The sequence below is a fragment of the Diceros bicornis genome, chromosome 21, assembly GCF_020826845.1.
Source record: "Diceros bicornis minor isolate mBicDic1 chromosome 21, mDicBic1.mat.cur, whole genome shotgun sequence".
Lineage (NCBI taxonomy): Eukaryota > Metazoa > Chordata > Mammalia > Perissodactyla > Rhinocerotidae > Diceros > Diceros bicornis.
The window spans coordinates 18,823,970-18,896,058 of NC_080760.1; the positions used below are offsets into that span (position 1 = coordinate 18,823,970).

Here is a 72,089-nt window from a genome sequence, read left to right on the forward strand (position 1 = left end):
TCATACAGATTATTTTCATGAAGTATTAACTATGTAACAGGAGAACAGAAAAACCATCTACGCATTTTACAGAGCTAAGAGAATAGCAAGTATTTAATTACAATTACTAGCTTGAATTTAAATGGCTCTAGTTTCATAAGCTAATGTTGCCAGAGTAGAATCCCATAAAATAGTCTTTTAAGATCTTTTTACTTTTCTGTTAATATCAAGATTTATAATACTTATTTCTTGACAATTTAATGATAGATCTATTTCTTTCCAACCAATTTACTTTAAAAAAGTGAAATTATGTTGATGAATAAAGCAGCTTCTTTCTGGAGGATAGGCAGGTATTAGAGATGAAGAAAGGATAGTTTCTAACATTCTTTGTTGAGAAGTTCAGCAAATGCTTCCCTTGGGGCTGAGACCAAAATGGAGAATCATCTTAACGGCTTGCAATATTTATGAATAACTACCACATGACAAATGAATATTCCTGTTCTTATAAAAACACCTGTGCACAAACCATAAGGCAGTGATACATTAGTATTTACATTTATTTCATGTATGCAGTTTACACACTCACTATTGAACAAAATTGGAATGCAAACAAATATACAAATATCATAATAAGCATTATCAAATAAAATAATTGGCACTAGTGTTATAAGCATATTAATAGACCTGGTGAAAAAAAGTGATGGAAGACTGCAGCCCATGTCACTTTTCTTTTTATCAAAAGAAAACGCTCAGTAGCACCATAATGGTAATACTTAAAAGAAACACATAAGATGGAACATTTTAACTGCTATCATTGAGGTTAACCTGTTTTATTTAAGTGATTTATACAGGAAGTTAACAGTACAGGCAGAATTTTGGCCAACTTCTGTTTATGTCAGCTGAACATCTTCCATAAACAAAAGCAAAAGAAAATAAAGCCAGCCATACATGGACCCCTCCCTTAGTACTTGGTACAAACTCTGCACTGTGCTTTGATTTCATGATTGGAGAAGATATGCATGTGTTTAAAAACTGAGGTTATGTAAAGTTATTCACTAAAGCCTGAGTCTGTCTTTGGTAGGCTAATACTTTTTCAGCATTGTCATTATTGATCATCTTTATGTTTATCCTGTATTTTTCTACATAATCCAAGGTGGCTAGAGAGGACATTATGGAAAACAATACAGCAAAATTCTCAAACTAAGCCCTTAAAATCCAGTCTATTCCCAAGGCACCAAGAATCAATGGGGTGCAAACTTCCCCTTAGTGAAAGGTGACTTTTTTGTAATACTTATAAACTAATGGAATTTTATTTTGCAGTTTTATATATCTTATTTGGTGCTGTCAGTATACTTAATTACCTACCTTTACACTATTCTTCTAAGTTGGCATCAACAATATATAAGATTCATAGAGTACCAGATATTTCTATTTCAAAGTTGTGCAAAAACTGCCACAATCTTGCTCAGTCTTAGTCTAAGTATCCAAATGGTAGCAAATGGGCTGCATTAAGCTTTATATATCCACATTGCATATGAAGAAAAAAATGAAATTTATACCCAATTATGGGTATAAATTATGAATAGAAATGTTACAAAGAGTATCATATACTGAGAGTAACCTGTAAGGTTCTTTAAACAGTATCCCTTAGTGGTTTCAATAAAATATCACTAACCACTTATCCCTAAGCCTCAAGTTTTCTTTATAAGACTGCTGTAGAACTGCTTTAGTATTTTATATTGATTATAAGTTAAGCCAAATATCTATCTAAATACATAAGTGTGTGCTTCAAGCAATGTTTTGTGGCAAACACACAAAACATATTCTCTTAAGAATTATTGTGGTTATAATAACGCAGTTTTAAAGCCTTCATTTCATAGTTTGGTAATTAAGATCCACAAGAAACACAATGCTTTGCTGAACATAGAAAATGTATCTGCATTATGATTAGATAACCCGGCATTTGCTGGTAACTTGAAACTTAAAGTAGTCACATGTAGTTCAACCAGCTCCAAACAAGGTTGTTCAGTGGTAATTATTTTGCAGCATTTATAGGTCTAAATTTCAGTCTGAATTGCAACTTTTAATTCCATTGTCTGATGTGAGTGGTTGTTATTTGTTTCTTTTAGTGCATCACCAAAATATAAATCAACATTGGGTTTTATTCCATGGTTACCATGTTCTTCAGCAATATGATTCAACTGTGGAACTTCTGAACATGAAGCAGTTTTGGTAAGCACAGAAATGCTACACTGATGTGGGGAATTTTCCAGACGGTCATTTTCTACCTCAGGAAGAATGTTAACAGTAGCAAAGCGGGCATGATAATCATTGGAACCATGACTACAAGAAGTTTTCATGCTTTCTAGGTCAGAACAACTAAATTCAGAAAAATGACTAGAGTGGGAATCTGCTACAGATGGCATACTGTCACTGAGGGATGGAGCCTCAAATTCACTTGAGTTTGTGCTTTGTTGTTCTAACAACTGTGCATCCATGTCCTCTCTGGTCTCATTTATCTTCATGTTACTCTTTTTTCTCAGTTTACCACTTTTTGATTTCTTTCCTGCTGTTGCTTCTTTGGACCACTTGGTGGCACTGGATTTACCTTCAGGCACGCCACTGGATGAACCAGCAGGATGACTTCGGGTGGCACTGCCATCCTCCACACTACTGCTTCCACTGTTGTGCCTGAATTTGGATGGCTTTGATTCAATATCTACTTGCACCTCCATACTGTTACCTTCTCTGGAACATAAAAGTAACAAATATAAATAAATTTTCTGACTTCCTTTTTATTTTTATTTAGATAACAGCAAAGGGGGAGGGGTTTCTGTGTGAAAAATTCAAGGACTATATAAAAGCTATCAAAACAAATTAATGCAGGATACGTTCTACTAAAAAAAAACCTGCTTGAAATAAGAGGACTGTCTTTATAATAATTAAATTAAAATTTAAAAAAGTAAAATAAAAAAAGCAGCTAGATTCGTTGCTTATGCTATTTCAGGTACCTACCTCCTCCATTTTTTTTTTTCAGAACAGCTTTCTTGAGATATAATTTACATATCATAAAATTCACCTGTTTAAAGTGCACAATTCAATGGTTTTCAGTATATTCCCAGAGTTGTGCAACCATCATCACTACCTAACTTCAGAACATTTTCATCGTCCCCAAAAGAAACCCATACCCATTAGCAGTCAGTTTCCATTCTTCCTTCCCCCAAGTCCCTGGAAACTACTAATCTACTTTCTGTCTCTATGGATTTGCCTATCCTGGACAACTCACTATTTTCTTTTCCAGAGAACCTAATAGTTGGTAACCATTATTCATGATAATTTTGCCTAATGATAGGGATGATTCTTTTAAAATTAATTTAAAAAATACTTCTGACTTTATAACAGTTCTTTCCTTACTTGTCCAATGGGATGTAGGAATTCAGAATGGATCCCGCCATTGCTTTGGTGCTGGCATTATCACTAACTGTTCCCAAGCTGACTGTGCCAGATTCTCCACTTAGACTGTACCGTTCTTTCTGTACATCTGCTTGTACTTCCAACCTTAAAGAGGAGGGTATCAGACAAAAGCCATAATTACGCATAATATCAGCACTACTACAGTATGTATCTTTAAATAATTCGGTTAAGAGCCCTAGTAACAAGAAGCTATTTTAGAAACAACTATAAACATTATTTTTTTTTAGTTTCCTTTTATTTGATTATTCAAATTCTACTGCAGCACACTGAACAGTACCAGCCATCCAAATAAAATGGGAAAAATTAGCTGTCTGCCAAGTCAAGTAGTAACAGAATAACACAAAAAGGACAGAAGTGATTTTAACTTAAATGTGCTCCATTATTCTCACTCAGGATGTAGCACTTTGCATGCCACGTTTCAGTGCAAAACACAAAATCCAAGTACATTAAAAAACCATTCTACACAACAGATCAGTAAATCAAAAAATCCTGGGCATCTATATATTAAAAATGGTTCTATAAATTTAACACTTGACTTTTTAAAAAAGACATAATAATATATACAACACAATAACTTAAGAGTTTGTGTTTAAAAGCAAACTACCTAAAAATAAATATGACCAATTTATCTTTTAATTCATGTACTCTCCTCTACTTAAAAAAAAAAAAACAACAAAGTTAATAAACAGAAGTAAAGAATAGTGAATTAAAGAGGAAACAAGGGAAGATAAAAATGCTTTCATTTCTCCTATTTATTTATATGGCTGTTGGTAAGACTCGGTGAGAATGAAATAACTGTTAATACACAAAAGGATGCAGGCAGACTATCCTGACCTCAGTTCATGCATTCCCGGATATCCTGACTCCACCTGCTCCCTCAAGCCTCAGCCAATGTCTCATTTCCTAACATCCAGCTGTTGCCACCTCCAGAGGTACAGCTTAGGCGTAAGCCCTCCCTTTACTGTGTTCACTGAAGCAGCTCCAGCATTGATTCATAACATAAAATTTGACAAGTGCAGTGAAAAAACTGGCAGAATGTTATGCCTCAGACTTGGCTTTTACTGCATCATGGGTATACTGCAACGCTTTGTGTTCAAAATTCTCCTCCTCTAATTAATAATTTGTAGTTAACAGAAGGCAAAAACAAAACAAATCGCATTTTCCTTACCTGTTAAAACAGTTTACCATGGCACTTCCCGACAGACTCCCCGTTATACTGGCTCCAGCCAGCGCCATGGTGCTGGCTGTTTCACTCAGGTTGTCTCGAATGGCTCCTATTCGATCCATGTGGCTTCCACTTGCACTCAAACTGCCAGTCAGACCGCCAACACTTCCCTCCCCTATGCTAGGGTTGTGTCTTGCTTCTGCTACTGAAGTTGTGTCTAAATGCAAATATTTCAAAGAAATTAAATAAGTATGATTATTAATTTCCCTCTTCTTAAATTTCAGATAGAACATTTTATCATATAAAGTATAAAAAATACACAGAATAAAAAAGATGCCTGGAGTCAGAGACACATAACTATGGGATAAGAGTAAAAAGCAATATCTCAGAGAGTAAAGTTGCATTAGGAACTGGCCCTCAGTTTTAAATTGTCACTATTTAAAAAGAAAAAAATCCAGAAGATTTAGGAATTCTATAAAGAACTTGATTGTTGAAAAATTTAACTGACTTTGGATGAAAATTGTGTGACAGTTTTCAATAAGGGTGTCATTTAAAGAACTTACTATTCTCTAGGTCAATAAGAATGGGCCAGAAGTTGATTTCTAGATATATTCCACAGTTCCAATTGTTTACAAGCTATAACAAGATCTAATACCACTGTATTCAAATGTTACAGTACTTTTCACATGCTTCAGATTGATGGATTCATTTATTTGCTCCAATATTTGAGTTCCTATTATATACCCAACAGTGTTCTAAGCACTGGGGATATAGTGAATCAAAGAGACAAACATCCTGCTCTCAAGAAGCTTACATTCTAGTTGGGGAGAACAACAGATAAAATTATATGGTGATAAATGCTATGAGAAAAAAATAAAGCAGAGTAAAGGGGAGTGAATAAAAGGCAGTGAGAGTGATAAGCAGTAGTGTTTGCATACCTGTGCATTTCATATAGTGTGATTAGAGAAGAACCTCTTTGATAAGGTGACACTTGTACAGACTCAAAGGAAATGAAAGAGTGAGCCACGAAATTATCTGGGGAAGAGTATTCTAGGCAGAGGGAATTACAAGTTTAAAAGCCTAGAAGTGGAAGTGTGCTTGGCATCCTTGAAAACATCACGGAGGGGTGGTATAAAATAGGAGAATGACAAGAAATGAGTTTAGAGATGTAGCTTGGGACAGATCATGTGGGGCCTTATGGGCCATGATAAGGACTTGGGATTTTTTTCCCGCAATACAGTTAGATGCACTGGGCGAGTTTTGAGCATGAGAGAGACATGATCTGACTTATGTTTTAGAAGTATCACTATGGCTGCACTGTGGAACAGTGAGTGGAAGCTGAGAAGCTGATGGATCAGTTAAGAGGCTATTACAATAGTCCAAGAAAGGACAGTAGCTTGGACTAATGGAATAGCAATGGAGAGGGAGAGAAATGGTTGGATTATGGGTACATATTGAAGGAAGCAGTAGAATTTGCTGATGGATCAGATGTAGGGTAAGAAGGGAAAATGGGGACCATCGTAAGTGAAGGTTTTTGGCCCAAGCAACAGCAAGAATAGAGAAGCTACTTAATGAAGAGAGGATGACTGAGAGAACAACAGGTTTTAGAGTCAAGAGTTTGGTTATATTTCAAGTTAAGCTTGAAATTCTTGTTAGACATTCAAGTGCAGATTAAAGAGGAGAGTTAGATGTACAAATGTGCAGTTCAAAGGAGAGTTCTAGCCTAGATATAAACTTAAGAGCAGTCAGTCTATATATTATTTAATAGATGAGATTACCTAGGGAGTGAGTGTAGAGATAAAGAAGAGAAGTCTGAGAACTGAGCCCTGGGAAACTCCAAAATTTAGAGGTTAGAAGAGGAAAACGAACCAGCAAAGAAGACTGAGAAGGAGTGGCCAGGAGATATAATGAGATGAGAAGTGGTTTCCCAGAATAGCAGTAAAGAAAATGTTTCGAGAAGGAAGACATGGTCTACCATGTCAGGTGTACTGTTATATTAAGATGAAAACCAAGAATTGACCACTATATTTGGTAACATGGAGGTCACTGGTGACTCTACTTTGGTAGAGTGGTACAGATGAAATTCTGGAGTAATAGGGACCAAAGTCTGACTGGAATGAGTTCAAGAGAGAATGGGAGGTAAGAAAGTAGACACTATCTTTGCACATCTGCCTAATTATTTCCCTAAGACAAATCTGTAAAACAAGAATTGCTGGAAAATAGAACATGCACATTTTTTAAGGTTTATTAACTGGGAGTCTATGACGGCCTTTTCTTTCTCCAGTTAATGTTCTAATTCATATTTCTTTGAATAACATTGGGTTGAAAATATTTTCTACTCATTGGTCATCTGTATTTATTCTTTTATGAACTGCATTTCTCTTCATATCCTTTTCTTACTGATTTGTAATGTTTTAGGCAAAATTTAAGATTAAAAGTCTAGAATTTCTAAGACATTATATTTCCATTGGAGGTTAGGTACCCAGAACTATCCCACCCTCTTTCATCCAGTCACCATTCCTCAGCAGTTCATTTCACTGATATACTTCTGGATGAACACTACTAGGCCTAGTAAAAGGAGGACAATGGGAATTCTGACTTGTATGTCATCTACAGCCTCCTCCCAACTTAAACTATTAGTAAGCACATTTTCTTCCTTTGCTTAAAGGACTTACCTACAGCTGTGTTAGTTCCACCAACATTTATATCATTTTCATCATCAAATTCAATCCTGACTCCTTTTCCATTGCCTGCTGAGACTCCACAACCTCCACTTCGACAGAGAGAAATTGGAACAACGCCATAGACATAAGCTAACATAATAGGAACACCAATACCTAAAGAAGAATTAAATTAGTCATTATAACCAAAAAACAAATCACAGAAACATGAGTTTTAGAAAGCCTTTTTGAGAGAAGGTGTACAGGTGAAAAGTGCTAGGGTTCTTACAACCCTTGCCAAAAGTGGATTTATCCAGCTGTTAACGGACACAAGCAAATTCAAAGCTTCTAGCCTTCAAGGTGACACATATGAGGAAAAAAAAAAAAAACAGATGTAAACCTTTTTCTTTTTAAGTGCCAGGGCTCTAAACTATATTTAGGGGGAGAAAGGATTATCAGCCAATAATAATTTACCAACTATCCTAAGGCTAGGCTCTTGAGTCTATAATAGTTTTAACCAATTATAGTTACTGAATGAGAGGCTTTCTGCAGGGTCAGCCTAAGTTGTTCTTAAATAAAGAAAAAAGTAACTCTCTTATCTTCAACAATATAATGTTTTGTTTTCTAAAATCCTTCCACAAAACTTAATTTCTATAAAATTTGAGGTAATTAGTATTTTTAAGCACTTTCTTACCTACAGTAACTGCAGCTACAACTGGAGATACGATTACAGACAATGTTACACCACCTGCTATGGCCAAATTCCGTTTGTGCTTTGAAACATCCTTGCCTTCATATCGATTGTGAATCTTGAATTAAAAGTAAAAATAGGGGTGGGGGATTAAAGAGAAAATACATTACATATTTAATCAAATGAAATAGACCAACATCTGCTAGAAGTCTAAAAAGATTTCTTATAATTTCATAGTTCAATGCTCTAATTCAAGGTAAATGTATTATTGTTCTTAAACCATATTCTTACACACAATTTGCTCTTTATTAATAATTTATTTAGGAGGCCAGCCCAGTGGCGTAGTGGTTAAGTGTGCGTGCTCTGCTTCAGCAGCCCAGGGGTCGCAGGTTCGGATCCCGGGCACACACCACTTGTCAAGCCATGCTGTGGTGGCATCCCATATAAAGTAGAGGAAGATCCCATATAAAGTAGAGGCCATGGATGTTATCCCAGGGCCAATCTTCCTCAGCAAAAAAAAGAGGAGGATTGGCATAGGATGTTAGCTCAGGGCTAATCTTCCTCACACACACACAAAAATAATAATAATTTATTTACATAAGACAGTGATTTAATAGATTTTACTTTGTGTTTAAACAGTTTTAAGTAAAAGTAGTCTTAATAATCTTATTCAAGATTAGTATAATCATGTTTTGAGCAAAGAAGAAGGAAGTGAGAATATTATTTTCAACATAGTTATGAGTTGGATGTTTGACTAATAGGATTAATTCCAAGAAATTTAGCATTCCACAGGTTCCTTTCTAAATAAGAATTGCTAAATGGTAAAAATTGGCTCCCAGAGGAGGTTTCCATAATCTTTTTTTTAAATGACCTTAAAAAGCAGTACTAATAAGCAAACATCACTAAATAGAATCAATTTTTTTCTCAGATCCTTTTTTATGAAGAAAAATATTATCAAATGACTCAGGATGCCAGGCTCTCATTTATAGCTCAAAGTAAAGGGTAGAAAGAGAAAAAAAGGAAATAAATAACGCTGCCAGAGGACAGGAGTTAGATCTACTTAGCATCTTTGTACAGTACAGGTGTTAATAAATAGAACTTAATATTACCATGAAAGTGGCTTGTGAGATATTATACGAACTTTGGGACATAGCTCAGTATCTTTGTTCTCACGGTTTGCAAGGGCTAAAGCTAATAAAGTACATTTTCTCCTCTGTTTCAAGACAGATTCAGAACAGCCTCAAAAGTGTACAGGTCTTATAAAATACTTGACTTACAAACAATATTACAGATGAGGCTTAATAGAATAATCCATTATCATCATGCGGTTATTTTGAAGGCTGTAAAACACAATGAGTCTTGTGTGATATACTAAACAGTGAAACAGCTGGGGTGGGGCGGTGGGCGAAGCATGCGTGGGGCAAGGAACATTTATATTTCCTAGTCAAACTCCTGTTTCCCAGCATTGACTACATGTTCCCAGGGAATGGGCATCTACACTTCCCTAAATAGTTTGCAGAGATGCAGGCAGAGATGGCAGACCTTCCCAAGGTACCTTTCATTATCCTTCAGTGTTATAGCTAATTCCCGCTCCTCCCTACTCCCATGCCTGGAAAACTTAGCAATGAAGCAGAAAAAAGCCAAAGCTAAAAACTGATAAATTAGACTTGCAAAGGCAGGCTGCCAGGAGAAAGGAATCTTCCAGAAAATTTTGCCTCCTCAAGCACCAATGTTCAATTACAGTGATCATATCATCCCACTATTTCTGGTTCAACTTAATTTTTTCTGTTTTACTACTTTGTGCCACATTTTCTATTTGTTACTATAAATAAAGGCTCAGCTTTTAGGTATCTGATCAACTTAATAGGTTTTCCTTGGCTGGTTTGTATCCCTAAACACCATAGAGAACACAGTTTCAATGGAAAAATAATTCATCAACTTGCAATTGCAACCCTTTGGGTATATATTTGAAAAAGGAGACTTGTAACTGCACCTAAGACTTGAACAAAGAGGTAAATAATCTCTCCTCTATAAATTATTTGTAGGTGCGTGCAGTACAACAGTCTCTTTCCCTTCTCCTTCTAAGTGTCCGAAGAAACAGTTTTGTTTTCAGCAAAATCTTGCTTTGGACAACTACATGAAAAATTATTATAATCACCTACTATGTTTGGGACTTTAAACAATTTAAGTTTAGTTACTTAAAACCTTCTGAAATAAACATTTGGCTCATAAATATCTGTGTTTGTCCTTGGTCCCAATGCTAATTTTTTAAAAATAGGATGTATTATTATTTTTCTGATTATAAAAGTAATATATGTTGAATGTAAAAAAATTTTGGATGTTATAAGGAAGAGGATCAGCCTTGAGTTTGGTTCCAGAAGTCAGAACTAGAACTAAATAAAACAATTTATTTATTTATCTTTTCTATTTATTTATTTTTTTTGGTGAGGTACCATCTATGCCCATCTTCCTCTATTTTGTATGTGGGTTGCCACCACAGCATGGCTTGATGAGTGGTGTAGGTCTGTGCCCGGGATCTGAACCCACAAACCTGGGCCACTGAAGGGGAGCGTGCCGAACTTAACCACTATGCCACCGGGCTGGCCCCTAAATAAAACAATTTAAAGGGAAACAGATTCTGACTCAAGGGAAGGATTTTCTAACAATTACAGCCACCTGGCAAGAGAATGGGCTACCTCATGAGTTGGTGGTTTCCCCATCAGTGAAGTGCCCAAATGGCTAGACTGAAATTTACCAGGGATCTTATATAAAGAATTTGTCCATCTAGGTTTAAATCCTAGTTCTGCTTCTGTGTAACTGAAGATAAATTACATAAACCTTCCTAAACTTCAATATTCTAACATAAATTGCTGTGAGGTTAAAATGAGTCAAAGTACGTAAACACCTACCACATAGTCAGGGCTCAATAAATGTTAGAGTTCCCTTTTTTAAAATTCCCATACTTTGTTCTGCTTGGGTACAGGGTTGGGATTAGATAATTTCTAAAGTTACTTCTCAATTCTGAGATTCTATTAATTTAAATAGCAGCAGACTTCTTAGCCACTATAAATTATCCCTTTAATCTTTCAAAAAAATTATTTGCTTAGCTAACGAAGTATAATTCATCACTCATTGGCCAGTGGTAAGTATTGGTGTTTGGACTTTCACAAGATTGTTATAATCTACAGAATAGTGTAATTACTAAGAGCAGTAATCTGAGAAAAAAAAAAAAAAGCTTTGAACTGAAGTTGGAAATAATTCAGGAACTGGCTAATTATTCTTTGCCTGAGGACATGTGTTATTTAGCTACTAACTTTTTACAGACCTGACTTTACAAGGATATACCCATGAGAAAAATGTCAGATGTGTATCCTTCAATACTTTAAAGTTGGTTTATAATGCAAATGTACTGAAGTTTTCAGATTCAGATAATTTTGAAGCAAGTCTGCTTTTTATATGTGCATACGAGCTTGCCAAACTGAAAATTTATTGTCATAAAAAAATAGTAACTGTTTTATCCTGAAGATACTAAAAATGACGCCTGTCTTTCAAAAGCAATAAACAAACAAAAAAACCAGACAAAAACAAAGCACAAATCATCAATTCGAAACCTAAAGATTTAGAATAAGATATGAACTAACAAGGAATTATGCATTTTACCTTACGGCCCACATATACAGGAATGCCAATAATCATTGCAGGGATAGCAATCCCAGCTATTAAAGCAATTCCCACAGGAGCACCAACAAGTGTTCCCAGCTGCCACAATATTTTCTTCTTTCGGCTCCAAGGTTTCTTCCCCCAAAAAGTACATCCTGATGGACTAATGGAAAAAATTATACTGTAAAGTAACTGCTGCAAAACATCACAACAACAAATGACATTACATTAAAGCAATGACTATACAAGAATACTTCTCATACTTAGGAATAAGGTTTTTTTTCCTTTCTTTGAGTTCTGAGTTCATTAAAAGCCAAAAAATCAAGGGAAGAACCACCATAAATTATATTAAAAAGATACTTATAACTGGGATTCAGGTTAAACATTTATCTCTAGTCCTCCATTATCCTCAAAAACTTAGGTTAGTTTTTGAAGAGGAAATTAATGCAAAACATGCTTATTTTATCCTCGCTCTAGGCATACAATTATCTGATTAAATCATAAATTCACTTGTGGCCTAAATGAGGGAATTTATATACGAGAAAATTGAATGGAAATATTTATGACCTAGCATAATTATACGGGGTATTAAATACTAGCTCTCTAGTTTAAGAAAAAAAGAAGAAATTTCCATTTCTTATTTTTGACTAGTTATTAATCCCAAATGACTAGTGCAATAATTTGGATCTGTTAAAATTTATGTTACTAGAATAAAACAGATCCTTTAAGTATCTTATAAATCCCAAGTTTAAAAATGTTTAGGATAATACTTTTTCCGAAAAAAGTTCTTTTGCCTTATAAAATTATATTTAGATATAAATAGCTCCTTCTATAAGCTTACCTTAGATAATGTAAATCTGAGATTTCTTTCATACACAACCAGCAAAACTCACAACCACAGACAGCACATGTCATGTGATTACAGCTCCCATCATTCATCTTTATTATATAAGCAGCACATCGTGGACATGGCTTTATATCATCAGCTATTAGGAAAACAGAAAGACCTGTTCAGTATATAAAAATGGTCTAAAAATAACAATTTCTAGTAGATAATCAATCGTGGCACTGCCAAAAAATCTTAACATGTATAGTTTGTTAACTGATAGCTTTAGCCTGCTATTTTTAGTATATAAAGCATTTCTTCTTCCCTTCTGAGAAAAGAAACATTTTACATTAAGTTTTCAAATTGTAAACATTTTTCAAACACAGAAGCAAAAATGAGAACAAAGAATAACAAAATAATAAAAAGAGAAAGGAGAACCAAGGACAGTCCCAGGTAAATTGTGAACTACGTAAGGTTTGTTTTTGTCTCAACCCTTAGCTGTCTTCTCAGAATGGCATTTCATGTTCTAGAACTTTCCTAACCATCTCCACTTAATTAAAATGTAGATACTCTATATACTATTCCTTTAGTGAATGAACACTAATAGGAAGTGACAATTTGATATTAATCTGAAGCACTATATACAAAGCACTATGAGTTTACTTTTCTAAGTAACATCAACTATAAGCACTATAAAAATAACAATACAGACATCTTTAGAAAAGCAGCCTTTTCCTCATACCTTAGTTCATATAATAGACAGATGGGTCTTGCAAAGAATCAGTATCCAGAATAAAAGGCAGGAGGTAAGAGGTTAAGGAAGGGTTATGTGGTTATAAACACTCAAACAATGGAAAATAGTTTCAGAATTAAAGCAACCATTTGTTGGTTATGCTCATGACTTTTTAATTAGTTATCTTTGTCCTTTTTATTCATTTATTCAAATGCTATTGTTGAATGCTTCTTGTATAGTAACATGGTTACAATGCACAAAGGTGCCAAGTTAAAATCAAGTGGTATATAACTTTAGGAATCACTGATACAGAATAAGAATTATCTCAAACTATACAACTATTTTGAACTTCGGCATCTATTTAAATAGCAACCAGTAATTATTTTACTGTTACTAGTAGCCAGCTATATTTTCTAACTACACAGACACAAAAAAAGATATGCAGTGTTAGCCACTGAATTCAAGTATTTGTTCCAACTTCTTACATGATAAGCATTAAGCAATATTCTATTTTCCTTTCTACAAATTTTATGGTCAAATTTTACCTGTGCTTTATCAGTGAATTCAGGTTTCCTTAGTGCTTCTTTTAGGGCCAAAGCTGTTTTTTAACTTAAGAACTGGTCAATGCTCACAATTAGTATTTTAATGATTCAAGCAACTTTGAGCAAAGCGATAACTCTATGCAGCCAAACCAAGACAAATGATAATTACTAGAATATAAAAATTAAAAATATCCATAAGTCATGATTTAAAAATGATCCAAAAACATAAAGTCTGCATTAAAAATTTTTTAACATGGAGGCATGAATGAAAAAAAGGTGGCTTTTATAGCTAATATAACATCTAGTACATCAAATTAAAGAAATGCTAATACTATCTGCTGAAGTGGCATACTAATTGATAAACTTCCTCATTTCAGAGTATACTCAAGTAATAAATACCTCAATTAGAGATAGGAGTAAAGAGACTCAGGCTCTTGGTTGGATACATGCAATCTTCAGAACAAACTGAAAAGATGACATCCCCATTTATTCTTAAACACAAACTAGGCTTTTAATATGCTAAGATTACATGTTAGAGAATTAACACCATAAGCAATGTATTTTTGATATGTCTCTTTATATATCTGTCCCTGCATGTTTTCACTCTCTGTATACTAATTTATCTACAAAAGGCTGTTTTGTCTGCTTTGTCTCTTTTCTTAAAACAACAAATTAGAAAAAAAATTTACTGTGCACATTATATATTTCTCTCAAAATGCAAAAATCCTAAATAAAATTGTTTTACTGATTAGACAGTCAATTGATGCTCTATCCCCAAGCATCAATTAATCTACACCTCCTTTATATTAAAAAAAAAAAAGGCTTCCCATTCCTATTTAAACTGTTTGGCAAAGGTCTGTCTTTTTTCATTACTACATTTCTATTTACTATTAAAATATGGGCTATTGTCATATTAAGAAAAAAAAAACATGTTACAAAACACCATGTTCTCAAAATTTGTTTTAAAACTTCCCCACCTCCGCCATATCACCTGTAAGGACTTACAACAAAATATTAACAGCAGTTATCTCTTGAGGTGGTAGTAGTAGCAGATAGACGAGGGGATTGGGAGCCAATTAAATATATTTTTATCAAAGGGGAAAATATGATAACGAAAATGAAAAGTATGTGGTTCATTTAAAATGTAACTCCAAGTGCATAAATTCCCTAGTAGCTATAAGAAATAGCCAACTAATTATTATTATACCAAGCCATTATTATTAAAAGTACAGCCAATTTTTCAATGTATTACGACAATGGGAGACCAAAAATACCGAGATATCTGGAATAACAGGAATTAATAAAGCCATTTTAGATGGTAGTTTCCTTTCCTCTTTTCTTTCCGTAAGTTAGTGAGAAGCCAACGTCAAGTTTTTAATTTTCTATAGATTACATCAAAAGAAACTATCACAAACATCTGTTTGGAGAGCTTTGATTTCTAGAACACTGTAGGTAAAAATGCACATAAAATTTTCAGAACTATGAGACAAGATTTTTAAACAAATGTGGAGAAATTCCAAATAAAGTTACTTTTTAAAAATAATCACCATGGGAAGCTATATTTATTCCAACAATGCTATTTGGCTCAAATCATTTGGGAAGTTTTTCTTTCATAAATACTTTCAAAGCTGCTTTATATAAAAAAAAATATCACTCTCATGATCAGATAGCCACATCTCACTTTGGATCCATCCCAAACCAGTGATACAACTTGGTATGATACTCTAGTTGTTAGACTTAACGCCAATGGAGTCTTTGGTCATCCCAGAAATCAAACTGACATTAAGGGGATAATTTAGGTGAATGTATCAGGATCTAAAGGTTATAGCCAATAAGGCATTCTAGGGTAGCACTGCTGAAATAAACATAAATCTCCCATGGTGACTACTGTGAGGAAAGCCAACATTCATTTGGATAACCAAATCATAATTTTAAAATTAATAACAAAAGCCATCTCTCAGTCATTTTTTTTTTAACGATGGTCCAGACACATGTAAATCTCTAGCAGATGACTGTGGTTTCTCAGTTTTCCTACCTCATAAAACCAGAGCACTTACTATGAGCCAGGAATGTTTCAACTTTATGGACATTAAATATTCTTACTATCTTCATTTTATAGATGAGGCAAGTAACTTGCTCATGGTGACACAGAGAATAAGTGGAGAAGCTGGCATTCGAATCCAAGGGTCTGATTCCAGAGGCCATTCTCTTACTCTATATGTCTATGTCCTGTGTACCCATCACCCCACTTAGAGAAGAGGGATATCATCTCCAAGTAGACCACTCAGTGGCTACAACTGACTCAACAAGGGACAGTTTAGGTATATTCAGGTCCTCTTTGAATTGCTTCTGGACCTATACCTATAAATTATTATTAACACTTTTGAGTATCACCCCAAATCTTCAGAAAAGGAAACAGAAATAAGCCAATCAGCAAACAAGCATGAAAATCTATGTACATTATATAAGGTACTAAATGTTGAATTTAAAGTTTATTTAATTTTAATGTTTAACTTTAAATTCAACTTTAAATGTTGAATAAGACTTTTTTTCTAGTAGCATAAAGTACAAGACTATCTCAACACACTGCTGGCAGGAATATAAATTATTTTCTTGATAAATTCCTGTATTTTCCAAGTTTTTCCCCTTTTACGATCACTGAGAAAGTGAGTGTTTTTCTAAAAATGATTACAATTCCAATAAATAATGAAAATTCTATGAATGTGAAATATTAATTTTTTGAATTTTTATTCAAAGAACATTAAGATGTTCATAAATTTTTTTTTTAATTTTTGAGATTTATGAGATGCATACATTGCTCATGCACAGATTTTTAAATTCCTAGCCAAAGGTCTTAGTTTGTGTCAAAGGACACAAAGTTCTTAGCATCCCCACTAAGATATGATTTTGAATCCTTAATCCTGGAATTGGATGAGACATCTGTAAATAAAAAACGTATTTCACAGAACATGTAATGAAAAGGATTCCAAAAATAAATACAGCCTTCTCGAGGTATGCTTGGATACCAAAATCCCTGATGCTCAAGTCCCTTAGTTGGCCCTCTGCATCTTCGCATATGGAATCTACGGATACCGAAGGCCAACTGTATTGTTTTAAATCTGTAACTTTGTGATAGTTACACAATTAGAAATAACCTAAAGGTAATATATTTAAAACTAATATTTTATTAAAAATATTTCCTAAGCTTTGCATAAAATACCTTTATAAACAACAGTTTTGGACCTTCTTCAGCAATCAGTTATATAAATCATCATGACACTTCCTTTTTCCTTTTTTTTTTTTTTTTTAAATAAAATCTTTCCGATCTCAATACCATTTTCTTCCACAGAAAAGAATGAGCGCTTCTGGGACAGAAATGCTAACACATAAAACACTTTTGAAAATTGAAGGGAGAACAGGTGATAACAGAACTGAATACTGTATTTTTACTAAAGTAATTAGTGTTCTGTATCTGTCAAATATTTTATTAGAAAAAGTTCAACATAAATACCTGCTGCTCCAGACTCTTGACTATAACTAATGGATGAAGAACGTATAGTCCTCAGACGTAAACTCTGGGCTCTCTCTTGTCGAGCAGCATCACAAGTCTGATTGGGGTGCCAAATCTGTTTACAGTGGTAGCAAAACTCTGTTCCACAGCCTTCTCGCCCACAAGTTAATTTTGGACAGCTAGCACATCCAAATGCTATCACAGCATATCTTGAAAGAACGAGAAAAACGATTTAAAATGTGATGTAAAACAAGAGATATTCATTAAGTAAAAAAATTATTCATCTTAAATGCTATTCCTGAAAGTTTTCTATTTATGCCTGGGCTAAGAGTCATAAACCCTAACAGTATCTCACCAATATAAAAATGGGGAAAAAAATGACATATAAATGGCTAAAAAATCTTTTTTAAGTTCAACTTTTAACTTTCAACTAGGATACCAAACTGTACATATAGCCTAATCCCAATTTTATAAAAATTCTATTAAATTAGTATTGTATGCACATAGAAAAGACTAGAAGGAAATACACCAAAAACCTAGAAGGAAATACACCAAAAACCAAAAACCTTAAAAGTAGTTCTCCTGGTATTAGAGTTTTAATTTTCTTCTTATATATTTATACATTTCTGATTTTTACAATTACTTGTCACTTTTAAAATCAGAAAGATAAAAAAAACTACCTATTTAAAAATATAATGACTATATGGATCAATTATACCTGTCAGTTAATGGCAAACTGTGCCAATTCATAAATTTTGTGATTATCTCGTGTTTATACATAAATTCTCATATTTTTGTTTCTAAGATGCATGGTAAAAGTGGTCTTTGGTACCAATCTCCTACCAAAAAAGTACACAAACTTGAATTTTTCAATTAGAAGTTTGTTTTTTTGCTTCAGATAAAAGACTAAGAAGAGTAGATTTGTGACTAGCCCTAACACCTATTCTCTGAGTTAATGTTTTTGGCACTTTAAAAATTTCTGACTTAAATTCTGTGCACTCTTGGGCATTTAGCCTAGAGAAATGAAAACTTATGTTCACACAAAAACCTGTACACATATGTTTATGGCAGCATTATTTGTAATAGCCCAAAACTGGAAACAGCCCAGATGTCCTTTGACAAGTGAATGGTTAAACTATGGTGCATTATATACCACAGAATACTACTCAACAACAAAAACTACTTAACAACTTGGATGAATCTCTGGGGAATTATGCTGAGTGAAAAAAGTCAATCTCGAAAAGTTACATAGTGTACAATTCCATTTAAATAACATTTTTGAAATAACAAAATTTTAGAAATGGAAAACAGATTAGCGGTTGCCAGGGTTAGGGATGGGGTGGGGGAGGGGACAGGGAGGGAGAGAGGTGGATGTATTTATAAAAGAGCAACATGAGAGATCTTTGTTGTAATGGAATTGTTCAGTACCTTGACTGTGATAGTGGATACGTGAACCTACAGGCATAAAATGGCATATAACTAAATACACACACAGACCAATAAAAACAAGTAAAACTGGGGAAATTTGAATAAGATCAATATAACGTATCAATGCCAATATCCTGGTCGTGATATTGTTTTATAAGAATGGTACCACTGGGGCAAAGTGTGTGAAGGATACACAGGATTTCTCTGAATTATTTCTTACAACTACACAATAATCTAAAATTATCTCAATACAACTTTCAAGTACAAAATATCTGGGGGTTTTTGGTTCTTTTTAAAAGAGAAACAAACAAGTCTTATCTATCTATAGGAGATTTTTGTAAATATCAAATATTTCCTTTCTCCTGGAAATTTAGGGGAGTTTTCAGGGCTCCTCTTGTTACTGGCAATAAAATTTTAAATAATAATTATAACTGAGTTTTTTATTAAATTTCAAGATAATCTATAAAATTATGCAAAATTTTAAGAATCAGGAAGTTCCTCCATTTTTGGACCTGTTGCTCTCTTAGTATCTTACCCTTTAAGCTTAAATTTTACATCTTAAATTCCATTTTATTTCTGATAGAGCAATTCTCCAATTATCACTGTGTATCATAAATATGTTCAAGCATGATTAAATTAAAGGCAATTTAAATCAACATAGGATAATTTAGCAGTTTCATTTCCCTGAGAGCTTATTCATTGCAGTCTCAATAAAAAGAAAAAAATCTTCAAAGACTCAACACTTTATTTTCTAGCAAGTTATAATCTAAAGTAGTCTTTAAAATAGTAATTTCAGTGAAAAGGAAATGGCAACCTCTTTTCTATCCTACCTTTTCTTGAAAAAAGGTGGGAAGAGGAGGGACAGAATGGAGAAATCTGTGTGTATGCAGGGGATAATGCCAAAACCAACTATTTTTCAAGTCAGTCACAATTTAAAAACGCAAAAGAGAAGTTCAAGCTACCTGGTCCAAATTCCACTTCCATCACTTATTACCTGTATAGTTTCATGTAAGTTACATCATCTCCCTACAACTAAGTTTTCCCAAACATACAATAGGGATTCACTGAAGTTTGGCTTAGCCTCAGTTATTCAGCCACAATCAGCTTCAGCTTTGGCCTTGACCTTTAGGAAGCCAAATAAGCAAATGACTGCTTCAATGACATTTTTAGTACTCTGCACTTGTGCTTGATTAAGGACCATGTGATCATACAAGTTACCATAATTTCTACATCAATATAATGTATGTCATATAAATATCTGAATATTCATTTTAAAATAAACATAGGTAGGCATTCTAGGCATAATTCATAATTTAGAGTAAAAATCTTATTGCTTTATATGGTGAAATTTTACTGGACAACTTAACTATGAACGTACACATTGTGTTGCAAGAATAAAATGCAATAATTATTAGTGATGACTGTGAAAGTCAAATTTAGATACAAACTTAAGAACTTTCAAATAATTAAACAGGGAAACAGACTGACAGTTAATATGAACATTGAGAGTGCTTTAACTAGATAAATTTAGGAAGAATATATCCTTTCTGAGCAAACAAATATTTATAAAAATATGAGGTAGATTGATAGAAATTAGGTTATATCATAATTCTAACCTTTGTAGAAGGTTGTTCAGTATACTAGTATATCACTAAACAAAACTTTTAAGAACTGACAATTTTTAATTAATGATTTGGGCTATGAATCTTTTAAGAGAAAATCCTAGTAGGGAATTCTTAATATCTTGACAAGAAAAATTAAAAGCAGGATGTTAACTTTGCCCTTTCAAAATTTCATGACAGGGGAGTTCCAAAATCTGGCACAATAGCCATAAAAACATGAAGGGGTATGGCAAGAAAACTGCGGACTCAAAACACATTTTCTTCTCAACAAACTTCAAAACAGCTTCATAAATTGCTTTAAGATGAAAATTCCTTATAGTTTTAAATCTAGAGATTTAAGCTTGTGGAAAATGATCCTTATAGTGCATATCTAGCTATAATTTTAAAAATATGAAGTATAATTATCAGGGGCAAATTAACAGCTGACATGTACAGAAATTATCATTCCTGCATTATGATGTCAAACACTTAATATTTGATTGCTAATTTTAAAAAATTACTTTTTAAAATAAAATTATATTTATTCTTGTATCCCAGAAGGTTATCACACCATGATTGGTAATATGTGACTCTGACCTTGGAGGAACACTGATTTAACACCTGGCCACTTGGCATCTGGTGAAAATGTAGGTTTCGATGCATCTCAAAAATTAGGATATAATAATAAAAAGAGTTGTGACATTTAAATAAGATAATACGTGTGTGTGTATGTGGAGGGGGGGGCGAGGGAAAGCAGGGAGAAAGCAAAAGAGAGAATTAGTTCATGGCACATCCTATGTACTCAAACGTTAGAGATAAAGTACATCAAATTTGTTTTATGCTACTTCTCCATATTTTTTTAATGGAAAAGCTAAGATGTCCTATCCCAGAACCAAACATTCAAGTCCCATTCAATCTGTGCAAATTCCAAAGAAAAACACGATTATCTTCAATAATACTAACCAAATATTTTCATGAATGTGTATTTTGAAGACTGTAAAAGTTAGAGTAGTTTGTCCAGGAGATATTTCTTATGCTAACAATTATTAAGTGTTTACTATGTAAGTGTTCTGTGCTCATAAACATTCATTCCTAATAATAACTGTTAAGCACATTCTAAAGTATATCAAGGAATTAAATGTACCTAACATTCACATATTTTGAAAACAGAATGTTAGTCCTCTTGAAGGTGATTTTCATCGTGTGGGAGTCAAATTTATTTTGCATCGGAAAACAGCTCTCAAATTATAGTGGAAGCAAATGGTAAAACTAAATTAAATACAAAATACTTGCTTTAAAGAAAAATTTCAGTAGTCTCTCTGCTCTGGTGCATTAAGTGTTATTTGGGAAAAAGCAGGCTCAGTAGCAGGTCACAGAGATAACAATAATACTGGTTAACTAACCATCTCTGGCTTAATCTGTACCCAAACTTGGCTTAGGAGATAGCTCCACTTCCTTCTATGAGCCATTATTTAAATTAAGTCTTACTTTCCGTCTCTATTCTTCAGCTGAAAGCCTCTAGCTACTTGAAATGCTTAAACCTTCCTACTTAGCAGGAGTGGAAGAACAGGAAGAAAGTGAAGAAGATATAAAGGGAATGAAATAGGGCAGTCTTTGCAGGAATGTTTTCTGTTCACTGGATTTTTTTTTTTTTTTTGGTGAGGAAGATTAGCCCTGAGCTAACATCTGTGCCCATCTTCCTCTATTTGATATGTGGATGCCACCACAGCATGGCTTGATGAGCAGCGCATAGGTCCGCACCTGGGATCCGAACCTGTGAACCCCAGGCCACCAAAGCAAGCATGTGAAACTTAACCACTACACCACCAGGCCGGCCCCTGTTCATTGGATTATAAACAGGTGATCCATACTAAGAAAGTACTCAATGGTCAAGTTAGAAAAATGCTCAGCATAATTAAGAGTGCTTTTTTGTTTTTTTACCATATGATTTGCTAAAAGAATTTTTAACATACCAACGTTCAGTAATTAGCAAGCACTATTTCCTGAATTATTTGACCATGACATCTATTTCCTGGGAGAGTTTCACAGTACTAGAGTTCCGCAAATTACACTATTGGTAACACTGAGGAAGTAGGGATACCAGCTAGGGTAGTATATTCTGCATTGAGCAAATTCCTTATGAAGGAACAGTAGGAAGAGCAAACTATACCTAACATGAAATGAAATCTTAAGAAAGATATAAAAATAAAAATTTTAATTAAAAAATGAGAAAAAAGAATGAAGAAAGATTATCCAGGAGTCCAAGAAAACTTTTTTTCAAAAGCACAAAACTTTAACAAAACCTTTAAAGAACAAAGGAAATATAATCAGAAATACCAAAATTATTTGATCCGCTTAGGGGGAAAAGTCAAGTTTTGTATCAAAACTAACAGGCTCATATTGCCACTTGCAAGAAGTAACTACTATTTCAGCGGAAAAGGAGTGACTGACTTGATTAAATATACTTGGGAGAAGATCTAGCAAAGTGAGGCTCATCTCCTGGTTTCCTCTTTCAGGATCTGCCTTCCTACAGAGGAAGCATTCTGTTCTGCTTTCCACTACGTGCTGCAGAGGAGGCCTACAGTTGTCGAGAACTGCCCAGACTATTTGGAGACATCTGTCTAATTCAGGGGTAAAGTGTTAGCTAGCTGTTTTGGCTGCATATCTAAAGCCACATTCTTTAGTTGACTAATTAGTAAGAGAAAGCTGACATGTCCCCTGTGTCTTATATATCAACTTGGTTCTTAACGAGGGTGTGAGGGGAATAATGTTATTTTTATTGATTCCCTAAAACTCCACCAAATATCTTAGAATCAATTAACAATGTTTGGTGTAGCAGTAGTATATATTGAATTACTTGGTGTTAAAATATATCTAAATTAATTTTATGGTTAGGAGGAATAAATTAAAAAGAGCAAACTCTCAGCTAAAGCTATTAACTCTTAGAATACTCTTATGAATGTCTATTCTAACATACAATTTATCACTAGTTATGAATTACAACTTCCCTTGAAACATAATTTATTCATTATGGCTCCCTAAACACAAATCCTGCTGTTTTCGAAAGTCACATGTACTTGTTTCCTCCAGAGAAAATCAAAGTTGAGACTCTTCTTTGTATAAAATTTCTAAAAGGCCAGCCTACAAAAGTATTTCCAGCATGTCAAAAGATGGTCAAGTTATGGCTAAAACTCTTCTTTGTATGATGGGAATGAGAGTCACATAGATATTAACTAGAATTCTAAAAATATATATTCTTTAGTCCCTAAGACTAGGCCCCATTTGTTTTACCCATTATGAACAGTATCCTCCACCAGAATAAGTTATTATTTAGAGCAATTTAAATGTCAGCAAATCAGCTTGAAGCTACACAAACCTGATTACAGTTGATCACATTGTTTTAAAATGATTTATTAACTGTTTATAAGTTATATGAGTTATGTAGTGGCACACAGATTGGTTCATTCAACAATTCTTATTGAGCATGGGGTTAACCTATGGTTATAAAGAAAAAACAAATACTTTTTTTTGCCGTTGAGGGGCTCACAGACATTAAATAATCCATTATATTCTAATATAGTAAATGTTCATGTACATTCAAAGCTTCCCAGCAAAGTCAGAAGCACTCACATGAGATGGCAGGGACAATATGTGCTTGTAGAAGGGTGGTCTTAGCTAACTGATACAAGTAATGACAGAAACTAAAATGGCAACTTTTTGCTATCTGGCTGGACAAAGTACAAACTAGGCCTCCTAGGCAGAAGGTAATCAGATATTTTTTTTTTTTTTTTTGTGAGGAGATCAGCCCTGTGCTAACATCTGCCAATCCTCCTCTTTTTTTTTTTTTTTTGCTGAGGAAGATGGCTCTGGGCTAACATCCGTGCCCATCTTCCTCCACTTTATATGGGACGCCGCCACAGCATGGCTTGGCAAGCAGTGCGTCGGTGCGCACCCGGGATCCGAACCAGCGAACCCCGGGCCGCCGCAGCGGAGCGCTCGCACTTAACTGCTTGCGCCACGGGGCCAATCAGATATTTTTATTCAAGACAGGTTCTATGCTTCCCCTCCTACTTGTCCCTCACCCTAATTCTTCTCCCCATCCATGGCCAGTTTTTTCTCTGAATCTGTGTAGACTGGCATGTTCTAGAAGCAATCTAGCTAACTTTACCCTCGTTAAATTACAGCATACAAGTATGGCGTCCTAGGCCCCTTCTCAAGAGGGGTTTTTAGAAATACTGTCTTTTAAACAAGTTTAATCTGCCCTGGCCCTCAGAAGAGTGGAAAGAATATTAGGTTAGAAATCCTGAGAGATCTCAAACAGAAACCAGGTCATCAGGTTTTCTTTCCACTCTGAGCTAAGGCAATATTTCTCAAAATTTGTTAAACTACATGTTTAAGTAAAACTGATGTCAGACACAAAAAATAGCCATAATGCATAAATATCAAGTGCAAAAGTAAAAATTTATAATTTCACATCTAGCATTTCTGGAAAAAAGTCTTTCAAGTGTGTTGTACAATGAAAGGGGTTAAAATACTACATACATGCCTGTGGTACATACTGTTGGTTAAGCATTTCTATGCATAACTGTGAAAGAGATATTTACCAGTATTTCTTACGCCAGATTTAAAAAATAAATGGAGTTTAAATAAAAAACATCCCTCTACAGATCCAAAGATTTTAATAAGTTTCAAGAGGGCAGGGATCTTCATCTTTTGTTCATTATTTAAATCTCCAGTATCTGGCACATAGGTGCATTAAATATTTGAATGACTTGTTTTAAAAAAATAAAAACGAAACCAGAAATGGAGATGAGGAATGATAAATAAGAGCTATGAAAAGCTTCCTGCGTGCTAGGAATTATGTTAGTAACAACATTAAATATGTATGTTCATCCTTGTAACAACATGATAGGACAGAGATTAAAAATCAGGTCTGTACATGCTCATGGTAAGTAAAATTGTAACTTTTAATGAGAGCTTATGTAGAATTCTATGTTTTCAAAGTATACATAAATTTTATGTTACTTGGTGATGTTTTCTACATAACACAACCATAAAACCTACAACATAATCAAGTATATGAAATATGCTCTTAATCTAGAGAGGCTACATTAAGTCAAATATAAATGAAAATATATAAATAAGAGTAATTAATCTCCATGACATGTTTTCTTTGTTCTCTGTAGCTAAGACTACTGACAACTACCAAAACCAAAAATTAATTTATAGCCAAATTAATCAAGGCCAATTCTTTGTAAAACTTATGTAACAATCAAGTCATTATTTTCATAATAACAGAATCTATTAAAGTAGGTGTTTCTATTATTTTATATTTTACAATGAGTTAACATTTGTCTTCCCCAAAATATTTAGAATAGTAAACTATTTTACTTTTTAACAATGAGGTCTCAATGAGAAGAAAATGCACAGAAATATCCCAAAGTCTGAGTTTATGAAAAATTTTAAAATTTTACTGAGAAATGTCATACATATGAAAGGATTTATAAAGAACAATAAAACGAACACCGCTCTATCTACCACAGGTTAAGAACAGTATCAGCAGGGTGATCATATAATTCACAACCTAAACTGGAACACTTGAGAAAGAAAGGTAATGCTATTAAAAACTACACCAGTACAATAAGCATGAACTGGAACTATCGTGGGCAAGTCAGAACCTAAGGTTACCTCTTTTACCAGTGGCTTTAGAAGTTCCTTGATTGCTCCTCAAAGTTCACATCCCTTCCTCTTCCTCTCAAGAGGTAACCACGGAACTAAATGTATTTATTCACTTCACTGTTAAGGAACATTTGTTTTTTTCTTGTTTGTTCGCTATTGTGAACAATCTTAAACATGTCCCCTTACTAGATATCTCCTGGCACACAAAAGTTTCTCTAAGGTATTCAACTTGGAGTGGATATTCTAAGTTATAAGGTGATCATGTGTTCAATTTTAATAAATAATATGGCAGTAGGTAAGCTAATCATCACCTATATTTTCTTTTAGTTTAATTTTTTTCCTTTTATTTATATAATTTACCTCTGTTACCTGTTTTGATGTGTTATGTGTGGGGACAATCTAATTTTTTCCCTCGAATAGCTAATTTTCACAATTCTATATGTTGAATAAGCAACTCTTTCCCAGTTGGTTTGGCATGCTTCCCCAAAAATCAAGTTCTCATACAAACTAGAATCTGTGTCAGCCCTATCTATTGTGTTTATTAGGTTGATAGTGTTGATATCACCCATTATGACGACATGATCAATCAACTCAACACAAGACAATATGCCTACTTAGTGACTAGAAAGCTTGTGCACCTGGATTTATGGCCTCAATCTCTCCTGGCCACAAATTTTGACACTTAAGCCGCCCTTTTAATTTGTTCCATTATTTTCAGATTTTTTCTTTTAAAACTATTGAACACTTAAAGGAATTCGTGAAGTACCTCTTACCCTGGGGTTCCATGAAAGACAGTTAGAAAATCACACTCCTTCTCCAGATAAAAAGCAATATAGAGGCATATTCCTCACTATCTGAACTCTCTCTATAGGAGAATTTGCTACAACGACTTGCAAAACGTTTTTTTTTTAAACCTAAAAATCGCTATCCAACTTGAAATCTACTCTATATGAATGTGCACACTTGTACCAGTGAACATGTTGTACAGGAGTCCATGGGATCAAGAGTGATACAATCATATCAAAGCTGTTTTCCTGACAGGATACTGTCTCCTGCTCAAGTTATTTAAAAGTATTGTTCACTATCCCCATTTTCTTCCCATCTTTTTCTTAAGAGCTTAGCCCTTCATGGATCCCAGTGTTTGCTTCTGCCATACACCTGGAAGAACAGCCAACCTTGGCCCAGTTCAGATAGTATCTTTAACATAATATTTTGTTATTTATGTTATAGTACAAGCTCCCTGAAGCATAGGGGAGCATAAATCAAACTTGTTACTGAATAGTATCTCTGAGTGCTTCACACAACTAAGGAATTCGTAAAATGTTAAATAATTAGGTAATATTTTTAATGCTTTATATTACACAGAAATCCTTGCTAGATAGTTAAGTGCAAGTGACACCTCGGAAAACTGTTTGAGATTTGCAGAGGCTGGAAACATATTATTACTTTTCTCACTTAAAATTATGGAATATAGGCTAGATGCAATCTGAAAATTTGTTTCTCAAGAATCTTTTAATAATAGATTTGATTTGGATGGTGAGTCCTGAAATTGTCATTTGATAAATTAAACTCACATTCTAGCCTTGTCTCTGATTATACCCAGATAATCTTGGAAATTCTGGGTTTCCCAAACTCTTACTTATAGATAATCTCTGGTTTACTAATGGTACGCTAAATCACGTCCAGTGTTTATGGCTTTCATTATTTTTTTTTTTTTTTTGCTGAGGAAGATTTGCCTTGAGCTAACATCTATTGCCAATCTTCCTCTATCTTGTATGTGGAGCCACCATCACAGCATGGCCACTGATACCCGAGTGGTGTAGGTCCACACCCGGGAACCGAACCCAGGCCACCGAAGTGGAGCGTACCGAACTTAACCTCTAGGCCACTGGGGCTGGCCCTGGCTTTTGTTCTTCTTGAAGAATATATGACTGTTTCTTCCTGGTTCTGACAACCATACATAGTAAATGCTCTTTAAATAGGGGTTGCTGTTAACATGATAATCAAATATATAAGCAAAATTATTTTATTTTAAATGTTGGGAAAATGATATTTGTAATTCAAAAACTTGAGGCAGGGGCCGGCCCCGTGGCTTAGTGGTTAAGTGCACGCGCTCCGCTACTGGCGGCCCGGGTTTGGATCCCGGGCGCGGACCAACGCACCGCTTCTCCGGCCATGCTGAGGCCGCGTCCCACATACAGCAACTAGAAGGACGTGCAACTATGACATACAACTATCTACTGGGGCTTTGGGGAGAAAAAAAGGAGGAGGATTGGCAATAGATGTTAGCTCAGAGCCGGTCTTCCTCAGCAAAAAGAGGAGGATTAGCATGGATGTTAGCTCAGGGCTGATCTTCTTCACAAAAACAAAAAACAAAAAACAAAAAAAAAAAAACTTGAGGCATATGAAGTACTACAGAACCCCTAGATCTTGAGACTAGCAAATACTTATTATGTTTACTAACATGAACACATCACACTGTGGCACATATTAAGGTGCCTTTCAAAAGGGGCATTTAAGTTTAAACAAATGACCCCCCCCACCAAAAACAAACAAAACTCCTGACCATTTCATCTGTTATACCAAAACAAAAATTATCCCAATGGATGGAGAAAATCAGTTTTGCCCACAACTAGATCCTGTACTCTACCATCTTAGCCCTTTCTTCTGAAAACGCTCTGAAGTGAATATGTGATGCAGAGACAAGATAAAAATGAGTAAAGTAAGATTCCTGTCTTTAACATCTAACATTGTGCCTGACACATGGTATGCACTCAGTACATGTTTGTCTATTGAATGAATGAATTACCTGGCATGTTAAGATTTTTCTTTTGAGTAATAGTCAGCAAACTCTTATTTTATCCACAGAGAAAAGAATTAAGTTAAGAAAAATCAGACAAAATCTTCTTACCCACAGTCTGGAGCTGGACACCACCTACAATCAGGATCTGCAACAAGCCACCGCCTAAGCATAAATTCTTCATATTTTTCCATCAAGACATCATCACTTAATATCAAGCGAATATCATGGGGATTAAACCGTTCAGTACATTCTGGGCAACTGATGTTAACTCTGCTTTCAGAAATTTCTATCCTTAGATATTGTCGTAAGCAATCCACACAAGATCTATGATGACAAGTCATTATCTCAGGAAATCTGTCTTTAGAATGCCTCAAAAGGCACAAAGGGCACTCTATAAAGTCTCCAATTTGTTTGCTGATGGAAGTTAATCCATTGTCAGAGGAGGTATTTGTAGAGAAAATGGAGTTCTTATCAGCACACATTTCAGAATGTATACTTTCAATACTCGCAATTCCATCCACCCCGCCATTTAGCTCCCTTGATTTACGTTTGTTATCCTTTTTCCTCCGAAACAGAGAGCCTATTGAAATTCTTCTTTTTTTGGGTGCCTTTTTAACTGAAGGCAAGCTCACAGATGAAGCAGAAGACTGAAGATCTCGATCTGAACCCATTTGCCGATGTAAACTCATGTCTAAAATGTTCATCAGAATTGAGTCAGGGTCTGTGTTTACACACAGCCCTTCATTATATTTAGCGATGAAACCTATTTCTTGTTCTTGCATTCAGATTAAGTCATGATGTAAGAAAATCCTACTTGGTTCCTTCAGAGAATTCTTGAAAAAGTTCAATTTATAGAAGACTGTTATCATAGATGTTCTGAAACAAAACAAAATACCAAGATCATTTAATTGTATTCTTAGTCTGCATGTTTTTTAATAAATTTACAAACTCATTATGAAACTTCAAACAAGTATGTTCTTTAATCACGAGGGTTTCTTTTTTTTTTAAATAAGGCCAATTTATTGAGTAGTCTACAAGAGAATATAAAACCAATGCTGAAATAACAACAAGGACATTCTTTAACTCTTTAATCTCAATAAAAGACTCTAGATTTGAGCTGACCTTATTAGTATTAAAATCTTATACAAAACTTCTGATCATTATTACTCAGATCTCATTGATTCCCCATTGCTTTTAGTTTTTTAACTGACAATAAAATGTACATGCAAATACAATGGGCTAAGTATAGTTTACACAATCTTGAAGAAGAACAAAGTATGTGGGGGGGGGTACTCTTACACTGCCAGATATAATAACTTATTATAAAGTTACACTAATTATGAAGACAGTGTGGTACATCACAAGGATGGATACAAAGACCAATCAAACCAAACACAGGCCAGAAAAAAAGTCCCACATATACATGGATACTTGATTTATGTCAAAGGTGACATTGCTGAACACTAAGAATGGCCTTTTCAAAAACAAAACAAAACAACATAGTACTGTTTCACTGGTTACCATTGAGAAGAGAAAAGGCACATAAAAATTTACACTCCATGCAGAAAAATCAATTCTAGATGGTTCATAGATCTAAATACAAAAAGTAAAATCATAAAACTTCTAGGAGTCAATAGAAGAGAATATTTCAACGAAAAGATTTCTTAAAGAACATACAAAAGTACTTACCATAAAAGAAAAGATTGATAAATTGGATTACAATAAAATCAAGAGACAGTATTAAGGGAGTGGGGGAAGACATTTGCCACACATAACTAATAAAGGACTAGTATCCAGAATATGGAAAGAACAGTTACAAATCAATAGACAAGGCAGACAATCCAATAGAAAAATGGACAAGGGACTTAACAGGCATTTCACAAAAGGATATGCAAAAGTGCTCAACATCATTTGTCATCAGGGAAATACACATTAAAGCCACAATGGGAGATCACTACACACCCAGCAGGATGTTTAAAATTCAGACAGACATTTCCAAGTGTCAGCAAAGATGTGGACTGCTGGTGAAAGTGTAAAATGGTACAACTGCTTTGGAAAACTTTAAAGAGTATCTATCAAATTTGAACATAGATATTCTACTACCCAATTATACTCCTAGAAATGAGTGCAAAAAAGAAATGAATGCACACACACATCAAAAGATATGTATACCAATATTCATAGCAGCATTAGCTATAATAAGCTAAAAAACCAGATACAATCCACATTTTCATCAATAGTAGAATGGATAGATTGTGGTATATTCACACTCTAGCATACCAGAAAGCAATGAAAATGAACACAATAGTGCCATACACAAAATAAGAAGGAATCTCACACAAAAGAATGTGTACCATATAATTCCATTTAAATAAAGGTCAAAAACAGGCAGAACTAAACTATGATGTTAAAAGTCAGGATTGTAGCTACCTTTCAGAGGAGGCACAAAGGGAACTTTGACCTGTGCAGTGGTTACAAATGTATGGTCACTTTGTGATAAATCATTAACCTACAAACTCATGATTAATGCACTTTTCTGGGTGACTGTTATACCACAATTAAACTCAAAAAAAAAAAAGCTTCCTGAGCTGATAGCCACACACATCCTTGAGAAAGTCATCGATTTCCCAACACAAAATCTAGAAAAACATTTCACTCAGGCAAACTTTATTCATGTCCATCAGTTTATATTTTCCCATTATTTGCAGCATTATCCCTTAATTCTGATGAAAAAATAGAACATTACGGTAGGTTTTACTAAAATTTTCTCCATATTTTCTTCTTTATATGTTTTTATTTTCTCTTGCATCTCAAAATGCTTTCTGTATTCTAGCATTCAATATATGTATCATAGAACAGAAGTGTAAATGGAATGCATTTTGAGGATCTTGTCCTAAGAATTTACCACTTAAAATATTAAACCAGGGGGCTGGCCCAGTGGCGTAGTGATTAAGTTCAGTGTGCTCCACCTCTGCAGCCCAGGTTTGTGGGTTCGGATCCCGGGCGTGGACCTACACCACTCATCAAGCTATGCTGTGGTGGTCACCTACATACAAAATAGAGGAATATGGGCACAGATGTTAGCTCAAGGCCACTCTTCCTCAAGCAAAAAGAGGAAGAAAGTTAGCTCAGGGCCAATCTTCCTTGCCAAAAAAAAAAAAAAATTAAACCAGTGGTACTTAATCAGTATCACCTGGGGAATTTTTAAAACTACGCACTTTCAGAAATTTGATAGCCATGTAATTTATTATCCAAATGAGAACCTTATAAGAGTGAATGGAGGTGCTATTAATATTTAAACCAGGATAACAGGGGGAAACTGGAACATATGGTCATCCTATTTATGAAGCCTTTCTAAAACATTGTGCAAATACACAAATATGCCTCAAAGGAAAATAAACAAATTTGAATACTAAAAATTTAATATTTCTGTATGGTAAAAAATACTATAAAATAGAAAGACATTTTAATTTCTTATAAAATTAGGACACATATAACAATGAACAAATTTCCTTACAATACAAACAGCTTTTACACATTAATAAGAAAAAGATGTACAACCTAATAGCAAAATGAGCAAATATACAAGGAGTAAGTTTGGAGAAAAAGAATTACAAAAATTAAGAAGATAGGAAACAGTATTCAACAACAACCACAACTAAAGAAATGAAAATTCAAACATTAGATATCATCCTTGTGCACACTGAACTGACAAACGTTGTAAAGGGTTGGTGAGTGTGTACTGAAGGAAGCAACTCACAGACTATTGGGAGGAGTGCAAATCAGCACAATTTTTGGGAACCAATTTGGCAATATCTATTAAACTTCAAGATGGAAATATTCTTTGACTAGCAACCCTACATGTAAAATTTATCCTTCAGAAAAATCTAAGGACACAGTGTGCAAAGACATATTGTGCAAAGAAATTCACTGCAGCCTAGTTGATAGAAGCAAACAAAACAAAATGAGACAAAAAGAACCTCACACAAAACCTGGAAATAACTTAAGTGTCCATTAGGGGACTGGTAAAAATAAAAGAACCAACCACAATTTATGTGTAATGATCTGGAAAGATCTCGCTATACAATGCTGAGTGAACAATAATAATTGCAAAATAGTATGTACAGTATGAGCATATTTGTGGAAAAACCATACCCACACAGGCTTATATATACATACACAATTTCTGGGAAAATGTTAAGAAACCATTAACAATGGTTACCTTGGGGAGTACAATCTTTAGTATTCACTTTCTGCATAGTATTGTATCATGAGCATTTATTACTTACAGTTAAAAAGAAAAACTTAATTGAACCCCACAAACAACAACAAAAAACATATTCTGCCCTACAGCTACCCAGTCAAAATGAGGATGGGGTCCAGAGCTTGTATATTTTGAAAATGTTTCTCAGTAATTTAGTTGCACACTCTGGTTAAGAACCACCAATACTAGAGACTTTGCTAACACTCTCACTTAAAAACAGAATTCCATAAGCTTGGCCTCCAAAACATGACTCCTCGTTTTTCATAACTTTAGGTACTAAAAATAAAAGTTCCATACAAAAAAAAACAAAAACACTTCAGTTTATAGTCATTGTCAGCCTACAGGGTTAGAGTGAGGTACCCATTAACAATCTATGGTATAGAGACGATACGAGAGACTTATAAAAAAAATCCACATAATTTAACAACTATCCTTCTTTAGAAATAATCCACGAAGGTGTCTATAACCATGAGACTGAAGAGTATTGGGAATGCCTCCAATCAAGGGGACTTTGGCCAATTTCAGAGTTGAAAGCTAGCCCAGCATGTGCTAAACCCTGAGGTTATCACCATAAATAAGATAGACATGGTCTCATCCTCAGTGTGATAGATCTGAGGAAGAAACATATATCATAAAACCAATAATTATAAATCTATATACATTAAATTTCTGTCTGTTACTACACCTCTCAAAAACAGCTGAGTAAATTTTCACCAAATTTAGAGGGCGTCTTTGAGCACAAGAGGCCTTATACAACAGCAGATTCAGAAGATATAGTCAATATTTCATCCCACCACCCCAGAAGTATAGGCATATCCATCCCTCCTTCTCCTCTTCTCAGCGATCTACAATTTACAAGTTTTAGCCATATTCATTTTTTCACTATTCTAACTTTGCAGATAGAAAACCAGAGACTCAGAGTATTAAGAACTAAACCTAATTATTTTACTGGTATATGAAATCAAGATTCTATGGGTTACCCATAACAAAGAATTTTTAATCAAACTGTTTATTTGCATAAACATTTAGAAATTAGTAAACTAACCTGGATTTCTAAGGCTATACCCTAAACCACTAAAAAAAATGAGTACTACAGAAATTCTGCCAATTTGAACAGATAACAAAATGTGTGAAATTAAAAAAAAATTTCAGTGATTCAGGAACTTTACTTATTTTAGGAAAAAGTTGACTTCATTCTCCAGTGGAAAAGAAAAATCTATTATTTGCATCATTTAATATAGTACTATTCTTTTTGAACTTTTTTTCAAGTAAACTATCAACTGTATGAATCTGTTACATATCATTATGCTATGTTCTGCCTCAGAAATGAGCACACATTAAGACAAAAATATTATTTGAGTTTTAAAACAAACAGTTGGGTTACTGGTTGGAAAAAGGGAAAAAATATGTTGTATATAATTACCCACCACTACACATTAAAGTTTTAAAAGTGCTTTTTATCAGTGTCTTGATTTAAACCTCATTGTTCTATGGAATGGGTATTATTATCCTTATTTGATAGAGGAGAAAACTGAAGCTCAGAAAGGATAAATACTGCACAGTTTGTAAATGATAGGGTTAGGGGTCAAATTCAGGTCTTCTGATATCTCAGCCTCAGTACCATCATCTATCTGCAGTTGCTTGCATGAAACAACTTCTCTAGTCACTATCAGGATATCAAAAATTATCTCAGAAAATGAAAGACACCTATATCCTGCAAATCATCTAAGACTGGTCTTAACTATCCCTCAACTTTATGCTTCACTCAAGCCATTCCCCATCTGAAATGCCACTCCTTTCTCTCTCCTCCTTACCAAATTGTACTCAACTTTTATAACTCAGATAAAATTTCATTTTGTTCTTCTTTCCTGATTACCTTCAGCTTTTTAATAAGGTTTTTAAGGTAAAGCTTTAATATTTGTGATTTCTTTAATACAACACAGAGTCAAGATGGTGTCATGAACATAAACATCGTGAACAAATACCAAATGAGTACTTCTTAAAATGACACAAAGTGATGATACTATTCCATAACCACAAGAAAACATCAGTCTTATTATCTCATTGTCATACTTCCTAGGCATATACATGCTCTATTTATTTAAAAAATCCAATTAGTTCATACTAGGTCTACAAAGACAAATATGAGGTCTACTGGATTAAATACAGTATAAATCATATACAAAAATCTAGATGTTCACATGGTATAATAGAATAATTCATACCATTTCAGAGCAGGAACAGATAATGAGAGGCAGTAAATGTACTTAACGACATAATTTGAAATATCCCCAACTCCTAATAATCCCCAACCTTGGAAGCTCTTTAAATTGATTTACTATCCCAAGGATTTGTCAAACTATAATGCATTGATAACATGAAGAAAAGCAGTGAGGGGAAAAAGATAACTGAGGTTGGCCTCCATCATGTTATGGCCATTGGCTTAGTGGGAATACCACGCCCCTGCCCCCTGGCCAAATAAATGTATGGATCTGTAATTAAAGTTGCTAGAAGGGTTTAGTTACTGAAACAGAGAAGAATAGTAAAATAAAAGTAGACCTCAAATTACGTATTTTCAACTAAGTATCTAAAATCATAAAGGAGGCACCTCTCTAACACCAATGTCATAAGGAATGCCAGTCACCTGCTAATTAAGCTATGAGAAATGTCTCTCCTTTTCCCTCTTTCCCAGTCTAGCACAACTCCCACAAGTAACCAAGACTCTCTGCCCACTGCTGCTACACACTTTCATCTCCCTGAAGAAACTGGTTGGAGAATTAGTTTTATCACTGGCAAAGGAGCCCCACTCCTGACTTTTTCATGTATTTCAACTGAAGAGTAGCACCTAAGATTCGTATTGAAACGGACAAAGACCTGAACTTGCTTACCTAACTTTCTCTAGTCCACAGTGTTTATATTCTTTTAAAGTCAAGATCTCTTGATTCCTACTTTTCTACCTCTTGAGGAATATGTGAGGAACTAAGAAACAGGAATGGCCCAAAATAAAGGTCACATGTCAAAGCTTTGTGGACCAAAGGTTTCGTAAAAGTGCTGATAACTTTGGATTGACTCATCACAAAACACATCTAATTTAGCACCATGCTATTTTTTATACTTTGTAAAAATTACAGAAGTTGAGCATTCCAGTTGAAAGATCTAACCAACAATTACAATATCTTTTTTTTTTTTTTCCTGAGGAAGATTTGCCCTGAGCTAACACCTGCTGTCAATCTTCCTCTTTCTGCTTGAGGAGGATTCACCCTGAGCTAACATCTGTGCCAATCTTCCTCTATTTTGTTTGTGGGTCACTGCCACAGCATGGCTGCTGACAAGTGGTATACATCGAGCCTGAGCCACTGAAGTGGAGCACGCTGAACTTAACCACTAGGCCACAGGGCTGGCTCCTACAATATCATTTTAAATGAAAACGTGTTCCAGATTTTAAACACTCAACTTATAAACACAGGATAGATACCAACAGTCAGAAAGCTCAAATCCATACAAATAATAGCCCATGTTTTAAGAAAAGATGTATGTATGCATCAAGGGCCTGGCAAAAAACAAAGCATTCTCGAAAAGATAAATGAAGGGCATATTTACAAAGGTGTGGGCAAGGTTAAAGGAACCAACAGGGATAGCAAAGTACTCAGGAAGCCACTGCCACCCTTTGGAATGAAGGGGCAGGGAGGAAGCAATTACTGGAGAGGAGCTGCCCAATAGCATCTGGAAGAATAAATATCCAGCTTCTCTTTCCTCTGGCTCTCCAATATCCTGTCAGTGCCTCACACTGGCAAAATCCAACAAGAAATGAACAAGGGAGCCCAAGTCAGGCAGTCTTCAAAGGTCAACTTCCTCTGGGGCAGAGAACAAGGCAAAGAAGGATGAAGAGTGGATCTGGAAAGGCAAATAAGAAACATTTAGTACTGAATGTATAAAAAAGAGAATTTGGGGGCTGGCCCCATGGCCTAGTGGTTAAATTCGGCGTGCTCCGCTTTGGCAGCCCAGGTTCGGTTCCTGGACGTGGACCTACACCACTCGTCAGCGGCCATGCTATGGTGGTAACCCACATACAAAATACAGGAAGATTGGCACAAATGTTAGCTCAAGGTGAATCTTCCTCAGCAAAAAACAAAAAAACAAAAACAGAATTTGGGAGTCAAGACCTGCTCACCTGGTAGGCCACTTTTAGTTATAAAATCCTAGATAAGGTACATTCTTGAGTCTGTGATCTCCACTACAAAATATGGATGGTACCACTCATTTCAAATAGACGTTATAAGAATAAAGTGAAATTGACATGTGCTAAAAGTACCTAACAAAACTCGGCACTTGGCACAAAAATGTAAGACAAGCTTTGTATCCCTAGTACCTAACAAAATGTGTAACTTATAGCAGGCGCCTAACAAACAGTGGCTAAATAAATTATGACACAGAACACACATAAGCGGAAATAAGGAACTAAAGATTCACATCTTTGCTTTTGGCTTGCTATTGCTGTGTGATCCTTATTAAGTATTACCACCTTACTACATCCAGCTTTTTAAACTGAAAAGACAAGAACCTTTACCCTACAAGTGCTATAGGATAAATAAAAGATGTTAAGTATCTTGACACTATACAACTTCAAGAATTACAGATTTAAAATATTCTACCAATAAACATCTCCTAACCATAAACACTTTAGTAGCATCTAGTAGCCACCCATGTGCCTAAATTAAATGATTTAAGACACATGAGAGGGTACTTCGGAAATGCAGAAGGCTGGACAAAAAGGTTTATAGACAATAAAGAAATTACTTCCCAAGAGAAAATCCCATTATACTCTGGAATATCTGATTTTGTCTCTGTTATTCAGCTAAAAGTAGGCTTCTTCTGCTACTTCTCAAAAAGGTTAAAATATGGAGAAAATTCAATAATTTTGTGTTGATGGTCTAAATACTAAGCATAAGAGCAAAGCGTACCTACGGCTTCTAATTTTAATTCCTTTTTTTGATGTCTGACACTCAGATGTTCAGCACCTCTAAAACACACATGTAATACAATTAGGATGCAACAATATTTACCAGCACTGCTGAAGAGAAAAGAAAGGGGACTGAGTATAAAGTCATTTTTTTTTGCTTTTGTTTTTTAAGTGAGGAGGGAATAGGTACAGAGATTTCCAGAGTTTCTAATGATTACCACTTTTGGTCACTAGTGAAGCCTGAGCTATCTTATATTCAAGTAAAAGAGTCAAGGAAGAAGATAAAGAAACAAGACTTTCTATTTTAGATGTTGTATTCTGTATTACAAAAGCATAACAGGCTAATAAACTTCTTCAGCAATATGTGCTTATGTTGAGAGGTTGGGAGAAGATGAGGAATAAAGAAAAAATTTAAATTTTAATGGCTATAAATTTGGTATTATATGTGAGATTGAGAGACCAAGAGGAACATGTGCCTTGGTAGGAAAGATACCATTAGTATTTCACAGATATTTACATTTCACTTTCTGTGAACTAACCACTAACTTCATATCTTGCTGCTGGACTTTTCCTTATTGATGCTTAGGACCTATTTATATATAAAGGAATCTTGCCATTATGTGTCAAACAAATTTTTTAAAAAATCATATTTGATTGTATGGTAATTTTCCAACGCAGGAATTTCAAAATTTTTTTTATGTGTTCAAATTCACATATCTTTCTCTTTATGACTTTTGGGTTCTATACCTGTCTTGGAAGAGTCTTGCTCACTCCAAGATTATATTTTTAAAATTCTCTCATGTTTTCTTCTGGTACTTCCATAGTTTTTTTTTGGCTTAAATCTTTCATCCATTTTCATTTATTTTAATGTTAGGAATAAGTAGAGATCAAAATTTGATATTTTCTAAATGGCTAGCCAGTTATCTCAACACCAGTTATTGAATAATGATCTCCGTTTCACCCCCACCTCCTTCCTATTTGATAAGCTACTTCTCGGTGTATGAATTTCTTGCTATTTAGGTGGTATGGACTTCTAAAATGAGCTCTTGAAATGAACTACCAAACTGTTTTGTTCTGATTTGTATTCCCACCAGCCAGAAAGGTGCTTATTTCCCTGAATTCTCACCAATATCTTATATTATTTCAACAGCTTTTTCTGAGTGGCAAAAATTAAACAGTCAGTACTTCAATTTTCATTTCTTTGATACTAAACAAATTGAACATTTGTTCACACGTACCATCGTCTTTATTTCTTCAATGATTTATCTTTTTGCTCATATTTTTTACCCATTTTTATACTGGAATATTAATGTTCTTCTTTGATTTTAAACATTCAATATTTATTTCCACCTAACATTTGCCCTTTAATTTTGTGATGTTTTGAAGAGGTTTAAAATTTTTATTTAGTCACGTCTACCAAGCTCTTCTGTAAATTCTTTCGTTGCTTTATAAACTTTTAAAATCTTTTCAGAGAATGAAATCTATTTATCAACATATTTACCATTTCCGGTACTCTTCATTCCTTCTTGCGGATCCAAGTTTCACCTGATGTCATTTCCCTCCAGCCTGAAGAACTTCCTTTAGCATTCCTTGGTTTGCAGGTCTCCTAGCAATGAATTCTCTCAACTTTTGTTTATCTGATAAATTTCCTTATTTCATCTTCAGTTTTTATGGATATTTTTGTTGAATATAGAATTCCAGGTTGACAGATTTACCCTTTTGGGACTTTAAATAGGTCATTCCATTGTCTTCCAGCGTCAATCATTTCTTATAAGTAATCCTTCATTGATATTTTAAGTCCTCTGTGTCTTTTTTTTTCCTTTGGCTCCATTCAACTTTTCCTTTCTATCTTTGATGTTCAGCAGTTTGATTAAGATGTGCCTAGATGTGGTTTTCCTTGTATTTATCCTGCTTGGGGTTCACTAAACTTCTTGGATTTGCAGTTAATTTAACTGAGTAACTGAATTTTTTGGCAATTACTTTAAATATTTCTTACCCATCTGTCTGTCTATCTGTCTCTCTCATCTCTTCTTCTGTTATTCATATATTAGACAGTTTAATACTGTCACATTGGCCATCAAAGCTCTGTTCATTTTTTGTCATCTTTTTTCTCCATTCTTTAGATTGGCAAATTTTTATTGACCAATCTTCAAGTTCACCAACTTTTCCCTCTGCCATCTCCGATCTACTGTTAAATCCATTCAGTGAAATTTTCACCTCAGATATTGTACTTTTCAGTTCTATAATGTAGTTAGATACGCTAGAATGCCTAACTATTCTTTTTTATAGTTTCTATTTCTCTGCTGCGATTATTCATCTGTTCAGTCATTATAATCATGCTTCTCCCTTTAAGCCATTGAAAATATTACAGTTGCTTTAAAGTCTGCTAATTTTGCTATTGTTAGGATCTGCTACCATTTTGGGGGGGATAGTCTTCACATTAAGTCATATTTTCCTGATTCTTCACACGTCTAGTAATGGCTATTATAAACTGGATATTGTGGATGATATGTTGAGAGACTTTTAGAGCCTCTTACCTTCTCCTGAAGAGTGAGGATTTTTATCATAATTGGTAGTTAAGTCACCCGGTCATCAACTTGTACTTGTGGAAGCTTGGTTTTATGCTTTTTTTAAACGGGTCTGTGAAGAGCACTTATGTTTACCAAGTCCCTTTAACTTGGTGGAAATCAAACACCAAATTCTGTCAACCCTGCAGAGAGTAGGAGCTGAAATCTCTAGTCAGCTTTTCCAGCCTTACAGCTGCTGTTTTCCATTGAGCTCCTTGGAATCTCCCATGCACAGTTAAGAGGTCATCTAGGTATCGAGAGGAGTTCATTCACAGATTTTTGGGCTATCCTACTGTAACGTCCTTCTTTCTTGGATTTATCCACTCAATTGCCAGCCATTCTGGCAGTCCTAAACTCCATCCGCTGACACTTCAAGCTAGTAAGACTCTAATTTTCTGCCTGATTTCCAGCTGCCCGGTGCCATATGGACTTTTCCTCAAGAGGAAAGCTGTATAAATTTTTTTCTGTAAAATATTTGGCAGTTTTCTAAAGGATATCTTCACCTAGCTTCTGAGATACAGTATTCTTGAATCTGTATATGATGCTGTCATAGGAAATTTTAGCCTAAGCTTAAGTATGCATTTGTTACCTCTACAATAATTACTGTACTACCTTTAAAAAATGATCTTTAAAAGGTTTTCTTGCATTATCCAATAACTGCAACTGTTAACAGCTTCTAGGAACAACGAAATTTGTTAAACTTTTTACTACAAGTAACTCGGATAAGTATTAATTCATTTATTCTTTCAACAAATATGTTCAGTGCCTATCATGTGTCAGATCCTCCTCTAGGTGGTAGATGTACAATAGTGAACAAAACAGACAAGATCCCTGTTCTGTGGAACTCCCCTTCTAGTGCATATAAACCAAGCACTGAACAAAGACATTTCAGACCATGTCTTCCCCAAACAGTAATATGATTGACTTTGCAAGGATCTAAATTATTATAAAGTGATTCCCCTTTTTCATAAGCATAATTTTGAAAGAAAAAAATTCAATTTTATATTTGGGCATATATGGTAGCCCCATAATCTAAACAAATATTTATCAAAATCCATTTTAAAGCTTTCTTTCTAAAAGACTATACTTTTGACAGTACTGTTTTTCATAGTGACAATGGTTTTCTAAAATGATAAACAGCAATTTAAGTTGTACAAAAAGGAATCACTAGCTATCTGACCAAATGATCTAGTATAGAGAACATTCATTTAGCTCACTGTGCATATAACTTCAGGAACCAATATTGGCAAATAAACAGTGGGGGAAATCCACAAAAGCTGACCCAGTTTTTTGGCTCTGCTCTTTCTCTAGTGGTCCTAAAGCAGCGAAAAAAAGGAAGTATTTATCTTTCCATAGCATCTCCTATACACTGAGTTGCAAACAACAACCTATCAAATTTAAATACGGCTAGGTACAACTTAATGTAGTAGTTGACTACCAAAAAACAGAATTAATTATCATAAGCCATCTTTTGATCAGACAACACTAGAATTGATGTACTAGAATTAATGTATCTACTCACAAGGTAATTTTGGCCCAAAGTAAACAGAGCTTTTGTAAATCTGAGCCATTTCATCAAGAGAAGTTTGAGGCATTAAATTGTTTGGATTTTCATACACGCCTTTCTCAGAACACAGATAAATCACTAAAGTTCATTATAATGAAGTTTGCTATTGCTCAAAAAGGTTATTTAAATCTTTAAAGTTTTTTTAAGTTTTACCATTGATCTTGCCAACCTCAAATCTGGAAATGCCATAATTTCTTCTAATAAATCTCTTCCCCAATATAGCTGCCAAATTCAGCCATAGCAGCAATGCAGGCTCTGGGCATAATTCTTGCTATCCAAATAAAATTAAAGAGATAGACTCTCTTATAAAAAACTTACATATTATACATCTCTTTATACAGTCTGTTAAAGCAAAAAGATAATAGGCACAACAATAAATTTTTGGAGAAGGATAAAAATGGTTAAAAGTAACAGCTCATACACGGAGAGGCTTCAGAGAAATCCATGGAATCTTTAAAACTGTATACTAAATTGTGAATATATGTATATTCTAGGGATAGAATTCATAGCTTTCAAGAGATTCTCCAAGAAGTCTAAAGTATAACAGAAGGTTAACTGCTACTGCTGAGATGTTGGAATTTAATTTGCCAGTAAGAATTAATATCAGTTTCTGTAAGCCTTTTCTGCTCTCACTAATTTACATTATTAGTACAATATTCATATCTGTACCAATTATTAGCTCAGTCAGAACGTACTTCTATTCCATTAAGACTTGAAGTTGCACCTCTATCCAAAAAGAGTTAACTTTTGAGGAAGGTTAAAAAACAACTTTCATCCCTAAAAGACTGTCTCAGATTCACAATACAAGAATAAATATGAGGTATGTAGATGGCCTAGAGTAATCTATCACGTTTAAAAAACAAAATTATACAAATAAAGGCTAATCAATATTGTATATTCAAAGGACAGTTGATTATTAATATGTTTATAAAGCCATTATAGTGCTATTATGTCATCTTCACTCAAAATGGCAATTACCACTGAAAAACATTTTTATCATTCCTCATAAGTTAAGTCAATAACATATACCTCTATTTAAAATGTAACATGGGGCCGGCCCAGTGGCGCAGCCGTTAAGTTTACACGTTCCGCTTCGGTGGCCCGGGGTTCGCCGGTTCAGATCCTGGACGTAGAGCTACTCACCGCTCATCAAGCCATGCTGAGGCAGCATCCCCCATAGAAGAGCTACAACTCTACAACTATGATATCCAACTATGTACTGGGGCTTTGGGGAGAAAAAACAAAAAGAGGAAGACTGGCAACAGATATTAGTGCGGGGCTAATCTTTCTCAAAAATAATAATAATAATAATAAAAATAACTAAATAAAATGTAACATATACAAAGAGGTAAAATATTTGATGCCCAGTGAAAATCAGCAATGGTACTAGAAACACAATCTAAATGCCTTTCAATTATTTGAATGTCTCCTCAGAAAGATGAACATATTGTATGTTATATGCACATCTAAGGAAACGGGTTCTATGGATCACTACCAAGTGGTTTTGCGGCTTTAGCTCAGTAACAACCTCTCTGTATCATCTGTAAAACAGGGAAAACACAATTGTGGCAGAGATGATGTTATATACTCACCTGTTTCATTTTCCTCCTGAGCATATGAGAAGACTACATTTTCTACTCCCCTTGCAACTAGATGCAGCCATGTGTCCAGTCCTGGCCAATGCAATGTGAGTACATGATATATGCCCCTTGCAGGACTGGTCCCTAAATCATCCCTTCAAACATCCTTCGAACTCTCTCTCTTCCCTCATTGGCTAATTGAATGTAGTAATTCTAGTGGTTGACTCCAAGTAAGCCTTAAGGGACAGCTGAGTCACAAGATGGAAGGAATATGGATAACTGAGTCATCCACATGGTTCTCTGTGTGAGCGAAAAACAAACTTTTATTGTGTTCCACCATGAGATTTGGGGGTTGGCTGCTTCAGACACAATTATCTTATCCACCTTAGCGGGGGAAAATAAAAGAGGTAATAATTTAGAGGAGCTTGTGGGGAAAATTTTTAAAATACTATACAAATATGGGGTAATGACAGACTATATTTTATTCAGAGAGTAAAGCATGGACTTTGAAGTCACAAAGTTTGGGTTCAAGTTAAGCCTCTGACACTTACTAGCTAACTGTGTGACATTGGGTTAAACTACTAAGACAGTTTCTTCAACTGTAAAATAGGAATAATACCTATAGGCCACAGATTATTAGGATTAACTAAAATAACATACATAAAGAATCCAGCATAGGGTATGGCACATATTAGTTAACAAATATTAGCTATAACTATTATAAGTATCTGAGAAGACGGTACAATGTAACTAAACCGTTTACTGAATAAAACTGTTGGAAGGATTATCACACTTAAGGTTACAAATAAAACGAAATAAACTGTTGGCTCTGAAATGGTTTTTCTAATGTAACAAGAACAGTCAGCCACTTGGAAGTTTGGAATACATCATTATATGACATGAATTTCTCTAAGGTAAATATAAATCATGTTTTCAGTATTCTTATGTTTATATAGCTACAAACCTACCTCAAGGGGTCTTTCTAATATTAAAAATGGGATAAATAATTTCAACTCAACTTATAAATGGGAAAGTTATATTCAACAGATTATTAGCATAGGCAAGTATCAGTTTCCAGCAAGTTTTCTGGAAAGTGAATGCTTACCAAGATGCAAATATACCACCCTGAGCTCTATTCTTAAGATAATTTCTATGATTTCCCAGAAACAGAAAGTAGAAGTTCAGAGTAAACTATTCCCATATGCCACAAAGCCTCCCCAAAGAGACAGTTCTTAAACAGCTTCACAAACACACACTTGCCACATTTACCTATTTAAGCCTGTTCTTGATTGGGAGGCAATAGAATGGTACTTTGTGGTTTTAATAATACTCATTACAAATAATACTCATTACTCAATCCATTACAAAAAGTAGCTGCTGCAGAAAGAAAAAACATTATTCATTCAATTTTTCCAATAAAAAAAGATTAAAAACATTTTGGCTAGCTCATTCCAGGCCATCTTTGTTCAGAATGACAAACAATACACCAACAGGGAAATGGTAGGGAAAGCACAGTGCAAAATGTCAGGTATTGTGGAGTGCCCAGAGACACAAAAAGTTTTAAGATAGATTTTCTTAAAAATATCTAGCTGTCAAAATTTTTTTTGAATTGATTAAAATACGCATTGTTACAGATCAACAGAAGGGAAATACTAACCTAGTCTGAGATCTCAGCCAAGCCTGTCTACTTTTCTGAATTTCAATTTCCTTATTTGAAAGCTAAAGTGATTGGACCAGATACTAAGTTCCCTTGGTTCTAAAAGACTATGATTCTAATATTCAAATATATACACAGTTTTAATATACAGCATACTCTAGGGTTAAAAGTGAATAATTAAGATTTTCTGAGATAAATAATTTTTGTTTCTGTTCTTTTAAAAATATCTCCAAATTCTCTTAAGTGTTAGTATACTTTTTTGTCTTAGTAAATCCCGTGAAAGGAGTATAATCTTTGCAAACTGAATTTTACAAGTTTCATCATTAATCTGAATAATTCTACTATTTGGACAAATACAAGTATTAAGTGTCGGCTAATTTTGTCTTAACCACTTTTTCTGGAAGTTTTTTTTTTAAATAAAACTTGTTGATTGAGAGCAGCATCCTGACTCTCCAATTTTGGAAGTTCATTTGCCTCCCTCTCCTAAAGAACAAGAAGAGTAAGGAAAGAGATCTCTGGTGAGGTAAATCATTGCGTGTGTACGTATTTAATTTTATGATATACGTACAAAGGAGATAGAGTACAGGCTAGAAGAGCTGTTTGGTAGAAGTCCTAGAAACTATTTTTAAATTTTTCTTCAAATTATAAAGTAATTCTCAGAAGGAACAATATCTCTTGGGAAACAAGAGACACAATAAGCAAAATGTGTCTATTTGCCTTTGAATACGGAGCATTCCTATAGCCTTTCTCTAAACGTATCTCCACAAAATAAGATCAAAACTGAAACACAAATGAAATATTTATTAACTGTATATGGGAAGAATTCAAGTAAGGGAGTATTTTCTAAAGAAAAACAGAACAATCCAGGTGAGAATTACACAACAGGTAAACAATCATAAAGGTTTATCATTGTTATGGTTTTCTCATTGAGAACACAAAAGAAACAAAATAGGTTTAACTATAATTCTAAAACATATTATTAAATTAGATGCATTAGATTTTTAACTATAGACTGCTGGGAAGCATCAACCTTAAGACCAATTTGAAAAATCAGCAATCAAGAGACAGAATGGGTCTCCTAAATAATTCACAGAGATACCAAGAGTGAAAAGGCTACAAACCTGCAACTGTTTCACAAATACTGGTCATGCACAGGTGCATCTGCTTGAACACCCATTCACTCTTCTCAGAATGCTGCACCAACTTTATTTGGCTGTGGAACCTATCCTAATGATACTAGTGTTCTAATCTCACCTCTATATTTTATAAGTGAGAAAACTGTAGTCTAAAGCTACTCAGTCCAATATATCATCACTAGCCACATAAGACTTTTTAAGATTAAATTAAAAATTTTAAAAATTTAAATTTCATTTCCTCAGTTGCACTAGTCACATTTCAAATACTCTATAGCCTTATGTGGCTACTGGCTACCATACTGGGCAGTGCAGGTCTAGAAAATTTCCACCATCGCAGAAAGTTCTACTGGACAACACTGGTCTAGATATTATTTGATTTATCCACACAGCTAATGTGGCAGAACCAAAGTCTCAGTCCTCTTTCTACCACCTTACTTCCCAGACTAGGCCTTCACTAATTACCTGGTTTCTGAATGATCACATTAGCCTTTTTGCTAAGGTCGGCTTACAAATCTCCATTCGCTTCCCACAGATAAATAAATCTCAAACTTTGCATGGCATTCAAAGCATTCCACAATCTAATCTTAGTCTCTCACCTTTCTCCTACATAAAAACCACACTCTAGCCAACTGATCTATTTGCTAAATACATTAACAAAGCATACATGGTTTCACCTCCATGACTTTTCCTATGCCTTTGTCTCTGTGTGGAATACTCTTTTCCATCTTTTCTGCTTACCTCAAGTCCCACTCTTCTTTTAAGGCCCAACTCCTATCTTATCTCCACAAATCATTCTAGTTCACTAGTTATAAATAAACTACTAAAAATTGTTTCATACCTTTATATAGAAGTTTACAATTTTCTAAATACTTCATCTAAATATTTTACTGTGATTCTTTGCTAGAATGTGGAAAAAAAGTTAAGCAGAGTAAAGGAAATTAGGAGTGTGTATACATGTGGTGCTGATTGCAATTTTTAAAAGGGTGATCAGAGCTTACTGAAAAGATGACCTTTAAACAACGACTTGAAGGAGGTAGGGGAGTTAGCCATGTGGAAATCTGCGGAAAGAGGATCCAAGGCAGAGGGAACAGCCATTGAAAAGGCCCTAAAGCAGGAACGTGCCTGGTATACTTAAGAAATAGCCTGAAGGCCAGAATGTGGCCAAAGGAAAATGAGCAAGGCCAAGAAGACATGAGGTAGGTCAGAATGTAACGGGGCCAGGTTGTGTGGGGCTTTATAGGCCACTGTAAGGACTTTGGCTTTTATTCTAAGTGAGATGGGGAAACTTTGGGGGCTTCTAAACAGACAGAGATAGTCTAGAATCTGAATAATTTAAAAGGATAATTCTGGTGTTAAGAATAGAATGGAAGAAGGGGGCAAGCTGTAGTAGCACTGAGAAAGTTTAAAAGCTATCGCAACAATCTAAGACAGAGATGATGATGGGCTTTTCAGTTTAAGTTTGAGATGCCTTTCATATCTTAGGTGGGAATGTATACTCAAATACCCGTTTAACAAGCCTGGAGTTCAGGAAAAAAGTCTGGCCTAGAGATATAAATTTGGGAGGAGTTGTTACATGGATGGTGTGTAAAATCATGAGAAATGGATGAAATCACCCTAGGAGTAAATATAGAAGGGTAAGGACTGAGCCCTGTGGCATTCCAACATTAAGATATAGGGGAGACGAGGATACAGTAAAAGAGATACAAAAAGCGGAAGGGGGACCTTTTAGGAATTATACCTTCAGAAGACAAAACCTGTTGGTCTATCCCCATCAATATTTTATTTGCCCCCCGTCCTAAACGTAAACTAAGATCTCATGAAGAGCAAAGAAGGGGCAAATTGGGAGCAGGAGTGAAGGAATGAAGTGAGAGAAAAAGAACAATGTATCTTACAGGATATAATCTATTTTTTAGGCCTGTTGAGGCTTGAGGGTATGAATATACTTTCTTTGATATTTCAAAGAAAGGATCAGAATTATAAAGGAAGGACTGTCTAGTCACTGATATTCACAACGCACGCATGATATAAAACAAAAGATAAGCATAGATCTTTGGCTTACTGAAGACTTTTGACTGTGTATTAGTTTTCTGTAGCTGCTACAAATTACCACAAAGTGGGTGGCTTAAAACAACAGAAATTTATTTTCTCACATTTCTGGAAGCTAAAGTCCAAAATCCAGCAAGACCACACTCCCTTTTGGGGCTACAAAAGAAAATCTGTTCTTTGCCTCTTCCAGCTTCTGGTGACAAGTATTCCTTGGCTTGTGGCCACATCACTCCCATCTCTGCCTCTGTGGTCACGCTGTCTCCTCCTCTTCTGTCTTCTCCTCTTCTGTCTGCCTGTAATTTCCTTCTGCTTTTCCCTTCTAAGGACAACCTGAAATTGGATTTTGGACTCACTGAATAATACAAGATGATCTCCTCATCTCAAAATCCTTACATTAAGTACATCTGCAGAGACTCTTTTTTCCAAATAAGGTATCATTCACAGGTTCCAGAGATTAGGATGTGAACATTCTTTTTCAGGGCCACCATTCAACCTACTACATGATTCCAGAAATTTCTGCTAAGGACATCAGCAAAGTATGTTATGTTTATGCAAAAAGCCAAAGGATGTTCATCCATAATAATTTTTTTTTTAATTGAAGGGTATGGCTATAAGGAGACATTTATTTGATTTGGCTATATTTGGCTATGTACAGCTGCTTACCAGGTAACCACTGCCACCCTTGGTTTGGATAAAAGAATTAGTCATTGGGCTATACATCACAAATCCTGTGATGATAGGCTTTTCTAAATGCTTGTTTTACTTTCCGACTCACACTCACTTATCAGACCCCACCTCCTCTTTCCAAAGAACTTTATTTCATGATTTTGATTTAAAGATGTCTATATAAGAAGTGTTGGTTGTCATACAAACAAAAACTGACAGATTAGTTCAGGCAATATTTAAATAGATCACAGGTTTAAAATCTGGTGCTTTAATGGACCTAGTCACCTCTCCTGATTCTATATGTTACAAGAGCATCTCATATAGTATTCATTGTAACTGATTCCAATGTAGGAGGTAACATTCCTCCACATGCACATGAGACTTCTTCCTTTTGTTTTTATACTGAGACTTGCTATGACACGTTACTGATAATGAAAAAAACCTCTTTTATAACTGCCTTGTCTGAGTATTTCAGACATAATTTATACTAATCCAATGAAACAGATGATAGCATATTCTCCCTCATTTTATAGACAGGGAAAGAGAGTGAGGCACAGTCCTTTTGTGGGAGTTATAAAAGCAAGAGGAGTCAGGTATCCTGACTTTCAATCCAACTCAGTAATTCCAGTTCAATGACATATGTGCTTCTGTATTTGGTCTCAAAAGACATGCCAACCACTTAGAAAAAGACTATCAAAAGACAAAGAAAAGAATTTCTGGGGCCTGGACTGGTGGCGCAAGCGGTTAAGCGCACGCGCTCTGCTTCAGCGGCCCGGGGTTCACAGGTTCGGATCCTGGGCGCGCAATGACACACCACTTGTTAAGCCATGCTGTGGCAGCGTCCCATATAAAGCAGAGGAAGGTGGGCACGGATGTTAGCTCAAGGCCAATCTTCCTCAAGAAAAAAGGGGAGGATTGCCATCGGATGTTAGTTCAGGGTTAGTCCTCCTCAGACACAAAAAAAGAATTTCTGTGGAAAAGGACAAATATTTCACACAAAATGCCCCTAGAGCTATGCTGTCTAGTGTAAACACACACTGGATTGAAGACTTAGTATGAATAAAAAATGTAAAGTTGGGGCCAGCCCAGTGGCATAGTGGTTAAGTTCCCACGCTCCATTTTGGCGGCCCAGGGTTCGCAGGTTCAGATCTCGGGCGTGGATCTATACACTGCTTATCAAGCCATGCTGCAGCAGGCGTCCTGCATATAAAGTGGAGGAAGATGGGCACAGATGTTAGCCCAGGGCCAACCCTCCTCAGCAAAAAGAGGAGGATTGGCAACAGATGTTAGCTCAGAGCTAATCTTCCTCTCACACACACACAAAAAGTAGTCTTTTATTAATACACTTTGAAATGATAATGTTTTGGATATGTCGAGTTAAATAAAATATATTATGAAAATTAATTTCACCTGTTTCTTTTTACTTTTTAATGTGGCTAAAGAAAATTTTAAACTACATTTATGACTCACATTATATTTCTATTAGATGGCCCTGCTGTAGAGAAAGTTATGAAATAGATATGTTACATTACACAAACTTTATTCAGTTAGCAAATACTTATTCAACACCTATTATTGTCAGGCTTTATGCTAAATGCTGAGACCTTAACAGTGAACAAAGAGAATGGTCCCTGCCATCATAAAGTTTACGTTATCTCCTACACTTCTACTGCACATTTCACATATATTATCTCATATGTGATAACGCATAAAAATAATTTAATTTAGAATCTGTTACCATTTAGGGGAGCAAATCCCTATACTTAGAAATCACAAAACATAAATCATCAGATTCTCCTACTAATGGCAGTATATTTTTTGATACATTATTTACATTATTATGCTATATAATATTTAGCTGAAGCCTAAAACTAGAACATTCCCAGTAGCTTCTCCTGGTTTCTTACTCCCTCCTTATGGCTCACCTCTACCAGCGTTTCTTCAACTGGCAACCTGCCTGCTATTCACATTACAGCAGGGCTACTTATACTTTCAGGGGTCTCCAGAGAAGGACAGAGGTTGAAACTGTTAACTGTATATAATTTTAAGAAGCCACCTCCAGTTTTTTGGACCCAAGACTGAGTTTTGAAGTTTCTTTTGTGCTTAAACAAACTAGGGTGATTTCTGAGCAAGATTTTGCTTCATAATTCAATGCACAAACTTAATTGAGGGTTAAAACAAGTCCTCATTAGTTTTGTCTTATTGAGGCTTTCACATAAGAACTCTCCCAAATAGACTTCTAAAACAAATTAACAAGTAGTATTTCTCTAGTAAATGATTTTTTAAGACAAAATACTAAGTAACACTGATAAGACAAGAATATATAACGCTTTTAAGACTAATGGAATAGCTTTCAAGAAAATGTTATAATGAACAAAACAAAGAGAGCAATACAAGCAAAAACTACTATCAAAAGGTGCTAATTTGGGGCCGGCCCGGTGGCGCAAGCGGTTAAGTGCGCGCGCTCCGCTGCGGCGGCCTGGGGTTCGCTGGTTCGGATCCCGGGCGCGCACCGACGCACTGCTTGGCAAGCCATGCTGTGGCGGCGTCCCATATAAAGTGGAGGAAGATGGGCACAGATGTTAGCACAGGGCTGATCTCCTCACAAAAAAAAAAAAAAAAGTGCTAATTTTTCCCGCTTTAATACAGAAAGTTTTACTGACACATGATAGCTATTGAGAAATAAATGAAGTACCCAAGTTTTAAACACTCAAAATGATTTCACTGCCTTTTTTGGTTGAAGTCTACCACCATCTGAAATACAGATGTGTTTAGCAAAAGAATATTATCCTCAATCATTAGCTGTGCAGGTGTGGTTATATACAGAGCTGTCTGGATGTTGTACATCCGTCAGCTAACAAAGAACTGATATCTTACAACTTGAAAAACAAGTGGAAGAAAAATAATAATTACTCCTGATTGCAGCAAAAAATAGCCTAAGGAAAATTTAGCTATTTTCCATAAGTAATCAGATTAACATTTTGCTAAAAAGGACTCAAACCAAAATCTTTAAGCTAAAGTACTTCATATATGATCATGGGTCCTTTCAGGCCATTGTTAAACTACTAGTGCTAGTTTGCCAAATACAATGCAACATGCAATCAAATATAAATTTAGAAATTCAACTTTCTTTGGTGTTCAGCCCAAAATGGCCTAATTTTTATATGGGCCTCAAATGATAAAAGAGCATAAATGTTTGTCAAATGCAGGCTGGTTTCATGCTATCGACTGTCACTTGTTAATAGCATCAGAAAAACAACAATTCTCTTAAGATTTTTTTCCCTCTATAACCTGAGTAGAGAAGAAATATAAGGAGGCAATTCAGATGAAAATGCAACAAAACTTATCCCCAGCTTACTCTGTGCCCAGCACTCGACTAGGGACTTTTGCATGTTATCACAAACATTTGTCTTCCCTCTCTCCCTTGAAAAAACCAGAAAACTATATTTTTCAATCCAGTGCCCTCCAGATTAAAAAAAAAAAAAAAAGTTAGGGGGATAATTAGAAACTAAAGAATTTCCAATGCAAAGTGAAATAAGTCAGAGGGAGAAGGTCAAATACCGTATGATTTCCTTCATTAAGTAGTAGATAATAACAACAATAAACAAACACATAGGGACAGAGATTGGATTGGTGGTTACCAGAGGGGAAGGGGGGAGGGAGGAGGGTGAAAGGGATAATTTGGTACATGTGTGTGGTGATGGGTTGTAATTAGTATTTTGGTGGTGAACATGATGTAGTCCATGCAGAAATAGAAGTACAATGATGTACACCTGAAATTTTTACAATGTTATAAACCAATAAAAAAAAAAAAGAATTTCCATGATAAATCTAAATAATATACATATATTACTTAGCCATAATATACAAGAAATTCTTTCAAATGTTAAAAAAAACTTGCTTCAAATTACTTATGTTTAATTCCATCCAACAATCCCATAAGAACAACTAGTATCTGTCAATTCCATCCCATTCAAGAGAGGTGACACCAAGTGTCTTACATTCACAACGCAAAAATATTACCTTTTGACTTCCCCTATTTCAAATCTGTGAAGTGCATTTATTTTCCACTAAGATGCTGCAGTATCTTTAAAAACAGACACTAATGTTAGTATCTTTCACATGTTAGATAGAGAAAAATATGGTTCCATTTAGTGAAGTAAAAAGGCACCCAAAATTCTACAAATCACCACCAAAATTTAAAAAAGAAATTCCAACATTGGTTAGATGACAGTAAAAGGGACTGCTCTTTATATAAACTAATAATCAACTGAGGCATCCCCTAAATGAAACAATATTTCAAGTAACTACTATTTCGACTCTAAGAATTGGATTGTGTTTCAACGCCTAAAAGAATGTTGCCGTTTTAAAAGTGAATCTTACTAGAATAGTTCTGGAAGTCAGAGATATTGGAAAAAGACACTAACATCACTCGCCAAATGTAATTTTTCCTCAGAAAAACACCTTGCGGTGACATTAAATAGTTTCCATGGACACATGAAATTTAAACTTCAGTTATATTGTATACAGTAATTAAAAAGGAGAATATTAAACTAACGAAAAGAGTTTCTTTTGTTATTGTTGCATAATTTGGTTTATTAAGCCCCAAGACTTAATGTTAAATCTTTCCCATGAAATTACACGTAGCAAGGAAAGAACATTTGAAAATCAAGAGTTAACAATAGATCATCGCCATTTTCTAAACAGAAAGAAGTATTTACATTTTAATTCCGTTCAGACACTTGGGTGTTAAGGAAGCATAAACAGGCAAATACGGTAACAGCTTGAACTATAAACAGAAGCGAAAGATGCGCATTAAGATGGTTAATGGCAAAACTGAAAATGAAATCTGGGCATACAGTCAGACTTACTAGGTTAAAATAGTAACAGAAAGTAAAGAAATAAAAAGACAGCCATGTTCCACGGGGAAAAAACTGGAATGAAAAGGAAAGATCACAAACATTGTAAGGCAAGCAGTCAGGGGAAAAGATTGCTTTATGCTCCCACTGTTTACTAACGTTTAAAACTAGCATTTCCAGCCAACACCTGGGTTTGAACATTGCAGCGGCACTTAAACGCTGTCCTTTCCAACGTCAACCCAACAGAACATTCTGCAACAATCTGAATAGTAAATATTAACCAGAATAAAGCATCGTTCGTATATTTCTACCTTCAAGGGCCAATGAGAAAAAATTAAGACCTTTCTTTCTCCCATATATAGCCTTAACCACTCTCTCTTCTCTTTTATTTACTGCCCTTGTCGCGGGGTTAATGAACCCTAACTTCTTTTTCTTCTTCCCATTAATGGAAATGGGGGGAAAGAGCAACGGCAGAGCGGAGTCCAGATGATAGGAAAAACTAGAAATTAAAAAGAATGGCATTACGTGCTGGGTGCAGGCTGCAGGCTGGGAACTCCCTGAAGGTTTAGCATGAGGGAAACAATCCTGGAAGATCCCTATGAACACATACTTTATGCCAAAGCTACACCATTTTGCGTATGTTTAATTTCTGCTTTTGAAGGGGGTGGCAGTTCTCCCGGATGAACCTTCCCCGGTGCTTGCCTCCTTTTCCCTAGGGCCCCGGCAGCAGGGGTTGGGGGCACTGGCCCCGGCTCCGAATTTGCAGCGAGGCCCGGAAATCGGTCCCGTTAGAGCCGATTTCACCCATCAGGAATGCGCTCCGCCCCCGCCGCCTCCCCGAGGCGGCCGCCCTCGGTGTCGCCTGCTTCGGGGGCCGAGGAAGTGCTTGAGGGGAGCGCCGCCTCGACCCGTCACAACACTGCGGGTCGGCCGCCGTCTCCACAGTCCGGGCCAGGAGGACAGGGCTCGGGGCGGATCCCACGCTCCGCCTCCGCCCGCGCGGCCAAGGGGGCGCCAGCGCCGGAGCCGGGCGGGGGCGCGGGACCAGCCGAGGCTTAACCCCCGGAGCCGGTCCCGGCCCCTGCCCCGCGCTGGGCACGAAAGGGGGCGCCTTTCCCTTGGGATTTCCGAATCCACTTCCGACCCTGGGAGGGGGGCGAGGGCAGCGGCTCTGCCAAAGCGCCCTGGGTCGGAAACGGGAGCCGCCCCTGCCCTCCCGCTCCCGGGCGCACCCTCCTCCCGCGCCCGCCCGTACCTTCAACTCCTCAGAGCCGCGGCGGGCGCAGGGCTGCGGGCGAGCAGGCCCATCTCCCCGCGGCGGCGGCGGAAGCCAGAGGAAGCACGGAGGAGGGTCCCTCAGTCCTGCCGAGGAGTCTCTCAGCTGGGGAGGGAGGAACCGAGAGGAGACGTCCCGACGGCCGCTTTCCCGAACTCCTCCTCCGCAGTTCTGTCTTGACGGCCGTTCCCGGGAACGAGCGCCGCGACTGCCATTCTCCCCCTCCCTCAGCCCCCGCAGTCTCCGCCTCCTCCTCCCACTCCTTCCTCCCGCCCCCGGCCCTCCCTGCCCCGCCCCGCCCCGCCGCCCGCGTGCCGTGCGTCGTGGCGTCACGCCCACCGGGCCCGCCGCGGGCGGCTCTGGGACGCGCACGTTCGCCCCGCGTCCGCGCAGGAGCGCTGCGCCTGCGACGCGGGTGGCCCAGACTGCGGCTTTCCTCCGTGTGCTCCGCACCGGGCAGTCTACGGCCGTTCCTGCCTTTCGGGCTCGCCCCGAACGGGCAGAGCTGTGGAGCAGGTGTCTCCTGCAAAGACGTGCGGGGGTGGCTGAAGCTGCTCTCGAGGTGAAGGGAAAAGGCTGGACTTGGGGACCCTGGCTTTTGGCATTTCGCGCGCCATTATTCATTCCTTTGTGTTCTCACGGTTCACCTGCTAGATTGGCAGCCCCAGGGAGAGGAGAGCCGGGACGTTGCAGTGAGTTTCTGCCGCTCTTCTCGAGGAAAGGTCCTTCCCCGAGAGTGGCGGCGTCCCCACCCCCCTCGTTTTCTTAGTTGCGGTGGACCTCAGTCTTGCGCAGAGGCAGCGCTTAGCCACGATTTAACACCCTATGTGAGGGTTCGGGGAATATCTAACACCTACCTCTTTTTTTTTCCTCCCTTAATTTCACAAAGTCGCCTAAGTATTCAGAATTCATGTTTCAGTCCTTACTGATAAATTCTGAATTACTTTAATCCAGCTTTACCTGTTCAAGCCCCTCATACCTCTAAGCCAGTCATACCCCCTTAGAATTTTTTAACCTACATATGACTTGGTGTCAGTTCTTAGCTGAATAAATACATTCAGTCCAGATCTGGTCCATTCCCCTCTAGTTGATTCCTCTTCGAGATTTAGAGTCACTCTTCCTTGGAATACTGAGAAACAGAATGTGGATAGATGCTGGACAGAATGTCCATTCGCCATCTGTTACTTAACAAATATATCGCCCTATCAATCCTTGTTTTAGGTGTGCCTGTCTAATTTAAACTAGAAACAAACCAAGCAGCCATGGTCTTTCAGACGGTACTTGGGATCTTTGGTAACCCAGTAAATGCTTACAAATTAGAAAACTAGGCAGTTTAGGTCTAAGTATCTTTGACCATGAATCTTAAAGAAAGTAATAATGGGTGTGTTTATTTTCATGTATTGGAAGTTTTTAAGCTGTTATATATTCCTTTAACTGCTACTTGAAGGCTGGCAGCAATTTAATCAATGGGATACTTTAAGCCTACAGGTAGTACAAGAAGAGTAAGTTGAATGGATTTATGGAACAGTTCCCATACATAATCTAATCCTTCTTGAAAATATATCAACATGTTGAACAACATTTCAGAACAGATGGGGCATTGGCTTGGAAGGGGGTTTGAGTAAAAAGGCTGTGCAGAGTGGGAATGGTCTTGTACTTTGTACAACTGTCATATTTTCCAGAGATTGCTTTTTTTGTCTTGAAATCTAGAGGGATTTTTTCCTCTTCACTGGGGCAACATAAATCTATTAAAAAACAAATATCTATTGAACAACTCCACTTCAATCCCCACAGGCACCTCAAACTCAGCCTGTCCAAGTCAGAATTTATCTTTTTCTCAAAATGCCTCTCTCATTCACCCAGGCCCAAGCCAGAAATCTCGGATTCTTCCCAGACACCCTCCTTTTGGTCACTTCCAATTTATAATTAACCACCATGTCCTGCTTATTATACGTCCTAAATATCCCTGCACTCACTCTCTTCTATATCACCCTTCTACCTTTAGGGCAGTGGTTTCAACTTTGGCTGCACATTAGAATCCCTTCTGGAGCTTTAAAAAATCCTGATGCCCAGGCTGTGTCCACCAATTAAGTCAGAATCTGAGGATGGTGTTCAGGCATCAGTATTTTTTTAAACTCTCCAGGTAATTCCAATGCATAGCCAAGGTTGAAAACCACTGCTAAGGCCTCATCATTTCTCATTGGATTACTGCAAAAGCATAGTAATTGGCCCCAGCTGCCTTAATTTTTGGCAGCATTTTTCTCTTCTTTCCCTACTCCTAATTCATTCAACATCAATTCGGAGTGCCTAATTTATGGGGGGGAGGGGTTTGCTGTTATAGAAACTGGGAAAAAGACAGCCCTTGTATCTGCTCTCACGGAGCTTACATTCAGGAGTGGGAACAGTTAGGGGAGGCAGAAAAAACAACAACAACAAAGAAAGAAAAGGAAATAAATTTACCAGAGTAACATAGAGGAACTGGGGAGGCTGTTAGTTTAGTTTGGTGTCTCAAACTGAAGTCTACTCCTCTGACATTTGAGCTGGGTTCTACAAGACAAGAAGGAGGCAAACAAATTAAGGGATGGGGAAGGCAGAGGGAACAGCATGTGCAAAGGTCCTAGCAAGACCAACTCGCCAAGTCCAAGGCAGCTAGATGCCGAAGCGTAGTGAGTAAAAAGGAGTATGACATGGAGTTAGAGAGGTAGGAGAGAGGTAGATTATTTAAGACCTCTTAAGGCCAAGATAAGGATAATTCTAAATGATTGATACAATGTGTGATGAGACACAATGGATTTTTAAGTGGAGTGATGTCTGGTTTACCTTTAAAAAGGATCACTCTGGTTGCTGTGTGGATCAGATTGGGCAGAGCAAGAATGGAAGAAGGGAGACCAGTTAGGAGGCTACTGCAAGAATCTAGGAAGGAAATCATAGTTCTTCGGACCAAGGTAAAGACAGTGGAGACAAAGAGGATGGTTTTGGCATTTGTTTTAGAGGCAGAATCAGTAAGACTTGCTTGCAATGAAGTAAAAGTGGGAAATGAGAGAAAGAGAACAATGGGGTTACGATAATAGCTACTCTTTGTGGAATACATATTACATGACAGGCACTGTTCTAAGTGCTTTATAAGTCTTAAGCCATTTAATTATAAGAGTCCCAAAAGGTAGGTGCTGTTATTATCCCATTAACAAATTAGGATCTGAGGCTCGAGGGGTTAAGTAATTTGCTCAAAGTTACATAGCTGGTAAGTGGCAGAGCTGGGATTGGACCGCACAGGCAGTCTGGCTCCAGAGTTCATACTCTTTTCCCACCCCTATCCGGCCTCCGCCGTTGGTGTCACAGTCAAAGTGAAAATTTCTTTAGCCACCCTAAGTGATGGTACCACAAATCCCCTCTCCTTTCTTCCTTCCTCTCTTCCTTCTCCTCTTCTCTCTCTTACACATAAGCATGTTTTCTTTGTACGTGCTTTCTACTCTGTCTAGAATGCCCCCTCCCCTCTCTTTCTCTGCCTGGCTCAATTTATTAACCTTTACTCATCCTTACAGGCTAAGTCAAATCTCCTCTGGCTCCACAGCAACCCTGTGCTTACCTCTATAATTTTCTGTGTAAAACTCTTCATTATTCTTTGTAGGTCTTGCCCACTAAACTTTGAAGGCAGGTAGCTTAATGTCTGACACATAAGGGAGAGAGGAAGGAAGCAAGCAAAAATGCCTAGTCATGCACACATGGCATGCCTTCCCTGGCTATTGGGAGACACAAATACGATAAAGCATTATCTCTGCCTTCAAGAAGATTGTAAACTCGGCAAAGAGACAGACACACGGAAAATCAGTTTAATACAAGGGCCAAGAGTATGATAGAAACCACGTATTATAGGAGCACCAGACAGGACCTTGGAGGCAAGGAGCTTGGCCTTAGGTTGTTTCACTGGAAAACAATGCAACAAGGAATGGGAGCTTGAGGGCTTTATTCTCCACCATCATTTAATAGGGCTTGGGGAGGCAGTCTTGGGACCTCATCCAGGAAAATTTGGGAGATTTTTAGTTGCCACAATTGATTCCCTGGAATGTGCTACTTCCTGACTTCTCACTTACCTGTCCTTATGTAAATAAATGTATTGATTCCCAAGTTGGTTCAATTCCCTTCCTGGCAGGGTCATAGAAATTTCTTCTTATACAGTTCTTTCCTTTTTTTCATCTATGAGGTTTCAGAACTTAGGTTCTAGTGTGGGTTCTTGGGAAAGTTACCAAACTCCTATGGCCCATGATGTCAGGCCCAGTGTGTAAGGTTGTGAAGGTTGTGCCCTGCATTACCACATGGGGTGCCACAGACATAGACCACATTGTGCACAGTGCCCTGTGGATTCGCTTCACAGTGGTCCTGCTCAACATACCCAGCCATAAAATGTGGGTAAAAATAGTACCTACCCCATTGGGTTGTTCCCAGGAATAAATGAGTAAATACAGATACAGCGCTTAGATTTGGCACATAACAAATCATCAAATGCCAGCTACTGTTACTGGGTAAAGGGAAGCTTGCTGGAGTGGGAGTTATTCCAGCTAGGATTTTAAAAATGGGGTCATCTGTGTCCTTGCTTGAGTGGTTTTCTTAATTGTTAGGACTGTATAGGGAATCTGGAGAGGAAAGGCCTTTTCTCTTCCAAATTGAGAACCTAAGCCCCTCAATGGAAAAATGCTTAAGGTGCCTGAAGACTGAACTGCTCTGATCCACCTCTCCCCAACCCCGCTCCATCTCTCATCCCCCACCTTCCACAGGGGAACTGGTGCTATATCTCCCCAAAGCTGGCCCAAGGTACTCTATTTTGTGGGAAAGTTAGACTCCCCCAAGGGCTGTTTAATTACCCCTTTAGGGTGGTATATCTCAAAGTGTAGGCTAGAACCATCATTGCCAGAATCACCTGGAGTGCTTGTTAGAGTAGATTCCGGGGTTTCATCTCAGACTAACAGAATCATTATCTTTGGAGTTAGAGTCCTAGAATCTAGTTTTTAATAAGCTCTTTAGGTAATTCATATCACATGTTTGACAACTACAGATTACATGCTTTAGCCAGTATGATAATATCCCAACTGCAAGCAGTTTTCTTCCACTGGATTTCTCATTAGGCCCTTTAGGAAGGAGGGTACCTCTTTCCTCTTCGTGGTACCCATCTAATTACCTACAACCTGATTCATTCTCCCTCCAACCCATTATCCAGAAGTGACATCTCCTTTAACCTTTTCTTTTGGAGACTGGATCCTCAGGCGCCCATTACCCGTTGCTTATTCCAGTCTTTCTTGACTACCTTCCCTGTTTGGCTGGCCCGTGCTGGTGACCTGGGCTAGAAACTCCGAGTCCCCTATAATTGGAACCGGTTAGGCCTACTCCATGTTGAACAGGATGAGTTTGCCTGACTAGGTCCACAGTGGTGGGCTGCATTGGGAGCAGGATGTCAGTGGGTGATGAACAAGGACTTAGAATGACCATATGTCCCAGTTTGCTGAGGACAGTCCTGGCTTATACCTGTTGTTGGGGCTTAATTATTAATAGTATCCCTTTTCACTCTCAAAGGGCCCTGGGTTAGACAATAAATTGTATGGGCGTCCTGGTAATGAGCCTCATGTCAAGACCAACAGTTGCAGTACTTGAGCCCCTGGATTGTGCCTAGACCACCCCCTTCCTACTCTCCCAGCCTCCAATCCTGGGCCATGGCTCTTTCCTCTTCTCAGATTTCCTTAATGAATTCACTTTGGGCCCACATTAAGGGGTTTATAAGAAAGCGTCGTGAAATTTATTGCTATATTTACTCTTTCTGACAATATCTGGAAAAATTCTTTTTTGTTTGTTTTAGCACCTGGTATAATTGTGTTTCCCTTGTTTATTATCCCCATTTGTTTTGTCTTCTGGATACCTAATTGTGGAGCTGACAGTATTTCCCTTGGCTGTGAGAAAGCTTAGAGCCATATATGAGGCCTTCTTCCGGCCTGTGTATAAGATTGAACAGGATGTACTTTATATACTTAACTAACTTCCGACTTAAATCCTCTGTTTCCATTTCTTCACTAACTTCAAATTGAATTTTTCTGGTATATGTATCTGTAACCTTTTATCCTTTTTGAAACAAGGCAGGTATAAAAAATGTGTATGAACACATACCCACAAACAAACTGGTACTGCTTGCTAGTTATATAACTAAAAGGGATTATTTTTAAGTGTACACAAAGAATAATTTCCTCACTTACAAAATGTAACATTAACAAATGAATAACACTTTAAGTAATGCTGGATTTAGCATTCTTCAACTACATTATTATCTAGAAAGTGAAAAGATTCCAAACAAAAGCAAACAAGAGATTAGATTAATTGTCAAGCTGAAATATTTTTAGATATGACCCAGAACCTTATACCAAATAATGTAATGAAGAACCCTCACTACTGAAACTGCATAGCCTAATTAGATGGCAATCAGCGGTGTTTACCTTCACAACGAAATCCTGTGCTGTTGGAGATGAGAAACAGAGAGGAAGCAGGGTGGTGAGGGAATCAGATTTGGGAATGTACAGTCCAGATAATAATGATGACCTAGGAGGAGGAGTGTTTGGCCAGAAGCATGTGGCCTGTAACAGTCTCCAGACAACTGTTCTTCTGCTGGCCTTGATAATATTGCAGGAGTCAGGGGAGCTGGCACCCTGTGGTTTGCAGCTAACATAAAACCACATAAGAAATTCATCTTAATGAAATTACCGAGGAATACATTTTACAACTAGTTTATTTTAGAGTTTGCACTGAATTTACAAGACTCAAAGCTAGATATTCTATGTATACTGAGTTATTTTATGGATAATGTGGGCATCTAGTTAAATCTGCTTTAAAAACTTTTACCCTAAAATTATGGAGATCGTGCTCTATACAGTGATTTCTGCCCTTTTCCAGTGTGAATATATCTCTTTTTCTTAAGATGGAAGTATTTTTTTAAAATACAAAAACTTTCAGAGAATACGGTAACAAACCCAATTAGCTCCTAAAAGAACAAATGTTAACATTTTCTCACATTTGTATTATTTTTTAAAGCAAAAGAAATGAGACATTATAGAGTTGAAGCCTACTTTGTACCTTCCCCCAGTCTCATTCCTTTCCTCCCAAGGCAACTGTTATCCTGAAAGTTTTACCTTTCTGGTTCACATTTTTATCCTTTTACTACAGAAGTGCATATTTGCAAATAATATATTCTATTGTTTTATGTTCTAAAGATAATTTTTACTAAACAAAATTTTTACATAAACGATATTGTACTAAGTGTATCATTCTATAGCCTTTTTTCTAGTCAACATTGTTTTTAAGATCTACCCATGTTAATACATGGAAATCTAGTTCAGTCATTTTAACTGCTATATAAATGAGCTTTCTTATACATGTCTCTTTTTGCACATATGGGATAGTTTCTCTAGGATATATACGTAGAAGCAGAATTACTGAAGACATTCTTTAAAGGTTCAAAAATACTATAACCCCTCTTGTGGCCCCCTCTGCTCTGACTATATTTGTAGGTGTTAATATTCAATGGGTGAAAAAACACATGTGTGCATTTGGATTCTCAGAGCCTTTCCAGTAAAAGGTCTAAAATTATAAATACAGGGAGATGAACACTCACAGATCAAGGTCCCATTACACTTGTTTCTTCATCTTTATAAGGAAGGTAATAAAAGTACCTCCTTCTTAGAGTTTCTGTGAGAATAAGATGAAATAATAAATGTAAAGCATTTATCATTGTGCCTGGCACTTAGTAATAGCTCAGTAAATATTAGCTATTATCAGTAATGTTATTTTAAGATGAGTGGATATTGGATTCAGTGGCTTTTATTTGAAGATAGTGTGTTATAGAAAGATAGAATTTTAAGGAAGAAAGAAAATTTTATTCCTCCTTGTAATATCATTTTTGGAAGTTATATCTTTCTGTTTTTCTTTTCCTTTCAAATTGTGTGTAATATTTTTGGCAGAATCTCAGCACTGAAACAGTAAGAAGATACAAAACATTTAAGCAGGGAGAAAACAGTGGGGAGAGGCAAACTAAATACGAAATAACCCCTGCTGGGAGCGGGCAGCCTGTGTTTGCAGGTGCCATCTTTCACCTTTCTTTTCTGCCATCCATTCTGTTCAATGGAATTGTCACCTGAGCTCCATGCATGCTAGCCAGGAAACTCATCAGCAATTACCAAAAACAATTCTGTTTCTAGTATGGTTCCAATTTTAAAAATCCCATCTACCTTTGCCAGGGGAATCCCATCAAAAATGTGTTAGGAGAAGACATATTTAAATAGTTATTTCCTAGCAAATGTGGTCAGAATCCAAAATGGCTAATTGGAAGTCTGTATGATATAAAAAGATGGACAAGAGATGACATGCATCAACCGATATTTAGGGCTAGAGGGGAGAATTTAGGATCCTTTGTTAACTTGTTGAAATTCATACTTAGGAGTTTTCAAAAAAACATCACAAGTTTGGAGCTAAAATGACTCTGCCAAGCCAACATTCCTATCAATGATCAAAGAGAATAAGATTTTAAAATAGCTGGATAACGAAGCAAAGGAGAAAAATATCTGAAGTCTCAGGGCCAGAGATCTATATTCAATTTCAAATTGTTTCTAGGGGTTTTATATCCAGTGATAAAAGCAAAACTTTTAAACAATATATCTCAAGGACATGAGAGGAAAACTGAACAATTACTACAGTGCTTTGATTTTAAGATGGCTTTATTCAAATATAAATTCCCACACACTAAAGTTATATTATAATTTATTTTTTACCAAGAAGAAGGGAGTGCCCAATGCAGATTTTGTACAATGTTGGTTCCATACATCACATGAGCTCTTTTAAATTATCTTCTCTGGTGTTTCAGTGTTGAATAGAAGAGGAATAATTTAGTAGCAAGCATTTTGGGATTTAGAAACAATACTTGAGACATTCTATTTTCAGAAGTACATGTATTTTCAGAAGTATAAATCCACAACCCAATCAAATTCAAGGACTTGAATGACTAAAGTAGATGATGAGTTGCAAAGAGGTATTGCTTTTTTTTTTCCTTCTTAATATTTTACTGATTTATAGACCCAATGGGAAAATGTGTAGAATTTTTGTTTTCCTTTAAAATGAACAATGCATTCCCTTGAAATATGACATTTTGGAGACTTAGGAAATCTGGAGGAGAGTAGAAGTTCCTTTCATTCTCTTCTCCCTCCAATCCCCACTCCCACCTCACTCAGATCTAACAATGAGTCATTGTTTTCTCTTAAGTAGGCTCCTAATGTACCTTTGCATTGATTTTTCACAAGTGAAGAATTTCCATCCTGAGAAACCTAAATAAGTGAGTATATGTATTTGCAAAATAAACAGCATGAAAAAAATTTAAAACAAATTAAATAAAAAGAACCTTATAATAAGACATTTCAACAAGAGGTAATAAGAAAATTAATTCCAAAGAGTCGTCTTTTAAATAGAAAATCCTAGAAGGGAAAATACATTTGATACTGAAGGCAGAGAACTTAAAAGGCTGAAGCGTCTTAGAAAAGGGTTTGACTTTTGGGTCTTCCAAGGAGAAAAATACACAGTAATTCTGGATTTTGACTTCCTATGTGGTACCTGCTAATTTGTCCCTTTGTTTGACCTGGCCAGTCCCATGGTCTTTGATCCTGGTCAAACTGTTTCATACCTAGGCCCTTTCCTTTCAATAACTGACCTTTGGACAAGATACCTATACCCAGGAATTTGGTTCCAGTTCTCTGCTCTCAGCAGCTCCAAATCTCCAGCCTGTCACCTGGGTCCTCAAGCCCAGTATCTACCAGATCTTGGCCCCGTTCAACAGCACAAAAGATAGAACACAGCACACTAACTTACAGATTTTCCAGTCATTGTTATCAACCCTGGGGTTGATAACAGATTATATCCGGGGATGTTTGCAGATAATATCCGGGGATGTTTATGATGGAATGTGTATTTGTGAGTATTATCATACACACACATCCAAATATTTACGTACATTTATAGACACACAAAAATCTGAATACCTTGTAATTTTAATAGATATAACACATGTCAATCATATCTTTAACTAATTTCCTTCCTTCTCTCTTCCCTTTTTTACTCATTTAATTAACAAACTGGGCTACAAGAGAAAACAAATCAGACACAGTCAGTGTCTGTACACTCACAGAATTTAAAGTAAAAATTTGAGTTAGACGCTTAGCCTGTTACAAAGCTATATGCTACACTGGTGTTTTAAAGGGCTGTTTGCCTAAAGCCCTCAGAAGTACTTGTGATCTCGTGACCTTGACAGTCTATTGCTGCTTTCAGTCTGTTTCCATCCCCATTTCCAGTCTGGCCTCCATCGCCCTCGTGTGCATACTACCCTCTTATCCCTTTTCTGTTCCACTCTCCTGGTCACGCCAATTCCCATCTGTCTGCTTTTCTGTTCTTGCTTCTGAATTTCAGAAAAATGCTGATTCACTTTAAATACATACCACCTAACCTCAAATTAGCAACCCCATTATTCATTTCTTGTTGATTCCTAACATAGCTATTCCCAGCATTTCCCAATCTTCTAAGTCCCTAGTGCCCACACTCTTCCATTCATTTTATTCAACAAATACTCATTGAGAATCAGCAATATGCCACGCACTGTGCTAGCCAATGGGTATAACAGGAGGGGACAAAACAGATTCTGATCTTATAGTCTAGAGAGGGAAACAGAGGTAGTTCCCACTCCTCCTGCTCTACTGGAAACATTCAGGCCTTTGGGAAAACATCAACCCCTAATTTTCCCTTTCTCCAAGTTGTCTCTCTCTGCCTCTTCTTTAAGTCTCTCTACCTTTCCTCCTCTCTCAGAGGAAGAGCCAATCTTATTTCCTTTCCCATGAGCTCTTGAATTCATTCTCTTTTTCCCTCTTCCAAGATTTTACTCTTTATGGTTCTAAATATTTTTTATTCTGAAATAAATGATATTTATCTTAAACCCTTTAAACAGTCTTATTAAATACAAAGCTCTATTTTGACTTTCTTTGATGAAAGAAATGCTGAGTAGATTTGCTAATATCTTCAAATTCAGAATTGGCAGAATTTATTTGAGTGCTATCTTATATTTTTTCCTTTTGAAATCTGTTCTGTCCCAAAATAATCAGTATAGGAGCCAATGGATTGACGTTCTTGGATCTAGTCTAAACATTCTAACAAACAGTTCCTCGGCAGATATGTCAGCATTACTTCGTTTTAAATGATTTTACTTGGATTGCCTTCCTGGTTCTTTCTATTTTGCTATGAAAAAGTCCCACACATCTAGGCTTGGTTTTTTAGTTTTTGATCTTAGACTGACTAACAAATACAAAGAAAAATTATTCTTATTTTCTGCTCTACTAATTTTGGATTGGTAAGGAAAAGTGTTTCGGTATCTAGGAATTCTTACAAAATTTCCTGTTACATTTAGTAATTACTTATTATATACTATTTACTGTATTGATTCATGAAAACCTCTCTCCTGTAGGTGATGTCATCCATTACTTTATTATGGTCATAACCTGGAAAATTCTGAGCGTATTGTCCCTTGATTCCAGTGTCTTATTTTTCAGAAAGAGGGTGTTAGAAATTTCCCTTTAGGTAAACACCTGGTTCCTCTTTTTAAAATAATACAAAAAGGGCATCACACAAAACAAGTTTGGAAAGGTGATGAGAGCAGCACTCATGGTTTTGCTTCACCATTACTCTTCAAGCCAGCATTTCTTCTTCAGGGACACGGAATATGTGAGCAAGAAGCACAAATATATCATCTCTTTATTGCTGTTGACACAGACTGACAATGAACTATTATAGAGATTTGTGGGACAACTAAGAAATAAATCCTGGCGAACAAGTAGGCCCTTCAAATGTTTGAGGTATGAATCGTACACTATAGTGAGAGTCTGAGACCTCAGTCCTTTAAGGGTGACTGCTTTTGGTCTTGAATGCATGTATTATGGGAGACAGGATGAAAGGGCAGTTGGCCTCTACCTGGCACAGTGTACCTCCCTTCTTTGGGTCAGGGAAGAGGCTCCCCTTTTGACCACACCCTCAATATCCCAGTTGCACATTTTATCTAATTATCATAATTGGTACTTTTCCAGAGCCTCAAGTACTTGGGACCTCCTGGTGCGGAATCAGGCTCAAGCTGATAGGAGGGCAGTCTTGAGGCTGAGAGAGTAGTGGAAATGAATTGAAGCAAAGGAACTAGCCCCATCAGGGGGATGTCAGCAGTCAAAATCCTCAAGTCTAAGGGACAAGGTGAATTTTAGTTCACTTTGCAGTGTGTCTATATGCAAAGGGTCTAGTCTGAGGGGCCTGGGGCGATGTGTAGGAGAAGGCTTCCAGGTATTAGCGTCTTAAGACAGCAAGTGGGTGTGCAAACGTTAGATCAGGGAGGCCCTTCCAAATTCTGGATGCAGATGTATAGCCCCATGAAAAGGGTCTTCTCAGAACCAGATGAGGGGGTCATAAGGGAATCAGGACCCTAGATGACACAGCTAAAGTACAGAGAGCTTCAGTTCCAGTAAGGATGTCCGGTTGGGGACATCTAGGAATTTGGGACTTGAGTCAAAGTCTCATCAGACAGTTTGGCTAGATGGCGATGGTTAGTTAGGGCTCTGACAACTCTGCCCTAAATCACAGGCCGGATGTGACTAATTCCAAATCCATCTGGAGCTGTCCTGGCTGCCACCTTTTCATTGGCTGTGGGAGAGGGGGTGGAACAGCTTACCGGCACCAGAACATCCAGTGCCATCCAGCTGGCACAAAACTAAAGTGGGGGCAAAGGTTGGCCATGCCTGACTGAAACGACAGGTCAAAGCTCATCATCTGATACACACACACGCGCGCACACACACACAAGCTACGGGCTAGAAAGTCTGCCCACTTATTAGTGGTGCAACATATGACCAAGGCATTAGCAAGGAATAGAAAACAGATTTTCAGGAATCAGGCATGAGAGTTGGCCTATGCATAAGCCAAAAGACCAGTTGGGTTAATGGAATGTCAGAGGGTTCCCTTCTTTTGCAGCAAGGTCTACAGGCTTTATACCACCTGGTTATAAAGGGTCACATTTTGGCAGGGCAAGCAACAGGATAGAGTCTGAAAGAAACAACAAGAAGAGATTTGAAAGAAAAAAATTAGGAAGTTCCATTCTTTTGGCTCAAAAAATAACAACAACAACAAAACCACTAGCATAATTACAAAAGGCCTGACTTGGCAACCATTCAGCAGAAAAAAGACCTGGGGATTTTGTTGGTAACAAGCTCTAAATGAGTGAGTTGTGATACAGTGTTGCAAAGAAAAAAGCCAACGAAATCTTAAGTTACATTAGCAAAGTATAGTGTCCAGATAAAGGCAAGAAATGGTCCTCTCAGCAGTGGTCAGGCCTCATCTGGAGGCTTATATTTAAGCACCTTTTAAAGACAGACACATATAAACCAGCATGAATCCAGAGAAAGACAATTAGGCTGTAGAAAAATCTAGAAACCATGTCATCTGATATGTGGTTAAAAAGACTGGTTGTGCTTGGCTGAAAGAGAAAAGACTAGGGCAGGAATGTATCTTCCAACACTTAAATGATCGTCTGAAGAAAGGAGTAGCCTCTGGGTTTGAAAAGCAGACATTTTAAAGAATCAAACTTGTATGAAAATAAAATTAAATGCTTTCTGAAATCGTGAACTATTCATTACTGAGTATGTTCAAGTAGAGTTCGAATGGTCCTGTTAGGGCTCATAATTTTCGTGTGTGGAGTGGGGAGAGGAGGCTCACGTAAGAGAAGTAGGGGAGCTGGATTAGATGGCCTCCACCGTCCTGCCCAGCCCTAGGAGTCCATGACTATTCCTTACCACCGATGTTTCCGTCTGAACACCATCCCTTCCCATGTCTTCCAGAGTTTGCTCCCACAATCTCTGCCACCTTCTCTAGCATCTTAACTTTTTCTCTCTCCAAAGATTCTTTCCAATTTTTATTCTTAAGGAAGGGAATAATCTTCATTTAATCTTTTGTTTTTGCTTAGAGTGGAGTGCTATAATTGTTTTTAACTGTTCAGCATCTTTGTGTTTGGAAACAGCATCCTGGTTTCTTTGGGGGACTACCCCTCCCTCACTCTTGGTTCATAAGATTAGGGTAGTGTTAACACTCCCTTTAGGGGCCATCATATGACCCTTGCCTGGCCTACCAGTATTTCAAACAGTGATTATTTCAGGGGTGGGCATGTGGCCCAAGTTGTCCAATAAGAATCAGTTCTAAGATTTTTATTGGAACTATTAGGAACGGCTGGGGCCACTTATTTGTTAATTGTAAAGCTGGAGTTGCCAGAAGCCAGCATATGGAAAGAGTCTACAAGAGAATGAAGGCAGCACAGAAAAGTGAGTGTGGGGGTGGAGAAAGAGAAAGAATATCCTGATGATATTGTTGAATCTCTGGACTTTCCAGTTATACAAGCCAATAAATTCTCTCTGGTTTAGATCTCTGTCTCTTGAAGCCAAAGTAGTCTGAACAATATGTATGGGCTTTCAGTTTCTTCCTAACTTCTCTCATTCTTCTCACCTCTTTACATGGTGTCTAGAGCCCATCGAAACTTGGCCCTGCCCACCTCCCAGCCTCATCTCTCCACAGCCCTTTGACTGCTGTGGACACACAGTGCTGGTACGGAAGGGACAGGCTGGCTCTGAGCCAGTCCTATCTAACTCTCTTGCAACATTTTTGCAAGGAGTCTTCATTTCACTCCTACATGCTTTTGTCTCTGCGTCTTCCTTTCACGTTGATCTGTCTGTTTCTTTCTGTGGCTTTTCCATTTTTCTATTCTTTAGATTAGAATCCTGGTAGTTATCTAAGACATATTTATTAAGCACCTCCCATCTGGGCTAGATGCTGGTGATTCATCGGGGCGGTCAATGTTCACAGCCTGTACCATCTTGGGTTTACAGTCCAGGGGAGAATGTTAACTGATGCAGCTTTATCCGAATCACAATTTGGAGAGAATCCAGGGTACTGCCCTTTTGAACCTTGATTTCACACAATGTAGAAAAGCCATCATCATATTCTTTTTTTTTTTTTTTTTTTTTTTTTTTTTTTTGTGAGGAGATCAGCCCTGAGCTAACATCCGCCAATCCTCCTCCTTTTTTGCTGAGGAAGACGGCCCTGGGCTAACATCGGTGCCCATCTTCCTCCACTTTATATGGGACGCCGCCACAGCATGGCTTACCAAGCAGTGCGTCGGTGCGCGCCCGGGATCCGAACCAGTGAACCCCGGGCCGCCGCAGCGGAGCGCGCGCACTTAACCGCTTGCGCCACCGGGCCGGCCCCCATCATCATATTCTTAACAGTAACCTTTTCCTGTTGCAGATGTATGATACAAAATTCAAAAGGAACAAAGGGATAGAGCGAAAATTCTTTTTCACTTCTGTCCCTCAGTTCCCACCGCTTTAGCGCCCCTCCCCCAGGCAACTGTTATTATCAGTGTCTTGTGTATCAATCCAGAACAAGTTTGTGCAATATAAGCATGTATATATATATCCTCCTCACTCCCACCCCTTTTACAAAGGTAGCCTTTGCATCTTGCTTTTTTACTCAACAACATAACTTGGAGAAATGCTATATCAGTACTGACAAAGGCACACTGTTCTTTTTTTTTTTTTTTTTTTTTTTTTTTTTTGTGAGGAGATCAGCCCTGTGCTAACATCCGCCAATCCTCCTCTTTTTTTTTTTTTTTGCTGAGGAAGACGGCCCTGGGCTAACATCTGTGCCCATCTTCCTCCACTTTATATGGGACGCCGCCACAGCATGGCTTGCCAAGCAGTGCGTCGGTGCGCGCCCGGGATCCGAACCAGCGAACCCCGGGCCGCCGCAGCGGAGCGCGCGCACCCAACCGCTTGCGCCACCGGGCCGGCCCCACACTGTTCTTTTTAATGGATGCATAATAGTCAACCATATGGATACACCATATATTACTTAAATAATCTCCTATTGATATACCTTAGGTTGTTTCCAATATTATGCTTTTACAAACAAATTTGCAATGATTATCTGGGTTATATACTATTTCATACATATTATGAATTATCTGTGGGATAAATTCCTAAAAGTGAAATTGTTGGGTCAAAGGATGTGTCCATTTTCCATATTGATATCATTGTCCAGTTATCCCCCAAAGTGATCACATAAATTAACAGTCTATCAATAATGGATGAGTGCCTGTTTTCCAACATCCTCTTTGACAAAGTCTCTTATTAAACATTTTGGTCTTTGCAAATCTGTTAAGTGAAAATGCTACCTCATTTTCATTTTAACTTGCATATATTATTGTGAGTGAGGTTGAGTATCTGTTTGTGTTTAAAATCTGCTTGTATTTCCTTTCCTAGAACTATTTGTTCACATCTTTTTCTCATTTTTCTATTAGGTTTGTTGACCTATTGATTGGTATAACCTCTTTATATTTTCTGGAAATTAGCCTCTTTTCTGTCATATATGTTGCAAATTTTTTCTAGATTGCTATTTACCTTTCATTTTGTTTATGGGATCTTTTTTGCTTTGTCTTGTTTATTTTTGCCAAGAACGTGACAATTTTAATCTTCTTTCTCATCGTCAGTATATTGCTAAGTCTTAAAATTTGTTCCTTCTTACTACTTCTGTGATAGGAAAAGAGAATGAACAGACCATTCATAAGTGAGGAAATACAAGTGGCTAACAAGCACATGAAAAGTTCAACCTCACAAAT

General features: G+C 36.7%; 1 protein-coding gene across 1 annotated transcript; it reads right to left on the bottom strand.

Moving 5' to 3' along the window:
• Positions 1 to 518: 518 nt before the first annotated feature.
• On the bottom strand, positions 519 to 55,394 carry RNF19A (ring finger protein 19A, RBR E3 ubiquitin protein ligase). Its single transcript, XM_058564719.1, has 10 exons — positions 55,310 to 55,394; positions 28,861 to 29,628; positions 17,242 to 17,450; positions 12,471 to 12,615; positions 11,630 to 11,792; positions 7,973 to 8,087; positions 7,294 to 7,455; positions 4,622 to 4,835; positions 3,394 to 3,537; positions 519 to 2,727 (listed from the first exon to the last, which is right to left on the bottom strand). The coding sequence occupies exons 2-10, from the start codon at positions 29,532 to 29,534 to the stop codon at positions 2,037 to 2,039; spliced, it is 2,517 nt and encodes an 838-aa protein (XP_058420702.1). The 5' UTR covers positions 29,535 to 29,628; positions 55,310 to 55,394; the 3' UTR covers positions 519 to 2,036.
• Positions 55,395 to 72,089: the final 16,695 nt, after the last annotated feature.

Excerpts from the sequence above, each read along its gene's own strand:
- RNF19A (XM_058564719.1), bottom strand. The coding sequence starts at position 29,534 with ATGCAAGAACAAGAAATAGGTTTCATCGCTAAATATAATGAAGGGCTG. Across the intron at positions 11,793-12,470 it reads TCAGATTTACATTATCTAAG|TCCATCAGGATGTACTTTTT; the intron begins GTAAGCTTATAG and ends TTTTTCCATTAG. Across the intron at positions 3,538-4,621 it reads ATGGTAAACTGTTTTAACAG|GTTGGAAGTACAAGCAGATG; the intron begins GTAAGGAAAATG and ends CTCCTCTTTAAG.